The sequence below is a fragment of the Vicia villosa genome, linkage group LG7, assembly GCF_029867415.1.
Source record: "Vicia villosa cultivar HV-30 ecotype Madison, WI linkage group LG7, Vvil1.0, whole genome shotgun sequence".
NCBI lineage: Eukaryota > Viridiplantae > Streptophyta > Magnoliopsida > Fabales > Fabaceae > Vicia > Vicia villosa.
The window spans coordinates 25,595,723-25,667,811 of record NC_081186.1 but is presented as its reverse complement, the minus strand read 5'-3'; positions in this window follow the sequence as shown (position 1 = coordinate 25,667,811).

The window sequence follows — 72,089 nt, the reverse complement described above, 5'->3', positions numbered from 1 at the left end:
AGTTATGAGGTTTGGAGACCGAGTGTGTGTACCCGATGTTGCTGAGATCAGAAAGAGTGTTCTGGAAGAAGGACACCGAAGTGGATTGAGTATTCATCCTGGTGCTACCAAGATGTATCATGATTTGAAGAAGTTGTTTTGGTGGCCTGGAATGAAGAAGGAAATTGCTGAGTTTGTTTATGCTTGCTTAATTTGTCAAAAGTCGAAAATTGAGCATCAGAAACCGTCTGGATTGATGGAACCGTTGTTTGTTCCGGATTGGAAGTGGGACGGAATTTCTATGGACTTTGTATCTGGTTTACCTAGAACGGTCAAGAATTGTGATTCTATCTGGGTTATTGTAGACCGGTTGACGAAATATGCTCACTTTATTCCAATAGGAATGGATTATCCGATGGAGAAGTTGGCTCATTTGTATGTTGAGAAGATAGTGAGTTTGCATGGTGTTCCGACTAGTATTGTGTCGGATAGAGACCCGAGGTTTACTTCTAAGTTCTGTACAGGATTGCAAGAAGCCTTAGGTACTAAGTTGAGGTTGAGTTCTGCTTATCATCCGCAGACAAATGGGCAAACGGAGAGAACGATTCAATCGTTAGAGGAATTGTTGCGAGCTTGTGTATTAGAGAAAGGTGGTGCTTGGGATAGTTACTTACCTTTGATTGAATTTACCTTCAACAATAGTTATCATTCGAGTATTGGTATGGCTCCGTTTGAGGCATTGTATGGTAGGAAATGTAGGACGCCGTTGTGTTGGTACGAGTCTGGAGAAAATGTGGTGGTTGGACCGGAGATTGTGCAACAAACTACGGAAAAGATCAAGATAATTCAGGAGAAGATGAGAGCTTCTCAGAGTCGTCAGAAAAGTTACCATGACAAAAGAAGGAACGATAATGAATTTAAGGAGGGAGATCGTGTATTCATGCGAGTTACTCCGATGACTGGCATTGGGAGAGCCTTGGAGTCGAAGAAGTTAACTCCGCGTTTCATTGGTCCATTTTAGATTACTAAAAAGATTGGGAAGGTTGCTTATCAGAATGCTTTACCGCCTGCACTCGCTAATTTGCATGATGTGTTCCATGTATCCCAGTTGAGGAAATACATTGCAGATCGCCAGATCCGTCTCATGAGATTCAGGTAGATGATATACAGGTGCGAGATAATCTGACTATAGAGACATTACCTATGAGGACTGAGATCGTAAAGTGAAGCAGTTGCGAGGTAAGGAGATAGCAACGGTGAAGGTGGTTTGGGGAGGACCAGCCAGTGGAAATGTTACCTGGGAGCTAGAGAGCCAGATGAGTGACTCTTACCCGAAACTTTTCGTCTAAGGTATGTTTTCGAGGACGAAAACTCTCTTAGTGGGGGAGAGCTGTAACACCCTATAATTTCAATTTATTAATTTAATTTGGATTTAAATTAAATAATTGGAATTTTAGTATAATTATTTGGATTTAATTGGAAAATTATGGAATAAGAGGTATTGGGCTTATGGTGTGATGTTAGTAAAAGAGGGGTGTTATTTGGTTAGGCCTTTTTACTAAGTGGTGTTCATTTTATTTTATTTTTCATAAAATAAGAAAAGAACCATTTGGGGAGAAAGAGGAAGAACACGTGAAAAGGGCAAGAGAAGAGCAAGAGGCAAGAATGTGAAACCGAAAGGAGAGCATTCAAGAAATTCATCGAGGTAAGAGGGGACTCTTCCTCTTTAGTGTCTCTTATATGGTCTTAAGGGATAGGTAGATTGATGTATGGTTTGGTTCAATTAGATATTGGGATTGTTAGGTTAATGTGTTGTAATTTGGGTTGAATTGATGCAATTTGTATGATCAATTGGTTAATAATGAGTTTAAATGATGTTTTGTGGTGTATGATTTAATATATGATGTTTGTATGTCAGTATATGATGTCTGGAATCGTTTTTGGGTGAAAAGGGTGTGAAATCGCAGGTCTGTCGCATACATGATATTTGGTAAAATCGCAGATCCGCTGAGCGGAGGACCCGGCCTGGTTAGCTTCTGTCTAACGTCGCTAGAGGTCCGCTGAGCAGAGGTCTGAAGGAATTCGCTTCTTCCTTGCGTCGCTGAGCGAACCTTGCTGAACGAGAATTTTTCTAAAACTTTAAAATGGCGCATCTTTTGATCCGTGAATCTTTTCTTAGTACCGTTTTGGGTGTTGTGCAAGTAATTGAATGTCTTATATGATGAATGATGAATATGGGTAGTGGCCGACTTTATTTATTTAAAACTTGATTTGATGACTTGATGGGAATTGAACATTGTGTGCATATGAGATAGGTGTGACAATGTATTCGATGTTATGATGAATTGGTTGTGATAACTATTATGATTGTGCAGAATGCATGACTATTTGAATGATGTTGAAAACATGTACATACATATTCAGTGATGTGGTGTTGAGATGAGTTGTTCATCGTGATTCAGTGATGTTTTTAAGTATGTTATGTGTGTTTCATTCATTCATATGCATTTGATGATGGATCCCGGTGATGTTTGGATCGTTGGTGGACATATTTCCCATTGTGCGGAAATTGTGTCGGTGGGCCGTGTCTCGATGAGGCGCAGATCATTTAGGTGGATTGATTACACGGTTTATTGGTACCACATGCATAATGTCAGCTGTGTCATATGCATCTTGTCTTAACATGGTTGTATGGATTTCTGTGTTATGTGTTGTAATATATTATTGTGTGAATTGATGAATAATAGATGTGAATCTGAATATGTATAATTGGGTGAACGGTATATTATGATGCTTGTTGCTTATGAATTCATAATATTTACTAATTGAGAATGAGACTCACCCTTACATGTTGTCATTTTCAGATTGAGGAGTAACGGCATTAGTGCTCGGTGAGGATGACTCGTAGAATTTATCCGTTTATGTTGGGTCGTGTCGGTCATGCTCTGATCTTGTAACACTGTGGGACGATAATTATAGAGTTTTATGAGAATTATCTATTTTATTTGGTGTTGGATTATAATTCCATTTGGTTATATCGACGATGTTTCTTATTCCGCAGTGATAAACATGATTGTGTTTTGGTAAATCGTTTCCTTATGAAGCATGACTTGACCATGATTGGTTTATTTATTTTAAATAATTGTGTCACCCTTGTATTTATGTTTTTACTCTGATATATTTATTTAAATTGCCTCGGGGTTTAGAAGGGTGTTACACTAAGCTCTTCAAACCCTCGAGTCCATCTCCTCCTTCGTCTTCATCTTGATGACTTCACTATCCACTTCCATTGTTTGGCCCTCATACATCAAGCTTAAACCTGCATAAACAAAAAGGCAATTAAGAAAAACTCATAAACCTAACAGTAGCTTCACCATGAATTCACCACCAAAAAACCTACCAAATTAAAAGGCCGAAGTCAGCCACATCCATTACGAATCCATATCCGATTCAGTCCAAATACTTAGAAACTACATGAAAATCTTGGTTCCAGACATTGACTCCTAAAAGTCCTTCTGAGAGCTAACTTATTTCTTCATACCTACAATGATTGCTTCATAGTCAAATGAGGGATCCATGTCATTTCTGGTCCAAACACCCCATCACAAGACCTGTATAAATAAAACTCAAGTTAAACCAAAAATACAAGTACAAGAAACATCCAATTCCCATTCACTAACTAACCTTCAAAACTTCTTTTAACAGCATTTAACAGAGTCTGAAATCAATCAATGGCGGTTTTTACTAATAGTTTCAGATCAAGTAATAATATTCAATTGACACTTACTAACTGTTTTCAGCATTTACTATTAGAAATAACCCATTCATAACTGATTTTCAACAAACTTCCTAACAATCTTAATAATAACTAACCACCTAACAACACTAACAGAACTAACAGTTAACTACTTTACTAACAGAAATTAGTTACTTGCCTTGTAACTACTGTAACCAACTTCCAAAACTAACTATAACTAAATCAATCTCCACCCTCAGATCCTCTAACCGAACTTCAAATCCAATGGCTGACATCTCTTCTCCCCTAACTGATTCTCTCCCTCTCAACCTATATAAACATAACCTCACTACGCTCTTAGTTTGGACGCCATATTCACAATCATCTTCACCTCACTCTCCACACCATTCTTCAACCATATTCTTCAACTGACACCATTGATCTCTCTCCCTCGCCTTCACCAAAGCTCATCACCACCATTATTGGAGTTTCAACCTCTGAAACTCCTTCAACTAAGCTAAACCTCCATCACACCTTCAATCATCAATCTCATGTTTCCATCTCTCCACAACTCTCACTTTGTTCAATCCTTCAAACCTCACTGATTTTATTTCTCAGCTCTCAATTCTCATCACTCTAATTTAATCTCACGCAAACGAATCACAACAATGTAAACGCAAAAAGCTCAGAAGAAAAAGAAGAGCATAAAGCAAACAGAAAAGGAGAAGAGAAGATAAAGATTACCTGAGTTTCGCGGTGTCATACCCCAAAATTTGCCTTCCATATTCCATTTACAATAATTCAAAGTTCAAGATTCAATTCCAAAGCCTGGCCCAAACAATCCCAAGATCCACAGTCAACTGATTCAAACCTGAAGGTCAACTACAATCAAAGCATGATTCAAACCTATGATCATTGGTCAAACATCAAGTATAGAAGTGTATATCCATCATTTGATCAAAGATTGATCATGATTCCATTAATAGAAACTCAGAGATGAACAAATGCAAAAAGGTTCAAATTAGGGTTTCTTTAGGAGAAAGTCAACCCAACTTTGACTGGGCATAACTTTCACATGGAACATCAAAAATTCCCCACTCAAAGCATATTTTGAAGGAAATTGGATTCCCTACAACTTTTTCTCTCACAAGCCATGGCTAGAAATGCTTCGTTTGAGAGGTATGATGCAAAAGATTACAGGTCATTTCTATGCATCCTTCAAAAGCAGTTTTTTGGCAAAGAGGATATGATCAAGATAAAAGCTCCAAAGGGAAAATATGTTCCAAAGTGGCTTAAAGAGGACATTCTGAGGTTTCCAAAAAGTCCTAGAACTCCCTCATAGCTTAAAAATTGAGTGAGATATGCTTGATCAAAGTTGGGCGATTTTTGGAGGCAAAATGTGAAATAAGAAGGTTCAAATTGGATTTCTTACAAATAGGCCCATACTTTTATGACTTAAACTTGGCCCACAAGTTATCCAAAACATATGCCACGAATTATATCACTTTATTGGATTTTTACACAATTTTATTTCATTTAAAATTGATTTTTTATGATTTAAATAAGTGGGAAATCAAATAATTTTGATAGAAAATATATTTTGGCGATTTCCAATCAACATTAATGCTAAAGAATAATATATTTTCGTGGCAAATTAATTGGAAAGAGATGGATGCAATTTTGGCCAAAATAAGAAACTTATGAATCAAGAAAGAAATCAAATTTCTCAACTATGGCAAGATTTGATTTAAGGGATTCTTGGGCTCTTTTTTAAACCTAATGCACTCCCTATAAGTAGAGGAGAAGGTACACACGCACAGGAGGAGGATTCTGATCAGAGGCAAGGGTTCAAGAAAGAAAAAAGCTTCAATAATCGAAATTCGGTTTTGGCAATTAAGAGGTTTCTAACGAGGATTGAAGATTGCAAAAGCTTCCCCAAGAGTTTCTGAATTTGTGAGGATCATCACGCTGCAACAACACCCCCAGATTCTCCTCCGATTAGCCGAGGTATGTAGTTTCACAAACTTGATCGATTAGCATAATACACACATGATCATGATGTTTTGATTGTATGTTTGACTTTGTTTTGATGCTATGAACGTTTGTGCATAGTTAATTTGGTTTCTGGGCGCGTTTCATGTGAGTCACCATTAGAGGCCGTATGAAGCTTTTAGGGTTTTCAATTAGGGCTTTTCGTTAGGATTAAAATTGGATTGAATTGAATGCATGTTTGAATTCGTCTAGTCTGGACGAAGCTTTTGGAACAGGTGCGAAAAATTTATGTCCATGGGAGCTCGATTCGCTATTTTTTTTCAGGTTCTTGTCTGCTACGAACGAAGCATAGCTATTTCGTAGCTATTTCTCTGACTATTACAGATCTTCATGAAGAAGATGAATATGTGGCAACGCGCCATTGGCCTGTTTAAATTCGCGCGCGCACTTGTTCTGGGTGATTGGGCATCTCATATTTTGTTTTGGGTGTGTATGTATAACAAGCAGCGTTGGTTGGTTGAGTTGGTTAAAGAGAGCGCGCGTGAGGGGAGGGACGAGGGTTCGATCCCTCGCTCCCATATATTTTTTATGAATTACTTGCCCAGAGATCCCATGCTCTTGCCTAGCGCCAGACTACCGTGAACCCTCATAATCTAGCCCTTGGTCCTCCACTAAGCCAGATCTAATGCTCCAGGTTAAAGCCCTGTAATATGAACCCTAATAACAGCCACACCCGATCATAACCCTATTAAAACTTAATTAATTTTTATTATTCATTTAGTTTTAATTGAAATATTCTTTTAATATATATTAATTATATAATAATTATTTTTTTTAAAATAAATATATAATAGTTATATTAAAATTTTTAATTTGTTGTTCGTGCCGATTAAATCGATTAATCGCTATGGTCAACAATAATTTTAATTAAAATGCTATTTAATTAAAATACAAATTAAATTATATTCGATTAAATGGTTGCAACTATCTTATTGGTTGTGATGATTAATCTTTTCTTTTTTTCTAACTTCAAATTCGTTTTTCTTTTTAATCGAATCAATCGATTACGAGGGGTAACGATACAAATTAATCATAAAAACATCCTAATTCGTTATTAGTAATAATCAGATCAATTGATTAAAATGGGTAACGATACAATTTCAAATCTGTTAACTATGGCGATCGAATCTATTGATCGTTGCGGTTAATAGTGCAAAATTAAACCAGGGTTGTACGCCCACACCTCAAAAACATTTCTCAAACCCTTCAAAACCTCAATATCAAACCACGGATTTTCATCCTCATTCAAAACTACGACAGGCAGTCAAAAGGCCTTCAAACCGTTCAAACTCTAACTCTAAGGGCGTACAACCCTTCCCCCGAACTACGTAGACTCTGATCCTCCATAAAGAGGTACGTAAGCACTTGGCAACAAGGAGAGTCCCCCCCTCTTCCAAACTCTAATCATGTTCAAATAATTAGCCTTTAACTCTTATTACTCTCTGTCACCTTTCTTTATAAGCCTTGCCATAAACCTTTATCTTTGAGATGTTAGCCTTTAGGAAAGGGTTGAGGGTGCCTAACACCTTCCCTCGACCTGAATATAGTATCTTACCCTGATCTCTTAACTGCGTAGGTTTCCTATTCGCCTTGGTAGAATAGGTGGCGACTCCAAACCTTTAAATTTTAGGCAGGTTGCTACAGCTGGCGACTCTGCTGGGGACAACTTAATAGTGAATACTATGCTCCTATAGGTTTTGGCAGGGTTTAGGTTTGGCGCATTTTAGGGTTTGGCAAACTTGCCATTTTTAGGGCTTGGGGGAGGTTCATCTTTATAATAAATATTTTATTTATTTGTTTTGTTTTTTGTCATTGGTTTTTTTATTGAATGTTTTATTTAAAATGTTTGATTATATATTATATGCACTGCTGGATATTATGTCGTGTTAAAACCCTAAGTGTGGGAGTTAACTTTGAGATCAATAGGGGACATGAATCGCCTACGAGTCTCATTGATAACTCCACTCGGAGTGGGTTGAGTATTCGGAAATGTCCAAAACGAGGCTTGACTTTGTTGAGGGCAGGACTGGATACTTGGCTGATCTCTCCGAGAACCTACCCCAAAAATTCGAACCTCATGGATAAAATGAGTTGTTCTAAAATCCGAAGAGACAAAAAGTCTCGGAGGCTACGAACGACCCCATGAGACCTTCTAGAACCCCCCATAAAAAGGTAGGCTCCCTAGAGCCGCTACGTCGAACCTATGAACCTAGGGCATGTACTACATATATATGTTGTTTATTATTTGTTTGTTAATTTTTTTTTTTCATTCATCATGCATCATGTGCATTCTTGCATCATGTCTTATTCAAAAAAAAGAGAGAAAAAAAAGATTTATTATATTTAATCCATAAATGTGGATAAGACATAAATACGAATAAAGCATATCATTCATGGCATGCACGTCATTTCCATGGCATTGAGAGAAGATTTCTCTTTTATCTTCAGAACAAGGGATCATTGGGAAGGATAACCTAACATCCCGATCGTCTTACCAAACGAGATTTCAGCAAAAGAAATCAATGGATCAGCTAGAACAGAATCAAGACGCTCTTCGTGAGGAGGTGGATCAACTAAAGGTTAGTATGGAAGAAGTTAAAGGAGGTATGACTCAGATGCTAGGATTCATGAAGGCCCTCCTAGATAAACAAGACAAGGCAAAAAAGGTTCATTCTGGGGATACCCTGGTTCAGGATGAGATCCCTAACGACGAAAACCCGCTGCTAGGATTTGTTTCAGGATTTGGCCCCGCTAAGGATAGACCTCAGGTCCGATCTGTTAGGAGAGCTATCCAATTCCAAGAGAAAGGAGAGACCTCTAAAGAAGGATTTGTCCCTCCTCCACAAACGAAAGGGACAACCCGCACAGTTCGCATTCCTGCTAACAATGTCCCTAAGGATGATGATTACCTGGATCTACAATACGGAGTACAAGAGATGGACAACACAGAACAAGCACCTCAGACACAACAGTCTATTCCTAACTCTGGGGAAGACTCCAAGGACAATGAGCAAATCAAGGCGCTAGAAGAGAGACTAAAAGTGGTAGAAGGATACGATGTCTTCGACGTGGATACCTTCGAAATGAGCTTGGTCTTAGACCTGACTATCCCACACAAATTCAAGATCCCCGACTTCGAGAAATACAAAGGACTCACATGTCCGAGGAATCACTTGCGCATGTATGTGCGAAAAATGGCTGCTTATGCTCACGATCAAAAGCTGATGATACACTTCTTCCAAGAGAGTTTAAGCGGAGCATCTATTGACTGGTACATGCAATTGGAGAAATCCTATATCCGAAGCTGGAATGATTTGGCTAACACATTCTTGAAGCAATACAAGTACAACCTGCACATGGCACCCAACCGGATGCAATTACAAAATATGTCACAGAAGAAGGATGAATCATTCAAGGAGTATGCACAAAGGTGGAGAGAAATGGCTTCTCGAGTCCAACCTCCCCTGATGGAAAAAGAACTGGTGGACATATTTATGAGCACTTTGCAAGGACCATACTACGATAAGATGGTCGGAAGCATATCTTCAGGGTTCTCGGACTTGGTAGTCATTGGTGGGAGAATTGAAGATGGAATCAAAAATGGGAAGATACAAGGGGCACCCCCAGGTTCCTATCACACAAAGAAGTCATATGACGGAAAAAAGGAATCCAACAATGTGGGGGCAATCCTAGTTAATCAGACATCAGCACTACAACAGAAGGATCAGCAAAAGCAACAGGGTGGCCAACGCCCCTGGAGGTCCAAGCCAAAACGATCATTTACCCCATTGTACATGCCACTGTCTCAAGCTTTGCAACGTCTGCTCAGTCAAAATTTGGTAACTCTGCTACCTCCATACTCAGCTCCAGCTAACCCCGCTCCTGGGTACAAGCATCATGCTAGGTGCGCTTATCATTCAGATAGTCCTGGTCATGATACAGAGGATTGTGGGCCGTTGAAGCACAAGATCCAAGATTTGATTGAAGAAGGGCTCATTGAGTTCGAAGATCCTCGCAAGTCTAATGCCATATGTGGTTAGAAGGAGGATTTCTTAGATCATTAGTTTTGTTTTCATTTGCAATTTCTTTCCGTTTGTTTAAACATTAGTCTTACGACATATGCTGTGTACTTTACAATAATCATTAATGCATTGCTTATGTTTGTCTTGATTTATTCCTAGTGTTCTCACTATATTTAAAACTGTGTTTTACTTGGTTTTCTTCTCTGTGATATTCAACTCTCGATCAAAGTCGTACACCTTTATAGGGAGAATGACGAAAACGATACCATAATTTCATACATTACGCTTTCGAACAGACCGTGTTGACGATGTACAGGCATTGTTTCAATTCCTAAATAATGGAGATATAAGGATGTTAATCCCTTGTCAACCCCTTTGAGCCTAAAGAAGTAGGAGTTTTCCTTCATATAAAATAAAACCCTTAATGCATAACCTGGGGTAGGGTAGCTGCTCAGTTAACTTAACTGTTCCAAACTGTTCCTCTGAACACAATCACCGATGGATCCCCGTCATCATTATGTCCGGCAGTCAATAGCCGCCAAAAAAAAAAAGAAAGAGCAATGCAAAGGCCTGCTAAGTCAAAACCCATTAAGGAGACTTAGGCAAAATTGGGGCATCCCGCTGACTGTAGTTTTAAAACGAACAGTTCAGGCAAAAGTTAGGGATAACAAAGTCGAAAAGAGGTCATTATATACCCTCGACAAAAGGAAAATATTACAAGAAAGGAAGATGACTGCCTTTGCAAATAAACCTTGGGTTTTAAACCATCATGAATATCAGTACTCCCAAAGTCTTTTGGAGCTTAAACACATAGCTAACTGAGCATAGGACTGGAGAACATCACGAAGATGGGGACGGGTACAAATAAACTTTGAGCCACTATCCTTTGTTTCTTAAAACCGTGAACCAGGCCACGTTACAACCCTTAAAAGCCCTAACTGAAACATGGTTAGTTCGAAAGCATACTGTTACCAAAAGGTATCCCGACTCCTTAAGGTCTACTACAACTCTTGAGTTGATATCACTTTCTTACAAAAAAAAAACTTTGTTTTATTCAAAAAATGTTTTTAAACTTTCAAGACAGACATATGCATTCGCATCTTATGAATTTCATTATAAAGTACACCTGTTTATGTGGATTCAAATGTTTAAACATCAGGGAGAAGTTGCATGGGGCATGACTAATGGCTAAAAATCCTACTGACCGACGAAGTAGCTTTAAAAGCTTGTCAAAAGAAGAAACATCTCTTACGCATGACTGGGATGGCTAATGTGTATACATGGCATAACTCGTCATTATACCATTTACATGGGGCAAATCTAATCAAGATCCATGGAATCTCTTAAAGACGCTGAATAGCCCATAGGGCAAGCCCATTACCTGGGGGCACTTTGCAAAGGTCACTCAGTATCAGATGGTGTCAATTTTACTCTCACACCCTTTCCAGAAGCCTTTCTAGGTAGTTTTTCGTTAAATACGTCTCTTAACCTCTTCAGGTAGTCTTATTCAAGACAGGTTCAAAAATCTCTTATCCTTTCTAGAAGCCGTGTTCAGAAAGTCTTCTCTAAGACACATCTTCTCGTCCTTTCTGTTTTCGAATCTTTTCAGATAGTCTTCTCCAAGACATATTCCTTTCTAAGAACCTTTTCTAGGTAATCTTCTGTAAGACACCTCTTAACTTTTTCAGTTAGTCTTTCTTAAAACACGTTCGAATTTCTCTTATGCTTCCAAGAACCTTGTCAAACTTTGTTTAAAGTACAGAGTCTTTTCTAAGACAGTTCACCATCCTTTCTAGGGTGATCTTCTTCAAGATGTTTTTTCCTAAGTTTTGTGTAAAACCCCACATTCCTTAAAAACGGTCTTTATCCTCTATAGGAATATTTTTGACCCTCTGCACAAACACATCCCTTTGAGCTTTGTTTGAAGCGCAATCTTGTTTAAGACAATTTCCCATTCTTTCCAAGGACCTCTTCAGGTAGTCTTATAGAAGACATCATCTCATTCTGAGTACTCAGCAAATCACTGTCCGTCAGGATGCGACCGAAATACATGACTCATTTTGAAAAGCATCTGCTTCACATTCAAATCAACACTTAGCATCAAGGAGACCTCAAAATTGGTCTAATCAAGGACGATCATTCCTGATAAAGATCCTTGAATGGGGAAACCACGTTTAGAGGATTTTCCTAAAACAGGAGCATACAAGCAAGGATCCTATTAACTAGGGCACATCCTTCAAGAATTCAAACACTAGGGCAATGTATATCAGGTAAGACAGGGTGAAACTCGACTTCCCTCTAAAGGTCCCTCCTTCAGATTAAGGGGGCACGTCTCTCAAAATTTCTGATAATCGGGGAGTCACACTAGTATCATACAAGGAGCATTGTTGCATAATTGATCTTCCCACGCCTATACTATTTACATCCCGCAGTGTGGGATCGGCATACATGCATAATTCTCATTTATTTTGAGAATCTCATTACATGACACATGCATCATGACATTGCATAAAACTAACGCTGCCTTTTCAGGTCACTTCATAATCAAAAGGATGTTATCATCCAATTACAGTGCAAATACGATCGTATCAACGATTCAATCTTAACAGATACAATTCTAATACCTCATTCCAAGTCTTTCTTCAAAGACAATCCAGAAGCAATCAAAGAATTTCTTACCTCTCCAGGTAGTCTTGTCCAAGACAATTATCCTAACCTTTCCAAGCAGTCTTGTGTAAGACGTATCCTGACCTTTTCTAGGTAGTTTTGTTTAAAACGTCCCACGACCTTTATAGGAACCTTTTTAGGTAGTTTTGTTTAAAACGCTTCATGTCCTTTATAGGAACCTTTCAAGGTAGTTTTGTTTAAAACATCTTTTGTCCTTTATAGGAACCATTCTAGGTAGTTTTGTTTAAAATATTTCATAGCCTTTATAGGAACCTTTCTAGGTAGTTTTGTTTAAAACGTCTCACGACCTTTATAGGAACCTTTCGAGGTAGTTTTGTTTAAAACATATCGCGTCTTTTATAGGAACCTTTATAGGTAGTTTTGTTTAAAACATGCCATATCCTTTATAGGAACCTTTATAGGTAATTTTGTTTAAAACGTATCATGCCCTTTATAGGAATCTTTCTAGATAGTTTTGTTTAAAACATATCGTTCCCTTTATAGGAATCTTTCTAGATAGTTTTGTTTAAAACGTATCGTTCCCTTTATAGGAACCTCTCTAGGTAAGCATTGCTTAATATATCCCGTATCCTATCTAAGAGCCTTTCCAGGTGAGTCCTGTTTAAGACGTTTCATATCTTTTTAGGAGCCTTTCTAGGTGAGTCTTATTTAAGACATATCATGCCTTTATAGGTAGCCTTCTTAAAATGCTTATCCAATCTTTTCTAAGACACACTTAGTTGTTTTAAAGAACTCCTCAGTTAGTCTTCTCCAAGACATTCTTCCTAAGCATTGTTCAAAGCCTAAGCTTCTTCGCATCAACCTTCGACATACCCTATTCAGGAACCTCTTCAGGTAGTCTTATGTAAGACATTACTTTCTCTCTCCTCAGATACAATCAAATGATCCAGGTCTGAAAAGCATATGCTTTAGACAAGTATCTTGTCAAACAACTGCATGGCATCTATAAGCCCATCTCCCACAGAACTCCTTCCCTACGCAAGCAAATTTCAGGGCATTTCAGTGTCCAATCATCTTCTACCTCTTCAGGTTCAAGAAGATTGAACAGGGGCAGCTGTCATACCCCAAAATTTGCCTTCCATATTCCATTTACATTGAACAGGGGCAGCTGTCATACCCCAAAATTTGCCTTCCATATTCCATTTACAATAATTCAAAGTTCAAGATTCAATTCCAAAGCCTGCCCAAACAATCCCAAGATCCACAGTCAACTAATTCAAACCTGAAGGTCAACTACAATCAAAGCATGATTCAAACCTATGATCATTGGTCAAACATCAAGTATAGAAGTGTATATCCATCATTTGATCAAAGATTTATCATGATTCCATTAATAGAAACTCAGAGATGAAAAAATGCAAAAAGGTTCAAATTAGGGTTTCTTTAGGAGAAAGTCAACCCAACTTTGACTGGGCATAACTTTCACATGGAACATCAAAAATTCCCCACTCAAAGCCTATTTTGAAGGAAATTGGATTCCCTACAACTTTGTCTCTCACAAGCCATGGCTAGAAATGCTTCGTTTGAGAGGTATGATGCAAAAGATTACAGGTCATTTCTAAGCATCCTTCAAAAGCAGTTTTTTTGGCAAAGAGGATATGATCAAGATAAAAGCTCTAAAGGGAAAATATGTTCCAAAGTGGCTTAAAGAGGACATTCTGAGGTTTCCAAAAAGTCCTAGAACTCCCTCATAGCTTAAAAATTGAGTGAGATATGCTTGATCAAAGTTGGGCGATTTTTGGAGGCAAAATGTGAAATAAGAAGGTTCAAATTGGATTTCTTACAAATAGGCCCATACTTTTATGACTTAAACTTGGCCCACAAGTTATCCAAAACATATGCCACGAATTATATCACTTTATTGGATTTTTACACAATTTTATTTCATTTAAAATTGATTTTTTATGATTTAAATAAGTGGGAAATCAAATAATTTTGATAGAAAATATATTTTGGCGATTTCCAATCACCATTAATGCTAAAGAATAATATATTTTCGTGGCAAATTAATTGGAAAGAGATGGATGCAATTTTGGCCAAAATAAGAAACTTATGAATCAAGAAAGAAATCAAATTTCTCAACTATGGCAAGATTTGATTTAAGGGATTCTTGGGCTCTTTTTTAAACCTAATGCATTCCCTATAAGTAGAGGAGAAGGTACACACGCACAGGAGGAGGATTCTGATCAGAGGCAAGGGTTCAAGAAAGAAAAAAGCTTCAATAATCGAAATTCGGTTTTGGCAATTGAGAGGTTTCTAACGAGGATTGAAGATTGCAAAAGCTTCCCCAAGAGTTTCTGAACGTGTGAGGATCATCACGCTGCAACAACACCCCCAGATTCTCCTCCGATTAGCCGAGGTATGTAGTTTCACAAACTTGATCGATTAGCATAATACACACATGATCACGATGTTTTGATTGTATGTTTGACTTTGTTTTGATGCTATGAACGTTTGTGCATAGTTAATTTGGTTTCTGGGCGCGTTTCATGTGAGTCACCATTAGAGGCCGTATGAAGCTTTTAGGGTTTTCAATTAGGGCTTTTCGTTAGGATTAAAATAGGATTGAATTGAATGCATGTTTGAATTTGTCTAGTCTGGACGAAGCTTTTGGAACAGGTGCGAAAAATTTATGTCCATGGGAGCTCGATTCGCTATTTTTTTTTCAGGTTCTTCTCTGCTATGAACGAAGCATAGCTATTTCGTAGCTATTTCTCTGACTATTACAGATCTTCATGAAGAAGATGAATATGTGGCAACGCGCCATTGGCCTCTTTAAATTCGCGCGCGCATTTGTTCTGGGTGATTGGGCATCTCATATTTTGTTTTGGGTGTGTATGTATAACAAGCAGCGTTGGTTGGTTGAGTTGGTTAAAGGGCGCGCGCGTGAGGGGAGGGACGAGGGTTCGATCCCTCGCTCCCATATATTTTTTATGAATTACTTGCCCAGAGATCCCATGCTCTTGCCTAGCGCCAGACTACCGTGAACCCTCATAATCTAGCCCTTGGTTCTCCACTAAGCCAGATCTAATGCTCCAGATTAAAGCCCTGTAATATGAACCCTAATAACAGCCACACCCGATCATAACCCTATTAAAACTTAATTAATTTTAATTATTCATTTAGTTTTAATTGAAATATTCTTTTAATATATATTAATTATATAATAATTATTTTTTTAAAAATAAATATATAATAGTTATATTAAAATTTTTAATTTGTTGTTCGTGCCGATTAAATCGATTAATCGCTATGGTCAACAATAATTTTAATTAAAATGCTATTTAATTAAAATACAAATTAAATTATATTCGATTAAATGGTTGCAACTATCTTATTGGTTGTGATGATTAATCTTTTCTTTTTTTCTAACTTCAAATTCGTTTTTCTTTATAATCGAATCAATCGATTACGAGGGGTAACGATACAAATTAATCATAAAAATATCCTAATTCGTTATTAGTAATAATCAGATCAATTGATTAAAATGGGTAACGATACAATTTCAAATCTGTTAACTATGGCGATCGAATCTATTGATCGTTGCGGTTAATAGTGCAAAATTAAACCAGGGTTGTACGCCCACACCTCAAAAACATTTCTCAAACCCTTCAAAACCTCAATATCAAACCACGGATTTTCATCCTCATTCAAAACTACGACAGGCAGTCAAAAGGCCTTCAAACCATTCAAACTCTAACTCTAAGGGCGTACAACCCTTCCCCCGAACTACGTAGACTCTGATCCTCCATAAGGAGGTACGTAGGCACTTGGCAACAAGGCGAGTCCCCCCCTCTTCCAAACTCTAATCATGTTCAAATAATTAGCCTTTAACTCTTATTACTCTCTGTCACCTTTCTTTATAAGCCTTGCCATAAACCTTTATCTTTGAGATGTTAGCCTTTAGGAAAGGGTTGAGGGTGCCTAACACCTTCCCTCGACCTGAATATAGTATCTTACCCTGATCTCTTAACTGCGTAGGTTTCCTATTCGCCTTGGTAGAATAGGTGGCGACTCCAAACCTTTAAATTTTAGGCAGGTTGCTACACGCGGTGGTCGAGAATCTCCGCCACCGCACCGGAAGCTCAGGTCGCCATAACAGGTTCCTTTTATGTGTTCTTTGACTCTTATTTGTATGTCTATGAGCCAAGTAGGATTCTATGTGCTTTAATCTCGTATAATCATGCTTGAATCGCGAAATCCCAATACCTAGGGTTCTTGTTCGAATCCTTCGATCCCGCTGTGTGTTGAGTTTGTTGCTAAATCCAATCTCAGATTCGTGGTTAGGTTGCAAATTCAAATAGGGTTCGTGTTTTAATCACGGTGGTTAGAGTGATTGTGAGGGCGGCGATGGCGGCGACGATACGTTGGAAATCGCCATTCGTGAAGAAAAGAAAACAAACGAAGTGAGAGAGAGATTCTGAGTGTGAAGTTCAATGGTCTCAATAACATGACAAAATGCACCGTTTACTTTGGCAAACTTTTTCTTTTTATTATTTCATTAATAAAAACCAAGTATTGAAACAACTCCTAAGGATAAAGAAGCCACTGATAAGGATGTTGAGGAATTTTTGGCTTTAATTAAGAAAAAAGCGATTATAGGGTGGTAGATCAGTTACAACAGACGCCATCCAAAATATCACTCCTATCACTACTAGTAAACTCCGAGAAGCATCGAGACGCCTTGATGAAGATCTTGAACGCCGCCCATGTAACTAAGGACATCACTGCGAATCAATTTGATGGGATGGTGGCTAATCTCACCGCTAGGGCATGTCTGGGGTTTAGTGATCATGAATTACCTCTGCAGGGAAAAGCACACAACAAAGCCCTGCACATCTCTATACAATGTGGGAAAGCTCACCTATCTAGGGTTCTGATCGGCACAGGTTCATCACTAAACGTGATGCCAAAAATAACCCTCGAAAAGATAGCCCTGAAAGGTCTTGTTGTCAGACCAAGCCGTGTAGTGGTCAAAGCCTTTGATGGATCACAGAGTCCAGTGTTTTGGGAAGTAGACTTACCGATTGTAGTTGGTCCTCATACCTTCTGTATCAACTTCCAAGTGATAGAGATAGAGCCAGCTTACACATGCCTACTAGGGCGTCCTTGGATTCACGCAGCTGGGGCAGTTACATCCACTCTTCATCAGAAAATAAAATCCGTGGATGGAAACTCCATAGTAACCGTCAATGGAGAAGAAGATATATTTGTTAGCAACTTGGATTCATACAGATACATCGAGGCTGGAGAAGGGGCATTAGAAACTGCATTCCAGGCGTTAGAGATTGCAACTGCAGTCACACTACCCGTGGAGAAAATATGAAGGGCGGTAACATCTTGGAGAGAACTACAAGACATGGATATGGAAGGCTGGGGAAAGGTGCCGAAAATCCTGGAGAAGAAAGATCGCTTAGGGTTGGGATGTCAACCGTCAAAGATCATAAACGCTGCGAAGGAGGAACAATGATTCCCCCCGATTATGCAGACTTTCGTGACAGGCGGGTACGAACACCTAGCTATGATATCCAACATGGACTCTAAGGATGGAACATCCAACTTCATCCGAAGGGTCAGATCAGGAGAGCAGCTCCAGAATTGGACAAGCCTGGAGATATCGGAGATAGTTTTCGTTTCAAAGTAATTTGCTTCTGTTTTATTTTTCAATAAAGACAATAACGGTCGTGCCTCGCCCGAAGCACAGAGTTGGTTTGTAAGGGCCCCATTTATTTTCAAAATTTAAAATTTATTAATAAAATTGTCTTTTTCATTTAGTATTGAAAAAATCTTGACTTTTCTTGCATTTATTTCTTTCCAAAATGACAAATAAACTTTTTCGCAAAAGCACATCCATATCTGCATACTAAAAGTAAAACATAAAACACGTGTAGATCGCCTTCTAACACTATCGATAATAATACTGCTGAAACTCAATATAAACTCGAGGCTCTTGCTAATCAGTCCGAGGAAAGGGATGAGGAAGACGATGAACTTCCGGAAGAATCGTCAAGGTTAATAGATAAGGAATCCAAAAGCATGATCCCTCCTTAGGAGGCCATTGACGTCATAAACTTGGGTACGGACAAAGAACCCAGGGAAATCAAGATTGGGGCAACACTAAACGAGGATGTGAAAGAAACGCTAACAAAGCTCCTCCATGAGTATGCAGAAATATTTGCTTGGTCATACCGTGACATGCCCGGGTTGGATATAGATATCATCGTACATAGGTTACCGCACAAGGAAGGGTGTGCACCTGTCAGACAAAAGCGCAGAAGAGTTCGTCCTGACATGGATAACAAATTCTGAGAAGAGGTACTCAAACAGTTTGACACAGGGTTTCTTGCCGTGGTTGACTATCCACCATGGCAAAGTGCCAGTTCCTAAGAAAGACGGGAAAGTACGCATGTGTGTGGATTATAGGGATCTGAACAAAGCAAGACAAATTAAATCAAAAGCTTCCGTTTTCTCCTTCATGGATGGGTTCTCTGGGTATAATCAAATTAAAATGGCTCCTGGAGACATGGAGAAGACAACCTTTATGACATCCTGGGGCACCTTCTGCTACAACGTAATGCCTTTTGGCTTACAAAACGCAGGGGCAACATATCAACGAGCCATGGTCACACTGTTCCACTGCATGATCCACAAGGAGGTCGAAGTATACGTGGATGATATGATTGCTAAGTCTTGTACAGAGGAAGAGCATATTACACACCTGCAAAAATTGTTCGAGCGCTTGAAGAAGTTCAAGCTGAGGTTAAACCCGAACAAATGTACATTTGGTGTGAGGTCGGGAAAGATATTGGGATTCATTGTAAGCCAGCGAGGCATAGAAGTAGATCCCGACAAGGTGAAGGCTATACAAGAAATGCTTGTTCCAAGGATAGAAAAAGAGGTTCGTGGGTTCTTGGGTAGGTTGAACTACATCTCAAGGTTCATCTCACATCTAACAACCACGTGTGAGCCTATATTCAAGTTACTAAGGAAAGGTCAGCCGATCAAGTGGAATGACGATTGTCAAGTAGCCTTCGAAGCTATCAAGAGATACTTACAAAAGCCACCGATTCTCATACCTCCCGTGCCAGGGAGACCATTAGTCATGTATCTCACAGCTCTCGAAAGGTCTATGGGATGTGTACTGGGGCAACAGGATGAAACAGGAAGAAAAGAGCAAGCTATTTACTATCTCAACATGAAATTCACGGATTGTGAATCTCGATATTCACCATTGGAAAAGACATTTTGTGCCCTAGCATGGGCCTCCAAACGTCTACGGCAATATATGCTGACACATTCCACATGGTTGATATCAAGGATGGATCCTTTGAAATACGTGTTCGAAAAGCAGGCTCTCACAGGTAGAATCGCAAGGTGGCAAATGTTACTGTCAGAATACAACATACAATATGTCACTCAGAAAGAAATTAAAGGGAGTGTATTGGCATAACATCTTGCCCACCAACCCTTCGAAGAATACCAATCTATGAAATTCGACTTTCCTGACGAGGACATCATGGTGATAAGGGACTACGAAATACCAGGACCCGACGAAGGGCCTGAACCAGGGGCAATATGGACACTTACGTTCGATGGGGCCTCAAATGCACTAGGACATGGTATAGGGGCAGTCTTGACATCTCCTGACAATCGTCACTTACCTTTCACAGCGAGATTATGCTTCGATTGCACCAACAATATTGCAGAATACGAGGCGCGCATATTAGGGTTAGAAGCTGCGATTGATCTAAGGATTAAACTGCATGAGGTGTATGGTGATAACACGTAATTATATCGTATATTAGGCTCGATTATAACATAAATTGTTTTGTTATTTTATTATAATTATATATTATTACGGTATTATGCTGGTATTTTCCTTTATTTCAGGTATTATGTTTATGCAAGAAGCATTTGGCAAAAGAAGATGAAATGTAGAAAAAATCAACTTAAAAAGATAAAGAAAGAAGAAAAAGGCAAATATTATAAGTGGAGGTGCAAATAGAATGAATCAAATGTGATGGGTGAAAATAGGATGGATCAAGTGTGGAAGCCCAGCCCACGAAGGAGCTGAACCTCCCACTATGAAGAAGCTGAGACGCCCGTCTTTGGGCCCAATTGCATGGAGACGTCTGTCTCCAAAGTCCAAGGGCCACGTCATCAAAGGGGACGTCCGTCTCCCAAGTTCACCCACGTCCAAAGGCCACGTCAGCCACTTGAGACGTCCGTCTCCACCTCTCCACTATTTTCTCCACTTCTTTCTCACACAAGGCGCACGTCTCCAACTCTTTCCAAGTCAAAACAGTTCCTAAATTCTCGGGGAAGAAAGAGGAAGACGTGAAGAAGCAGTTACCACATTTGTCAGTATAAAAAGAGGCTTCTACGTAGTGAAGAGTTGTTGGACCATGCTTAGTCCCAGCCACTGTTTTTAGTTCAGTGTTATTTTCCTTTCATTCCAGCATTTTTAATTCCAGCTTTTATTTCTACTTTCGTTCATATTTTCTCACAACAATTTCTAGCTTTTGGTCGTGCGTGCGTAGTTTTGAGAATGCGATTGCTACGGGTCATGCCTCCAGGTCCCAAGATATTTGACACAGAAGTATTAGCACTGGAATTGTATTCCCAGGGTACTATTTTCATTTTGTCCAAAGGATATGGAGCTCTGTTCTTGTTGGTCGGGATTACCTTAGTATGATCTTGCACAGGTATCCATAATGGTGGTTTAGAACACGGGATGATTAATGGTTTCCTTGTCCCTTGGCTAGGTATCACCAATGGCTCATTTCTGTCCACCATAGCTATATATTCCTCCTCAGAGTGTTCCTTTAGTTGAATCAAACCTTGATTCATGAGCCTTTGCAGAGTGTCTTTGAAAGCTTCGTTATGTTCTAAGATGAACCCTGATCCGCTGTCGCACGCGGGTCAAAAACGAGTTAATTTGTAAAACTGTAGTAACGACGGTAACGGTAACTCGAGTATCGTCTCTCAAGGATTCTTGAATTATTAATTGAAATCGAAATTGGGGGGGTTGGTTTGGTGGTCGAATTACAGAAAAAGTGCTTAAAATAAGTGATTCTGAAAATAAGCTGTTTTTGTAAAAGTGATTATGAAATAAGTCAATCTACCGATCCGGTTCCTACTAATCATCGACTATTATAATTTCACTATCCTAAGCGGATTCCGTTCCCGTTCGATTATAATATGATCAACAAGCGCAACAATATTATACCAATTATATTTCCCGTTTGTCGAATTAAGCATTCGGTTAAGCGATAAGCGGGTTAACGATTAAGCATACGATAAACACGCAGATAAATTGGAAAACATAATCAATCGAACCAAACAATATATATTATGAATATCAAATTAAGCAAAAGATAAACAACATATATAATTGAAGGAAGTTTTATTGCAAAATTATAATAATCTCATAGTTTTTGGAACTTGAATACGGAAGATTAACTCGAAGGGATTAGTTCGCCATGGATCAATTCGTACAAGCTTTCAAAATTCGTGAATGGAAGGTCCATGCTACCGTCCGCGGCTGCCTAACCTAAGGGGAAAGAGAATGACCCGTTTTACAATCCAACTGGGTCAAACATACGACCCAGGCCCAAAACCAATTGACCCGAAACTTAACTAAAACTAGTGCTGCAACTTCTACGAATATTCTGGCCCTTCTACAGTCCGATTCTGACTTCGACTCAAACATAAGAATTGTAGCTCTTTCTCTTAGCTTTCCGGAGATTATTAGAACGCCTCAATCGGACTCCTGGAACTCCAGATATGATCGTTTCCGTGCAGACTGTTATTGCTGAAAAATTAATACGAAAAACAAATAAGTGCAAAAATAAAATAAAATATAAAAACATATTAAAACATAAAATAAATAAAACAAACCGAAGAAATGCTTGAGTACAAACATGGAAGAACGTGCATTAAAATGCACTGATCAAATTCCCCCACACTTGAACTTTTGCACTCCGAGCAGAATGAAAAGAAAGCAGAAAAACATCAACAGTTACTCATCCTAGGCTACAGATCTTCTTCGGGTGAGTTTGCATCGACAGGTACTAATCTTGCACACTAAGGACATCGTAAGAACACTAACCACAAATATGCGTACATAAGGCTCCTAAATACACAAACCAATTCAAATCATATTATTATACCATAGCCTAACTTACTCATCCTTTTTGCTCTTTTTCATTCAGGCGCAATCACATTAAGCCCGTTATCTCCACACACTTATAGCAGGACAATATTGTTGCGCTTGTTGATTGTTGCGCTTGTTGATCATATTATAATCGAACGGGAACGGAATTCGCTTAGGATAGTGAAATTATAATAGTCGATGATTAGTAGGAACCGGATCGGTAGATTGACTTATTTCATAATCACTTTTACAAAAATAGCTTATTTTCAGAATCACTTATTTTAAGCACTTTTTCTGTAATTCGACCACCAAACCAACCCCCCCCCCCCCCCAATTTCGATTTCAGTTAATAATTCAAGAATCCTTGAGAGACGATACTCGAGTTATCGTTACCGTCGTTACTACAGTTTTACAAATTAACTCGTTTTTGACCCGCGTGCGACAGCGGATCAAATTGGCTCCGTTGCGGGGGAAAGAGAATGACCCGTTTTACAATCCAACTTGGTCAAACATACGACCCAGGCCCAAAACCAATTGACCCGAAACTTAACTAAAACTAGTGCTGCAACTTCAACGAATATTCTGGCCCTTCTACAGTCCGATTCTGACTTCGACTCAAACATAAGAATTGTAGCTCTTTCTCTTAGCTTTCCGGCGATTATTAGAACGCCTCAATCGGACTCCTGGAACTCCAGATATGATCGTTTCCGTGCAGACTGTTATTGCTGAAAAACTAATACGAAAAACAAATAAGTGCAAAAATAAAATAAAATATAAAAACATATTAAAACATAAAAATAAATAAAACAAACCGAAGAAATGCTTGAGTACAAACATGGAAGAACGTGCATTAAAATGCACTGATCAAATTCCCCCACACTTGAACTTTTGCACTCCGAGCAGAATGAAAAGAAAGCAGAAAAACATCAACAGTTACTCATCCTAGGCTACAGATCTTCTTCGGGTGAGTTTGCATCGACAGGTACTAATCTTGCACACTAAGGACATCGTAAGAACACTAACCACAAATATGCAGACATAAGGCTCCTAAATACACAAACCAATTCAAATCATATTATTATACCATAGCCTAACTTACTCATCCTTTTTGCTCTTTTTCATTCAGGCGGAATCACATTAAGCCCGTTATCTCCACACACTTATAGCAGGACAATATTGTTACGCTTGTTGATTGTTGCGCTTGTTGGTCATATTATAATCGAACGGGAACGGAATCCGCTTAGGATAGTGAAATTATAATAGTCGATGATTAGTAGGAACCGGATCGGTAGATTGACTTATTTCATAATCACTTTTACAAAAACAGCTTATTTTCAGAATCACTTATTTTAAGCACTTTTTCTGTAATTCGACCACCAAACCAACCCCCCCAATTTCGATTTCAGTTAATAATTCAAGAATCCTTTAGAGACGATACTCGAGTTACCGTTACCGTCGTTACTACAGTTTTACAAATTAACTCGTTTTTGACCCGCGTGCGACAGCGGATCAAATTGGCTCCGTTGCGGGGGAAAGAGAATGACCCGTTTTACAATCCAACTGGGTCAAACATACGACCCAGGCCCAAAACCAATTGACCCGAAACTTAACTAAAACTAGTGCTGCAACTTCAACGAATATTCTGGACCTTCTACAGTCCGATTCTGACTTCGACTCAAACATAAGAATTGTAGCTCTTTCTCTTAGCTTTCCGGCGATTATTAGAACGCCTCAATCGGACTCCTGGAACTCCAGATATGATCATTTCCGTGCAGACTGTTATTGCTGAAAAACTAATACGAAAAACAAATAAGTGCAAAAATAAAATAAAATATAAAACATATTAAAACATAAAAATAAATAAAACAAACCGAAAAAATGCTTGAGTACAAACATGGAAGAACGTGCATTAAAATGCACTGATCAAATTCCCCCACACTTGAACTTTTGCACTCCGAGCAGAATGAAAAGAAAGCAGAAAAACATCAACAGTTACTCATCCTAGGCTACAGATCTTCTTCGGGTGAGTTTGCATCGACAGGTACTAATCTTGCACACTAAGGACATCGTAAGAACACTAACCTCAAATATGCAGACATAAGGCTCCTAAATACACAAACCAATTCAAATCATATTATTATACCATAGCCTAACTTACTCATCCTTTTTGCTCTTTTTCATTCAGGCGCAATCACATTAAGCCCGTTATCTCCACACACTTATAGTAGGACAATATTGTTACGCTTGTTGATTGTTGCGCTTGTTGGTCATATTATAATCGAACGGGAACAGAATCCGCTTAGGATAGTGAAATTATAATAGTCGATGATTAGTAGGAACCGGATCGGTAGATTGACTTATTTCATAATCACTTTTACAAAAACAGCTTATTTTCAGAATCACTAATTTTAAGCACTTTTTCTGTAATTCGACCACCAAACCAACCCCCCCAATTTCGATTTCAGTTAATAATTCAAGAATCCTTGAGAGACGATACTCGAGTTACCGTTACCGTCGTTACTACAGTTTTACAAATTAACTCGTTTTTGACCCGCGTGCGACAGCGGATCAAATTGGCTCCGTTGCGGGGGAAAGAGAATGACCCGTTTTACAATCCAACTGGGTCAAACATACGACCCAGGCCCAAAACCAATTGACCCGAAACTTAACTAAAACTAGTGCTGCAACTTCAACGAATATTCTGGACCTTCTACAGTCCGATTCTGACTTCGAATCAAACATAAGAATTGTAGCTCTTTCTCTTAGCTTTCCGGCGATTATTAGAACGCCTCAATCGGACTCCTGGAACTCCAGATATGATCGTTTCCGTGCAGACTGTTATTGCTGAAAAACTAATACGAAAAACAAATAAGTGCAAAAATAAAATAAAATATAAAAAATATTAAAATATAAAAATAAATAAAACAAACCGAAGAAATGCTTGAGTACAAACATGGAAGAACGTGCATTAAAATGCACTGATCAATGTCGCGGGCGAAAAACCGTTTTGTTCCTCTTTTTTGTGGGATGAGACACCTGATGCCTTCTTTGGGCTCGAGTGCTCATAAAAAACGATTTTTCTTTGTTTCGACCAAACTTTTTATTATTTCCAAAGGAGGAAAAGGGAAAAAGCTGCAATAACCTAAAAGTGGGGGGAGAGATCTTGGGTGAGAGGGTTGGTTATACGAAGGGAAGGTATTAGCACCCAACGTATCTATAGTACTCTATAGGTTTCTTTGCTTTGTTTTTCATTCCATGTTGTTGACAGGTTCTGTTGTGAAATAGGTGGGACCTAAGGTGTTTGTTTGATTATGCTCGCAAAGATCATCGCGATCCTCTGCATACATATCCCTTAGAGGGAATCAGAGCATCTGTAGCTCGGGGTCTACGGGTGCTAAGGTTTGAATGGTTTTTTTTTGTTTTGTTTTGCTCGCCAAGGATCGACCTTGTGCCTACGTATTCTCAAAGGGATGTTGAGAAAGTCAGAGCAATCGTAGTTCCCACTTATGCTAGTGGAAGCAAAGGAAAATAGACAAATGTCGTCTAAATGCTAGATGTATCTAATCTATATCATCACATACATCTGTTTGTTTTTGTTTGAAAATCTTTTCATTATAAGCCCGGGGCCATGCCACTTAGGGTGCTTAGAATGATAAAGATGTTTTTTGTTGTTTAACCAACCTTGTGGCAAAAGTTTCAATGAAGTCAGCCTTGTGACAAAAACTTTGATTAATCAGCCAGCCTTGTGGCAAAAGTTTCAATGAAGTCAGCCTTGTGACAAAAACTTTGATTAATCATCCAGTACGGTGGTAAAACAGTTTGATTGATTAGCCAGCCTTGTGGCAAAAAGAAGTTTGATTGATTAGCCAGCCTTGTGGCAAAAAAGTTTGATTTTGATTGATTGATTGTTTGTGATGATATATAAGAGATACTCCTAGCATAGAGACGAAAAATGTCTAATCTCCTAGGGTATTTGATTTGGATATTGGGGATGCTTATAAGAAGCCCGTGGGTCCTTGTACGAAGCCCAAGAGGAGGCTATCCGAGGGTCCTTGCATTGTAAGCCCAAGAGGAGGCTATGGGAGGGACAATCCAGGGTCCTTGCATTGTAAGCCCAAGAGGAGGCTATGGGAGGGTCACTCGTTTGTACAAAGCCCAAGGGGAGGCATGGTATAGTTGGTTTGAGCTCTTAGAGCGATTTCACCGGGAAACCATACTCTATGTCCTAACCTAAACTAGGGAGATTCTTTGCACGAAGCCCAATAGGAGGCTATGGGGAACCTAGTGTTGTACTAAGTTGAATAAGCATATATAACACAATCACAAGTATGAACAAGTACGAACAAATATGAACAAGTACATGAACAAATATGAACAGTTATACATATATGACAAAGTGTGTGTATATAATGGAGTTTATGAAGGAAATATACCTGTAAGCATGCTCCATTTGTATACACGGGGGGCTCGGGACTCACACTCGGGGAGAGGTCCCTTTGAGTTTATTCAAAGCTAATGTAAACAGGTATTTACAAAGGGCTTGGGACTTATACCTACATGGAGGCCCATGGTATATTTTTGGGAAGATTTAAAGAAACCTTCATTTTTGGTTTGTTATTCAAAGTTAAAAAAAACGCATTGATTGAAATATGTACAAAAGGCGTACAATGAAATACCTAATTTCATGTACTGGAATGGGTATGTACAAAAGGGCTCGGGACTTATACCTACATGGAGGCCCATGGTATATTTATAAAACATGGTTGATTGTTTTATTTGCAGACGCGTCGTTTGTTGTTTTGAAAACAGTTTGAAAAGTATTGTTTTGAAAGAGTTTTCTGTACAAAGAAAAACTGTATAAAAGGAAAAAGGAGTGGGTCTTATACTCTCTAATATTCGAGAGGCCCCACATCATTTTGAAAATCAATTGATCAATTAAAAAAAGATTTAATCAATAGTTTCAAAAAGAAATGGTTTATTGTTTTGAAAAGAATGATCGTTCGTCTTAAAACGATTTGAATTTTGACAAAAGTCAACTTAATTAAGTTAAAACAAGTTTTAATGCTTAATTAAGACCTAAGTAATTTAGGGTTTGATCACAAAAAATATTCACAAGTGATTAGGTTTGAAAATTAAATGAAAAATAATATTTTAAAGTATTAAAAAACACTTAAAACATGTCATTTTAAACCTATTTAAAAATGTATTAAATAAATCTTTTTTGTGATTTTTTTTTGATATTCATAAAATATATGTGTTAAATAAAGAGTGTAAAAAAATGAATGAAAAATGAATTAATTTGATGTGTTAATTAATTAATTAAAGTTGTAAAAAAAATGAAGAAAAACAAGTGTTAAAAAAAATGGTTTGGTCCCTAGAGGACTTGAACTCGTGACCCCAAGGTCACCAACCAAAACAATAACCAGCTGAGCCACGCTTGTGGCTTGTTAGTAATACGCGCTTGGTAGAATATATTACTCAACTGAATTTCAAAACTTATGAACCAAAAAACGCGCCAAGAACACAATCCCAATTTGAATTTGAATTTTCTGAAAACTGAACCAAATTGATCAAGTGAAGGGTCTAACTCACTCGTTTTTTCATAAGGATCATGATGGTGGTCTTTAATTGCATTTATTTTCACTCTAAGGCTATCAATTTTCTGATGAACACGAAGAACCCTAATTCTATGATTCAATCTGAAATCGTGTATGTGCAAGTTATGATGCAATTGATTGAGGGTTAATGATCCTCATGTGTGCAGAAATGAGATGGTATGTTCATATTTCATTTATGATGCGTGGAGAGTAGAGTTTGAAGTTCAAGTGTACTTACCTCAAAAACGGCCAAACTGAGAATTGGATTTTGATCTGGAGGTGTTACAGATGCTTTGTATCAATCTGAATAGCTTCTATGATGATTATGGAAGGTGTCTGGATGTCTGGAACAAGTTGAATTCATCTGAGCATGGCCATGGCACCCGATCTGCAGTTGCTTCAAGTATGAATCGAATTTGAAGATGGAGATGTTTCAGATCATATGTGAGTGTTTGGATAGTTCATGTGTGATATATATGAGGTGTTGGAAGTGTTAGTTTGGACAGAAATGATCTTGAATGGATTTTGGCATGATAAGGCCATGGTTATGCATATTTGAGAAGTGAGGTAGTGATTTTGAGCTTGAGGTGTTTTCGGGGTGTATGAGTGGTTCAAACAAGTTTCAAATGATGTTTATGAGTTGTGGGAAGCATCATTTTGCTCAGAACTTCAAAGGTTTAGAGGTTGAGCATTTTACCTCTTTGAAACTTAAGAAACTTGCAATTCAAGAAAGAAAGAGAAAGCCTATAATTTGTGAGACTTTGGTGTGTTTTTTGAATGAGGAAATGATCTCTATTTATAGGCCAAGGTTTCTGAATGAAGAGCTTTGCAAGTTGATCAAGAATTGGTGATTTGGCATTTGGAGATAAAATGGAATCTTACCATTAAATGCATTAGGTTAAAAGTAACTAAACCATGGTTAAATCTCAAGCTTCTTATCCTCTTCCATTCTGATCTCAAATCAGAAAAATATCTTCAATTATTGCCTCTATGCATCATTATTTGGATCATTTGGCAAATTGGTTCATAACCTAGTGAAAATGGCATGAAATTCTAAGTGAAAAGTTCACTAATGTCAAAATTCAAAGCCATGGTTATACTCCATATTTTTTCATGCTCTTGGACATTTTGGAAAGCTCATGTTGCATACTTCAAAACCCTAGTTGAAAGTTTCTTCAAGCTCTTTAAGGAAATGGGTGAAAAAGATCCATGAACTTTGAGAAAAATGAAGTTTTAAGTGAAGTTTTCAAAAAGTACCAACTTTGAAGCTCCATATCTCTTAAATGGTTGATCTTATGGAAAAAAATTATATGTGTCAAAGTTGTTTATTGGATCAAAATCTACAACTTTCATGTTGGAAGTTTTTTTCAGTTTGTAGGTGAAATTTTGAGTTATTCCCCTCCAAAGTTTGGAAAAAACCATGAAAAACACTTAGAAAAAATTTTCTAAGTATGAAAGTCAAACTTTGACTTTTTGATTCTTGATTGATTTTCTTGATTTTTCTTGATCAAATGACTCCATATATCATATATTGATGATTCAAAACTTCAAAAGTCATGGTTGACCAAAATTCCTCAAAAGTCAATGGTGATCTTGTACAGTTGACTTTTTCAGATGAATCGCGTTTCTGGAGATTTCAAATGAAACAGGCTATCCTCACCAAATGAATGATATGAATGGATCACATTGAAGCATTAGAGGATATTGAGCCATGATTTGAGTTGTGGTACCATGTCCTGATTAAAAAGGCAGTTGTTCAGTGAATTAGGTCAAAAACCCTAATTGTCGACCTGATGAAATTGATGACTGTGGATCTTGAATTGAGATGTAATTTCCATTGGATGTTGTCATAGGTATTATTTGAAGATGATTGAAACCTTTGATTGACTCTCTGGGGATTTTTAGGGTTTCCCAAATGTGATCCCTGATTTCAGTCCCTGATAGTTCAAAACCCTGATCTGAGGATTTGTCTGATCAATCTTTGTGTAGGAGATGTTATAAGCCAATGGATTAAATCAAAATGATGTACTTGGGATCTTGAGGTCATGTCCCAAGCCATTAGGTCAAATTCTGAGCAAAAGTCAGGAGTGTGCTGTCTTCAGTCAAAACCCTAATTCAGTCGATTCAAAGCTGTTGAGCTTGTTGAAATGAATCTCTGAGGACCAAATGTTGATTATTGATGAAGATAATTCTTTTGAGATGAAGGGAGAACAAAGCCCTAATTGATTGTTACTTGTACTGATGAGTGATTTCCTGATTAAATCCTGCTGAGTCACAAGTAGCAAACACAAGCTATGCAATTTGTTAGAGATGCAAATGATGCATATGCAATGATATGAGGTGGTATCTTAGGTCAAAAATTGGGGTGTGACAGATGCCCCTATTTAAGTTTCTTCAACCTGAGACATGAAGATTGAAAATCTTCGTTTTGATAGGGTGGAAGAGACTTAAATATCAGAAGACGCGAATTTTGGACCTAAGATACCAAAATTGCGAATGATGCAAGGATATCTTTACCGAGGGATATCAAACTGACTCCACTGGGGAAAAGAGATCGGGAAGGATATCTCAATCCGTTTTAGGAAGAGAATCCGTTTTTTTCTTTTTGGGAAAGCAAGTATATGTTCCACCGGGGAATGATAGCTTTGTAAGAAAAGCTTACCTATCGACATCATCGACTATCAGCATGGGGATAGACTTGTTTAATAATGCGAAGGTGAAAGGTATGAAACTGTGTTACCGACTATCAGCATGGTGATAGACTTGACAAGGTAAAAGAGTTTCAAAGGTTCGGTTAATATTATCGACTATCAGCATTGTGATGGACATGTTTAATAATATAACCAGAACAAAAGGTTACCGACTACCAGCCTCGTGATAGTGGTTCTGAAGACATGATCAATTATCAGCCGAGTGATAAAATGATTCTGGAGACTTTGCTAGGGGAATTACTGGTTATTCAGCCTTGTGAACAGTAATAAGGCCCTGATTGTCAAATGGTCTTCATGATTGATTTCCTTGAGAGGAAATTTTTGAAAGAAACATAAACTGCTCAGATGATGAGGCTATTGCTTATTGTCTGTTTTTTCACGACTCTATTTGAGGAATCGGAATTTGAATCTCTGGTAAAGACAAGGTTCTAACCAAGAATGAATTGGAAAGAGACAGTCAAACAAGACTTTGTACCCATGAGGAATGAACTCAACTGGGGATTTTCTCCTTTGTTTTGAGAGGAGAAAACTAAAGCAACCTTCTTCCACGAGGAATGATCTCAGTGGGGAACTGGTAGAAAGAAAGGATGTTATTTCTGCTTTATGGGTGACAACCTACTTGGAGAGATGACACGCCCATTTGCTTCTTTTTCCTTTTCTTTTTCTCTCTTTTTTTTTTTTTGGGATAGGTATATCCTGAACAAGCGATTATTGAAAAATGCAAGAATGCATAAATGATGCAAATATGTATGAATGATGAATGTCATGAATGTAGCATGCATGCTGACAATACTGACAGACAGAGGAGTATATACTGGAGAAGGACCAACGTCGCAATACAACCAGATACTTGGCAAATGTTCTTCAACACGGTGTAGATAACACGGATGATGAATGGTGTTGCGTGCTTTAAACTTCTCTGGGGAAGATAAGCATTTTTCCTTATTGAGATGGAAGAATCTTCGTTATCGGGGATAAAAGACCTTCTTCAATGGGGATAGAAGAGCTTCTTCACTGGGGATAGAAGAGCTTCTTCACTGGGGATAGAAAATCTTCGTTACCTCGAGGGATAATTGCTTCAAGAATTCTTTTCTGGGACAAGAATACCGTTGTCTCAACAATTTTTCAGGGAGAATCCTTTTGTTCATCCTATGGAGACGACTGCTGATGTTCCTTCCGTTGTTCACAACTCAAAGGAAAATTTCGCTTTTATTTTGAAAAAGAAAAGTGAAGTAAATTCATTTAAAACTTTTTTTCTCTTTTTTTTTCAAAAGTGAATAACACAATTAAAGCGTCATTTTGAAAGCTAAAAGAAATCAAGAATTGCAAACAAATGGGCACAAGGCTCAAATTTATTTAATAGGATGGTAACCAGCTAAAGGCATGATTCCATGGAGTATTTACAAAAGTTGGAAATGGTAATTATGCGGAAAAGGCTACATTGAAAGCAATAACCACTATTCCCCCTAACAACTTTGAGTTCCAACTGTGCTTGTCGCTTCAGATTGGCGATGATTTGATTGAAGATCCTTTGATGAAAAAGACTCCTCAGGTGACGAAGTATGGACTGATGCAGTTACTTTGTCATGAATCCCTAATTTTTGCCTAGATTGCCCTTTCAGGTTTTCAATCTACCAGGATGAATTTTTTTCTGTTTATTGTCTCTAATTTTTGCCTAGACCGCCCTTTCGGGTTTTCAGTCCACCGAGACGCTCATTTTTGCCTAAGTCGCCCTTTGCGGGTTTTCGACTTACCGAGCTGTTCTTTTGTATTTTTTAGACAAAGTATTTCTTGACTGCATCAGCATTCACAGGATGTGGGAGTTCATCACCATCCATGGTTGCAAGAGTCATGGCGCCGCCAGAAAATGTTCTTTTGACAACATACGGGCCTTCGTAATTAGGAGACCATTTGCCCCTAGAGTCTGGTTGAAAAGACAAGATCTTCTTAAGCACGAGGTCGCCTTCTTGAAATTCACGAGGTCGAACCTTTTTGTTGAAGGCGTGTTTCATCCTTGCTTGGTATAACTGTCCATGGCATAGAGCAGTCATACGTTTTTCTTCGATTAAGTTCAACTGATCGTATCTGCTTTGACACCATTCAGCCTCTGATAACTTAGTTTCCATGAGGACTCTCATTGATGGGATTTCAACTTCTACGGGGAGCACAGCTTCCATGCCGTATACTAGAGAAAAGGGAGTTGCCCCTGTTGAAGTACGCACTGAAGTACGGTACCCATGTAAAGCAAATGGCAGCATTTCATGCCAGTCTTTGTAAGTGACGACCATTTTCTGGATGATCTTCTTAATGTTCTTGTTGGCAGCTTCAACGGCGCCGTTCATTTTTGGTCTGTAAGGAGAAGAGTTATGATGCTCAATCTTGAATTCCTCACATAATTCTTTCATCATTTTGTTGTTCAAGTTTGAACCATTGTCAGTAATGATCTTGCTGGGAATACCATATCGGCAAATGATGTTATTCTTGATAAACCTCACAACCACTTGTCTTGTAACATTGGCGTAAGATGCTGCTTCGACCCATTTGGTGAAGTAATCAATAGCTACCAAGATGAAACGATGACCGTTTGAAGCTTTCGGTTCGATCATTCCAATCATGTCGATACCCCACATGGAAAAAGGCCATGGAGATGAGAGAATGTTGAGTAGAGTCGGCGGCACATGGATCTTATCTGCGTAGATCTGGCACTTGTGACATCTCTTCACGTGTTTGTAACAATCAGATTCCATTGTCAACCAATAGTAACCTGCTCTTAAGATCTTCTTGGACATTGCATGCCCATTTGAATGAGTTCCAAAGGACCCTTCATGCATTTCATGCATTAACATGTCTGCTTCGTGTCTGTCCACACATCTGAGCAAAACCATGTCGAAGTTTCTTTTGTATAGCACATCTCCGTTCAGGAAGAAACTGCCAGAAAGTCTCCTTAGAGTTTTCTTATCTTTGTTTGATGCCCCAAGCGGGTACTCTTGAGTTTGAAGGAAGCGTTTGATGTCGTGGAACCACGGTTTATCATCGATGACTGCTTCGGTTGCAAACACATAGGCGGGCCTTTCAAGGCGCGTGATTCTGACTGTAGGCATATCATTCCAGTGATTAACTTTGAACATGGAAGATAGAGTAGCCAAGGCGTCTGCCGTTCGATTCTGATCTCGAGGTATATGATGCAATTCAACCTTGTTGAAGAAAGTCAACAGACGTCTTGCATAATCTCTGTAAGGAATCAAGCCAGGGTGGTAAGTTTCCCACTTGTCCTTGATTTGGTTGATCACGAGGGCTGAATCTCCATATATGTCTAGGATCTTGATCCTTAAGTCAATGGCTTCTTCGAGACCCATGATACAAGCTTCATATTCTGCGATGTTGTTGGTGCAATCAAATAGCAGTCTGGCGGAGAATGGGATATGAGTACCCTTGGGAGTGATGATGATTGTCCCAATTCCATTGCCAAAAGCGTTTACTGCTCCATCAAAAATTAGGCCCCATCTTGATCCAGGCTCAGGACCTTCTTCAGGTAACGGTTCGTCACAATCTTTCATCTTCAAGTACAAGACATCTTCATCAGGAAAGTCAAACTTGAGAGATTGATATTCATTAATTGGTTGATGCGCCAAGTGATCGGCGAGAATGCTTCCTTTGACCGCTTTTTGAGCACGGTATTCAATGTCATATTCAGATAGCAACATTTGCCATCGGGCAATCCTTCCTGTTAAGGCAGGCTTTTCAAATACGTACTTGATCGGATCCATTTTGGAGATTAACCAAGTAGTATTGTTGATCATGTATTGGCGGAGACGTTTTGAAGCCCAAGCCAAAGCACAACATGTTTTTTCGAGCATGGAGTAACGAGACTCACAGTCTGTGAATTTCTTACTCAAGTAATAGATGGCATGCTCCTTCTTACCGGTTTCATCTTGCTGTCCAAGCATACAACCCATGGATTCTTCTAACACAGTAAGGTACATGATTAGTGGTCTTCCTTCAACTGGAGGAATCAATATTGGTGGTTCTAACAGGTACTCTTTGATACTGTCGAACGCTTTCTGGCAATCTTCAGTCCATACAACCCCTTGATCTTTGCGGAGAAGCTTGAAAATTGGCCCACAAGTAGCAGTCATCTGAGAGATAAACCTGGAGATATAGTTCAATCGTCCGAGAAATCCTCTAACTTGCTTTTCAGTTTTTGGTGCAGGCATCTCTTGAATAGCTCTGACTTTGTCGGGATCTACTTCAATACCTCTTTGGCTGACAATGAAACCCAAGAGTTTTCCAGATCTAACCCCAAAAGTACATTTGTTAGGATTCAAGCGAAGCTGATATTTCCTTAACCGTTGAAACAACTTCAAAAGGTATTCAATATGTTCTTCTTCTGTGCTGGACTTGGCTATCATGTCGTCCACATAAACTTCTATTTCTTTATGCATCATGTCATGAAAGAGAGTAGTCATTGCCCTTTGGTAAGTTGCGCCTGCATTCTTTAATCCAAATGGCATCACTTTGTAGCAAAATGTACCCCATGGGGTGATGAAAGATGTCTTCTCCATGTCTTCAGGAGCCATCTTGATCTGATTATAACCGGAGAACCCGTCCATGAAGGAAAAGACGTTGAACTTAGCGGTGTTATCAACCAGCATGTCAATATGTGGTAATGGAAAGTCATCTTTTGGACTGGCCTTGTTCAAGTCACGGTAGTCAACACACATTCTGACTTTGCCATCTTTCTTTGGAACTGGCACTATGTTAGCCAACCATTGAGGATACTCAGAGGTGACAAGAAAACCTGCGTCGAGCTGTTTTTGAACTTCCACTTTGATCTTGTTAGCCATATCAGGGTGAGTCCTTCGCAATTTCTGCTTAACCGGCGGACATTCTGGCTTCAATGGCAAGTAATGCTGAACAATATTGGTATCCAACCCAGGCATGTCTTGGTAGGACCAGGCAAACACGTCCACATATTCTTTGAGAAGGTCTGTCAACTTACTCTTGACATCAGTATCAAGCAGCGATCCAATGGTCACTTCTTTTTTGTCTTCTTCAGAACCCAAGTTGATCTTTTCTAAAGGCTCTTTGTGAGGCAGAATGGCTCTTTCCTCGTGCTTAAGTAATCGAGAGATCTCGTCCGGGATCTCCTCTTCTTTCTCTTCTTCGGCTTCGAACACAGGAAACTCAAAGTTGGGAGAGGGCATAGGGTTATTGCATTCAATGGGTTTATCAATAGTAAATCTGCACATGTGATTTATATTTATTTCAGAAAATTTATGAATGCAGGAGTGTATGCAGATTTTTTTTTGGAAAAGTTTTTTTTTTTTTTAAATTTTATTTTGGTTTTTTAGGATTACCATTTCCAGAAAAAGCAAAAAATAAAACATATAATGTAGGGAATTCAAAATGACACTTTATTTATGATTCATTTTTGAAACAAAGCCCTAAACACAAACTCATTTGCCTTGGGCAGGACAAAGAGGGAAACTTTTAAAACAAAGCCCTATACACAAAGTTATTTGGGCAGAACATTTAAAAGCAAAGCCCTATAAAACATCTCTCTGCTTTGGGCAAGGCAGGAGGTCAAAATAACAGCGAGGTGATTACTTTGAGCGGCGAACAACATTTGGAACGTCGACAGCTTTCCAGTAGCAACGAACTCCTCTGTGTATTATGTATTCAGGAAAATTCCCCTCAGAATTATCTTCAGTATTGACATTGACCGCTGGTCGAGCAGGATTTGAAGGTCCTGGTTTGTCAACCTTGTTCTTTGTAGAGTTGAAACGGTCTTCTTCTACTTCTTGAAGAGCATAAGACGAGTCACAATCTTCAGAATTTTCAGGATGTATTTCCCAGTCTTCAGGATGAAGAGACTCATTGTCAGCGACACTTTCCGAGTCAGTTGCGGGACCATCTTCCCCTTCATCTTCAAAAATGGCATTTATGTGATAATAACCATTTTCAGGATTGTTAACCTTGGTAGATGCATTAAAGTTGAAATTTTCAGTAATTTCAGGCTGCTGAGGAAATTGACAAGGCTGATAAGCCTCTTCTGGTTGACTATTATATTCAAAGGAATCTCCCCATCCAGTTGGTTGGATATCTTCCATGGAAATCTTTGAACTTTCAGGCGCAGTATATTTCACCATATAATCAAATTTTCCACTTGGTTGTCCCAAGGTGTCCCAGATTTCTGCAGGAACAGGCTAAGTTTCTTTGCCATTGGATTCTTCTGAAGGAGGATATGGTTCTTCCTGAGATATATATCCTGTGTCATTGAGATAACATTTCCATTCTTCTTCAGGATCAGGTAGACCTTCTTCGACGCATTCTTCGATAAGGACATTAACCTCTTGAGGAATTGGATTGAGGAACCCTCCACTAATGAATGTTTCTTTGATCGGACGAAGGGTTTCATCCTTCTTGGTGCAGTTTGAGAATGTTGGTGAACATCCGAGACCTACTCTGGTTTCATTCTTGGTAGGGATCACAACTTGCCCCCAGCCAGTGGTAGTTCCATCTTTCACTACTTTTACTGCCTCTTTGTAAGAAGAGATTGATGCTTTCTTTTTGGAAGATTTGTCTTCTAAAGAGAGACCTTGGAACTGCGTTCCTTCCACATCATCAGCACTTATGAAAGAGAAATTGGATAAATGGCTCACCATCAAGGCTTGTTCTCCACTTATTGTTACCAATTTTCCATTTGTTACAAATTTTAACTTCTGATGGAGCGTAGAAGTTACTGCCCCTGCCTCATGGATCCATGGTCGTCCTAACAGACAGCTATAAGCAGCTTGAATGTCCATGACCTGGAAGGTGATTTGAAATGTATGTGGACCAATTGTCATGGGAAGGTTGACTTCGCCAATAACAGATTTTCGCGATCCATCAAATGCTTTGACAACTACACCACTGAACTTCATAGGCATTCCTTGGTAAGACAAGCGAGCAAGAGTCGTCTTTGGCATCACATTCAAGGAAGATCCGGTGTCTACCAACACATTGGACAAAGAGTCTGACTGACAGTTCATAGAAATGTGCAAGGCAAGATTGTGATTTTTACCCTCCTCGGGGAGTTCTTCATCACAGAAGCTTAAATTGTTACAAGCTGTTATGTTGGCTATTATCCCATCAAAGTGATCAACAGTCACATCATGATCTACAAAAGCTTGATCCAAGACTTTCATCAGAGCTTCCCTGTGGGCTTCTGAGTTCAACAGCAATGAAAGTATTGAGATTTTTGAAGGAGTCTGCATAAGCTGATCCACAATCTTGTATTCACTTCTTTTGATAAGCTTCAAAATTTCATCAAAGTCAGGATTCACATTGGTTCCACTGGATTGACCAACATCAGTGTTTGTATTACTGACAGGAATTTCCACAGGATTCCCTACTGGTGTATTGACAAGATTTTGTCCGGCTGCAGGAGCAACAGGCTGCTTCGGAGGTAGTGGAGTATACACACGTCCACTTCTTGTTACGCGACTCACATCGGCGATATTCACGACAGATGAGAGAGTAGGTAAAGGAACTTCTTGTCCATTCTTTATCATTGTAGCATTGTAGTTGTATGGAACTGCCTTGTCAGAGTCATAAGGAACAGATCCAGGTAGACAAATGATCAAAGGAGCAACAGGAACCTTCGGCTTGTTGTAAGTAACTTCCATGCGCTCAGGCATGTTGAAATGAGGAACGATGACGTTAACTGTAGGCATTTCCGAGTTGATATCTGAGACTAAAAGCTCATGCGGATAACATCCTATCATGTTAACTTCATTTTCATCCCTATTTCTGTAGATCTCAATAGTACCATTATCTAGCAAAACTTGGAGATCTCTTCTCACAATCGAACATCCGTGAGGATCTACACAACATATTCTACAGGAACCGTATTGATGCTGGCGAAAACTCGGCCCTCGACAGAGAGTGGCGTGCATTTGTACCAAATCAGCTCTTGAGAAATTGATATTATAGACTCGGTACGGACCAGGACATCCATACACCATGTTTACAACATGCCCTCCATGATTGGGCAGCGGATTTGCTTGCACATTAGGATTCAAATTTCTGAAAGAGAGGAGATTAGACCTAACCAACCTCTGAACTTCATATTTCAAAGCTATGCAATGCTCAAGATCATGGCCAGGTGCTCCTTGATGATAAGGGCATGAGACCTCAGCTTTGTACCACCATGGGAGTTTCTCAGGTACTGGTGGTGGTGCTCTAGTTTGAACGAGACCTCTTTCAATCAAAGCAGGGTACAATTCTGTGTACGTCATTGGAATCGGATCAAACTGTGGAGCTCTTTGTACACGATTCTGATTATTGTTAAACTGCTGAACCTGTGGTCGAGGCTGTTGTTGAAACTGAGGAGTGAATCCCGGATTCGGTGCGGTGTTAACGACTGGCGCAATAGCAGCAATCTGTCGTTGACGATTGACATTTCCTCTTGGCCTCCCTTGGGATACCATGTCAACACTTTGTTCTTTCTTCTTTTGGAAACCACTTCCGAACTTTTTGGTTCCACTTGAAGATCCACCTTCTTTAGTCAGACGTCCGGTTCGGACTCCTTCTTCTAGACGCATCCCCATGTTTACCATTTCGGTGAAATCACTTGGAGCACTAGCAATCATGCGTTCATAATAAAACGGACTGAGAGTATTCAAAAAGATCTTTGTCATCTCTTTCTCTTTTAATGGTGGATTAATCTGAGCAGCAGTTTCTCTCCATCGTTGGGCATACTCTTTGAAAGCTTCATGGTCTTTCTGAGCCATGGATCGAAGCTGATCTCTGTCTGGAGCCATATCCGAGTTATACTTGTATTGTCGGACAAAGGCCTCACCTAGGTCATTGAAAGTTCGAATATTGGTGCTATCCAAACCTGTGTACCACTTCAGTGCGGCACCAGTCAAACTGTCTTGAAAGTAATGGATAAGCAACTGATGATTATCTGCATAAGTAGACATCTTCCTGGCATACATCACGAGATGACTTTGTGGACAAGAACTACCTTTGTACTTCTCAAAGTCTGGGACCTTGAACTTAGCAGGTATCTGTACACTGGGAACCAAACATAGCTCCTGGGCATTCTTTCCAAACAAATCTTTTCCACGGATAGCTTTAACTTCTAACTGCATCTTGTTAAACTGCTCTTGGAGATCTTCCACAAGGTTACGCTGATTTATGCTATCATCCTGATCATGATAAATCTCATTGCCACCATAAGGAACTGTGTGAACCGTAGGGGTCGGAACTGTCATAGTGGGTTGAGAAAGTGCCATAGTGATTTGGGAAAAAGTTACCCCTGAATGTGGAATAAACGCCGAACCCTGTGCAGCAGGCGCTTCAGTTGTAGCTGTTTGAACCCCAGAGAAATTATGGCGGAATCCTGTACCAAAGCTGAAAGGCGGGCCCCAACCTTCGGGCATGGAGAAAGATGGAATACCGAACGCAACTGTAGAAACTGGAGTAGTGACTTCAGATGTTACCGTCGCTTGGCTGTTGGGTGGCGGCGGCTGATTCTGTGCGGCCATTAAGGAGTCAACCAAAGTAGTGAGACTTTCCAACTTTTCCTGAAGAGTGGTCACTGTCCCACGAAGCTCAATATTCTCTTGTTCAGAGTGTTCCATTACTCTTCTTCTACTCGAACGAGTATTGTATCTGTGATCTGATTGCGAGCGCGGTCGAGAAACTTTGAGACGCGACAGCTTGACGATCTAATGGAGAAAGATCCAAAAGATGAGACTCTATACAACAGACTCGATATGCAGAATGATGTATGCAAAAAGAAATTTATGATTTTTCCAAATATTTTAAAGATTATTTCCTTGCAAACATTTGAACACAAACAAATCTTTTATTCATTTTTTTTATTGCAATAATGGGAAATGTTACAACATTGGAGCGTAGCTCCTTACAAAAGCAAATGATAAAAAATCTAAACAAATCCTAAGCATCTTCATCAGACGAAGAACCAAATGCATTGTGCAGCTTGAGCTTCATGATTTCTTTCCCATAGTAAGCTTTCAACTCGGCCTTTTCAGTCCTCAGCTTGTCAACAACATTCTTCCAATCATCAGGAGTCGGAGCGTTGCTTGTCGAGTCTTCTAGATTTTTCTTGCTTTCTCTGATATACTTCTTGATTGCAGCGTCTTTCTGGCGAATCTTCTCATCTTTACTCATGAGCCATCCATCTTGATAATAGAGAGTTTCTTCGTGATCTTTCACTCTTTTCTTCAACTTTCTATTTTCCACCTCAGTGCTACGAAACTTTTCTTCCCAAGCATCTTTTTCTGTCCTCATCTTGGCTAAAGTGTCTTGGTATTCCTCCATAGTGGGAATGTTGGGTCGTTGAGACACTGCAGGAAACATGGGTTTTTCATAAGTATAAGGCATTTGAAACTCCTTTGCTCTTTTCTTTACCCAGCAGGTGTAGGCGTCCATGGCAATGCAATTTCTTTCCTCACCTTTTTTTCTTTCCATCGGACGTCGTACCAAGCTCTCATCATTCTTGCTTTCAACTTTTTAGGATTATCCCCTTCTCGGTAAAAGTATCCTTCCACTGAGGGACCAGCAGGTTTAACTGAATTTGCATACCCGAGTTGTCGTCGGGCTAGGACCGGATTGTAGTTAATTCCTCCTTGTGTACCAATGAGGGGTACGTTGGCGAACTCTCCACAACTTTCAATGGTTTCTGTACCACAGCGAGCCAAGGTATACCAACGAATATCATTATTAGTAAGAGACATAAGTCTTCGAGGCCAACGCAAACCTTCTCGGTTTTCCGTGAAAATAGGAGACTCAGGTAAGTGTGAAACAATCCATTTGAACAATAAAGGTGCACAACATACAATGATTCCACCGCCTTGGCGATTCCTATGATGGACAGAGAAATACATGTCACCAAGTAAAGTCGGAACAGGATTTCCAATCAGAAAGATCTTTATGGCATTGATATCAACAAAGTTGTCGACATTGGGAAACAGAACCAACCCATAGATGAGCAAGGCTAGTATAGCTTCAAAAGCTATCATGCTACCAGTTTCGATGAAATCAAAGGCTTTCTTTATCAGGAAGTGTGAGGTTAAACCCGGGAGGTTTCCTTTGGTAGTCCAATTACCCTCTACTTCAGACTTTTTCAAATGGGTACTTGCTGCAATGATGTGTGACTTAGGAATGGCTTCCAAACCATTGAAGGGTATTTTGTCAGACACAGGAATACCCAAAAGATTGGCATATTCTTCCAAGGTCGGTACCAACTGGTAGTCTGGAAAGGTAAAACAACGGTAGACGGGATCATAGAACTGAACCAGAGTTTTGAGAAGTCCTTCATCAACATGAGTGTTCAAGATAGGCAAAAGCTTTCCATAACTTTTCCTAAAATTGGAAGGATCTTGTACAGAAGATGCTAACTCTATCAGTCTTTCTACATCAGGCGTTTTGAAACCGTACTTTTTGGTATACCTTTTTTCCATAACTTAATCCTATAATGTTTGCAAAGAAAATTCTCTAAATTTTTTTGGAAAAATCATGTTTTTTATGGAAAAAGATGGGTTTTTTAATGAATGTATGAATGCATGGATGCGTGGATGCCACATATTCAAACATGGTGAAACAAACATGGTAACGAAAACAGGGTAACGCGAACATGGTAACGCATACATGGTAACACAAACATGGTAACACAAACATGGTAACACAAACATGGTAACGCATAGGTTCAAAGGTCCAAAGTCACGAGCATGAGGTCAGAGAACCAAAAATGGGATAGATCTAGTTAATCACCTGCATGACATGTTCTACTGATACGTCAGAGTCTACATTTTTCTTTCGGATATTACCGGCCTTCCACAATTAAACTCATGAGCCAGTAATATTCTCAAGAAAAACTCGTCTGAGTGTGGTTCTCCGCATGACAACTAATCCAAGTCTTCACCTGAATAGTTTCTGCACCACAACCTAATAAGGCCAGGATGGGTTGGGGTTCTACGGTCTCTCAGCTTCTACAGTTCAATGAAAGTAATAATGTCTTCGCTACGAAACATGCTAAACATATATTACCAACAAGGAACCTCCACTGAGCGGAAGGATTCTCACGTGCGCCTGCACATGACTATACCCTCCACCTAATTTCTTATGTGTACTTAATCCGGGTTAGGATTTGTCCATAATGTATCACTTGTAACAGAACCACGCAAGTAACAGAACCAGAACCACACATATAACAAAAAAAAAAAAGAAATGAAAAATAAAGAAAATAGAATTAACCCTTCCTTTGGAAACAATAAAAAGATGGTCCCCAGTGGAGTCGCCATTTTTCTGTCGCGGGCGAAAAACCGTTTTGTTCCTCTTTTTTGTGGGATGAGACACCTGATGCCTTCTTTGGGCTCGAGTGCTCATAAAAAATGATTTTTCTTTGTTTCGACCAAACTTTTTATTATTTCCAAAGGAGGAAAAGGGAAAAAGCTGCAATAACCTAAAAGTGGGGGGAGAGATCTTGGGTGAGAGGGTTGGTTATACGAAGGGAAGGTATTAGCACCCAACGTATCTATAGTACTCTATAGGTTTCTTTGCTTTGTTTTTCATTCCATGTTGTTGAGAGGTTCTGTTGTGAAATAGGTGGGACCTAAGGTGTTTGTTTGATTATGCTCGCAAAGATCATCGCGATCCTCTGCATACATATCCCTTAGAGGGAATCAGAGCATCTGTAGCTCGGGGTCTACGGGTGCTAAGGTTTGAATGGTTTTTTTTTGTTTTGTTTTGCTCGCCAAGGATCGACCTTGTGCCTACGTATTCTCAAAGGGATGTTGAGAAAGTCAGAGCAATCGTAGTTCCCACTTATGCTAGTGGAAGCAAAGGAAAATAGACAAATGTCGTCTAAATGCTAGATGTATCTAATCTATATCATCACATACATCTGTTTGTTTTTGTTTGAAAATCTTTTCATTATAAGCCCGGGGCCATGCCACTTAGGGTGCTTAGAATGATAAAGATGTTTTTTGTTGTTTAACCAGCCTTGTGGCAAAAGTTTCAATGAAGTCAGCCTTGTGACAAAAACTTTGATTAATCAGCCAGCCTTGTGGCAAAAGTTTCAATGAAGTCAGCCTTGTGACAAAAACTTTGATTAATCATCCAGTACGGTGGTAAAACAGTTTGATTGATTAGCCAGCCTTGTGGCAAAAAGAAGTTTGATTGATTAGCCAGCCTTGTGGCAAAAAAGTTTGATTTTGATTGATTGATTGTTTGTGATGATATATAAGAGATACTCCTAGCATAGAGACGAAAAATGTCTAATCTCCTAGGGTATTTGATTTGGATATTGGGGATGCTTATAAGAAGCCCGTGGGTCCTTGTACGAAGCCCAAGAGGAGGCTATCCGAGGGTCCTTGCATTGTAAGCCCAAGAGGAGGCTATGGGAGGGACAATCCAGGGTCCTTGCATTGTAAGCCCAAGAGGAGGCTATGGGAGGGTCACTCGTTTGTACAAAGCCCAAGGGGAGGCATGGTATAGTTGGTTTGAGCTCTTAGAGCGATTTCACCGGGAAACCATACTCTATGTCCTAACCTAAACTAGGGAGATTCTTTGCACGAAGCCCAATAGGAGGCTATGGGGAACCTAGTGTTGTACTAAGTTGAATAAGCATATATAACACAATCACAAGTATGAACAAGTACGAACAAATATGAACAAGTACATGAACAAATATGAACAGTTATACATATATGACAAAGTGTGTGTATATAATGGAGTTTATGAAGGAAATATACCTGTAAGCATGCTCCATTTGTATACACGGGGGGCTCGGGACTCACACTCGGGGAGAGGTCCCTTTGAGTTTATTCAAAGCTAATGTAAACAGGTATTTACAAAGGGCTTGGGACTTATACCTACATGGAGGCCCATGGTATATTTTTGGGAAGATTTAAAGAAACCTTCATTTTTGGTTTGTTATTCAAAGTTAAAAAAAACGCATTGATTGAAATATGTACAAAAGGCGTACAATGAAATACCTAATTTCATGTACTGGAATGGGTATGTACAAAAGGGCTCGGGACTTATACCTACATGGAGGCCCATGGTATATTTATAAAACATGGTTGATTGTTTTATTTGCAGACGCGTCGTTTGTTGTTTTGAAAACAGTTTGAAAAGTATTGTTTTGAAAGAGTTTTCTGTACAAAGAAAAACTGTATAAAAGGAAAAAGGAGTGGGTCTTATACTCTCTAATATTCGAGAGGCCCCACATCGTTTTGAAAATCAATTGATCAATTAAAAAAAGATTTAATCAATAGTTTCAAAAAGAAATGGTTTATTGTTTTGAAAAGAATGATCGTTCGTCTTAAAACGATTTGAATTTTGACAAAAGTCAACTTAATTAAGTTAAAACAAGTTTTAATGCTTAATTAAGACCTAAGTAATTTAGGGTTTGATCACAAAAAATATTCACAAGTGATTAGGTTTGAAAATTAAATGAAAAATAATATTTTAAAGTATTAAAAAACACTTAAAACATGTCATTTTAAACCTATTTAAAAATGTATTAAATAAATATTTTTTGTGATTTTTTTTTGATATTCATAAAATATATGTGTTAAATAAAGAGTGTACAAAAAATGAATGAAAAATGAATTAATTTGATGTGTTAATTAATTAATTAAAGTTGTAAAAAAAATGAAGAAAAACAAGTGTTAAAAAAAATGGTTTGGTCCCTAGAGGACTTGAACTCGTGACCCCAAGGTCACCAACCAAAACAATAACCAGCTGAGCCACGCTTGTGGCTTGTTAGTAATACGCGCTTGGTAGAATATATTACTCAACTGAATTTCAAAACTTATGAACCAAAAAACGCGCCAAGAACACAATCCCAATTTGAATTTGAATTTTCTGAAAACTGAACCAAATTGATCAAGTGAAGGGTCTAACTCACTCGTTTTTTCATAAGGATCATGATGGTGGTCTTTAATTGCATTTATTTTCACTCTAAGGCTATCAATTTTCTGATGAACACGAAGAACCCTAATTCTATGATTCAATCTGAAATCGTGTATGTGCAAGTTATGATGCAATTGATTGAGGGTTAATGATCCTCATGTGTGCAGAAATGAGATGGTATGTTCATATTTCATTTATGATGCGTGGAGAGTAGAGTTTGAAGTTCAAGTGTACTTACCTCAAAAACGGCCAAACTGAGAATTGGATTTTGATCTGGAGGTGTTACAGATGCTTTGTATCAATCTGAATAGCTTCTATGATGATTATGGAAGGTGTCTGGATGTCTGGAACAAGTTGAATTCATCTGAGCATGGCCATGGCACCCGATCTGCAGTTGCTTCAAGTATGAATCGAATTTGAAGATGGAGATGTTTCAGATCATATGTGAGTGTTTGGATAGTTCATGTGTGATATATATGAGGTGTTGGAAGTGTTAGTTTGGACAGAAATGATCTTGAATGGATTTTGGCATGATAAGGCCATGGTTATGCATATTTGAGAAGTGAGGTAGTGATTTTGAGCTTGAGGTGTTTTTGGGGTGTATGAGTGGTTCAAACAAGTTTCAAATGATGTTTATGAGTTGTGGGAAGCATCATTTTGCTCAGAACTTCAAAGGTTTAGAGGTTGAGCATTTTACCTCTTTGAAACTTAAGAAACTTGCAATTCAAGAAAGAAAGAGAAAGCCTATAATTTGTGAGACTTTGGTGTGTTTTTTGAATGAGGAAATGATCTCTATTTATAGGCCAAGGTTTCTGAATGAAGAGCTTTGCAAGTTGATCAAGAATTGGTGATTTGGCATTTGGAGATAAAATGGAATCTTACCATTAAATGCATTAGGTTAAAAGTAACTAAACCATGGTTAAATCTCAAGCTTCTTATCCTCTTCCATTCTGATCTCAAATCAGAAAAATATCTTCAATTATTGCCTCTATGCATCATTATTTGGATCATTTGGCAAATTGGTTCATAACCTAGTGAAAATGGCATGAAATTCTAAGTGAAAAGTTCACTAATGTCAAAATTCAAAGCCATGGTTATACTCCATATTTTTTCATGCTCTTGGACATTTTGGAAAGCTCATGTTGCATACTTCAAAACCCTAGTTGAAAGTTTCTTCAAGCTCTTTAAGGAAATGGGTGAAAAAGATCCATGAACTTTGAGAAAAATGAAGTTTTAAGTGAAGTTTTCAAAAAGTACCAACTTTGAAGCTCCATATCTCTTAAATGGTTGATCTTATGGAAAAAAATTATATGTGTCAAAGTTGTTTATTGGATCAAAATCTACAACTTTCATGTTGGAAGTTTTTTTCAGTTTGTAGGTGAAATTTTGAGTTATTCCCCTCCAAAGTTTGGAAAAAACCATGAAAAACACTTAGAAAAAATTTTCTAAGTATGAAAGTCAAACTTTGACTTTTTGATTCTTGATTGATTTTCTTGATTTTTCTTGATCAAATGACTCCATATATCATATATTGATGATTCAAAACTTCAAAAGTCATGGTTGACCAAAATTCCTCAAAAGTCAATGGTGATCTTGTACAGTTGACTTTTTCAGATGAATCGCGTTTCTGGAGATTTCAAATGAAACAGGCTATCCTCACCAAATGAATGATATGAATGGATCACATTGAAGCATTAGAGGATATTGAGCCATGATTTGAGTTGTGGTACCATGTCCTGATTAAAAAGGCAGTTGTTCAGTGAATTAGGTCAAAAACCCTAATTGTCGACCTGATGAAATTGATGACTGTGGATCTTGAATTGAGATGTAATTTCCATTGGATGTTGTCATAGGTATTATTTGAAGATGATTGAAACCTTTGATTGACTCTCTGGGGATTTTTAGGGTTTCCCAAATGTGATCCCTGATTTCAGTCCCTGATAGTTCAAAACCCTGATCTGAGGATTTGTCTGATCAATCTTTGTGTAGGAGATGTTATAAGCCAATGGATTAAATCAAAATGATGTACTTGGGATCTTGAGGTCATGTCCCAAGCCATTAGGTCAAATTCTGAGCAAAAGTCAGGAGTGTGTTGTCTTCAGTCAAAACCCTAATTCAGTCAATTCAAAGCTGTTGAGCTTGTTGAAATGAATCTCTGAGGACCAAATGTTGATTATTGATGAAGATAATTCTTTTGAGATGAAGGGAGAACAAAGCCCTAATTGATTGTTACTTGTACTGATGAGTGATTTCCTGATTAAATCCTGCTGAGTCACAAGTAGCAAACACAAGCTATGCAATTTGTTAGAGATGCAAATGATGCATATGCAATGATATGAGGTGGTATCTTAGGTCAAAAATTGGGGTATGACAATCAAATTCCCCCACACTTGAACTTTTGCACTCCGAGCAAAATGAAAAGAAAGCAGAAAAACATCAACTGTTACTCATCCTAGGCTACAGATCTTCTTCGGGTGAATTTGCATCGACAGGTACGAATCTTGCACACTAAGGACATCGTAAGAACACTAACCACAAATATGCAGACATAAGGCTCCTAAATACACAAACCAATTCAAATCATATTATTATACCATAGCCTAACTTACTCATCCTTTTTGCTCTTTTTCATTCAGGCGCAATCACATTAAGCTCGTTATCTCCACACACTTATAGCAGGACAATATTGTTGCGCTTGTTGATTGTTGCGCTTGTTGGTCATATTATAATCGAACGGGAACGGAATCCGCTTAGGATAGTGAAATTATAATAGTCGATGATTAGTAGGAACCGGATCGGTAGATTGACTTATTTCATAATCACTTTTACAAAAACAGCTTATTTTCAGAATCACTTATTTTAAGCACTTTTTCTGTAATTCGACCACCAAACCAACCCCCCCAATTTCGATTTCAGTTAATAATTCAAGAATCCTTGAGAGACGATACTCGAGTTACCGTTACCGTCGTTACTACAGTTTTACAAATTAACTCGTTTTTGACCCGCGTGCGACAACGGATCAAATTGGCTCCGTTGCCGGGGAAAGAGAATGACCCGTTTTAAAATCCAACTGGGTCAAACATACGACCCAGGCCCAAAACCAATTGACCCAAAACTTAACTAAAACTAGTGCTGCAACTTCAACGAATATTCTGGCCCTTCTACAGTCCGATTCTGACTTCGACTCAAACATAAGAATTTTAGCTCTTTCTCTTAGCTTTCCGGCGATTATTAGAACGCCTCAATCGGACTCCTGGAACTCCAGATATGATCGTTTCCGTGCAGACTGTTATTGCTGAAAAATTAATACGAAAAACAAATAAGTGCAAAAATTTAATAAAATATAAAAACATATTAAAACATAAAAATAAATAAAACAAACCAAAGAAATGCTTGAGTAGAAACATGGAAGAACGTGCATTAAAATGCACTGATCAAACCCCTTCACAAGTAGATACCTCTTAAGTGTATCTATGGGGGAACTTCTTTGTTGAACCAACTCTTGCTTAGTAACGACCTCTATTGCATTTACGTTGGGTTTATCAAAAGCAATTGCACCTGACTCTATCAAATCCTGAACCTTATGCCTGAAGGCCCAACATTTTTCCAATATGTGTCCGGGAGAATTATCATGGTATTCGCACCTTTCATTGGCGTTGTATCTGGGTAGAACCTTCCCTGGAGGAGGAGGTGCCAATGGTTTGATTTCTACCAATGACTCGCTTATCAAGTATATTAGTATTTCACTCATGGATGTAGGCAAAGGATCAAATTTCCTTTGAGGGCCTTGAAACCTGTTTTGCTGTTGTGGAAATGACATAGGAGGTCTAGGTTCTTGATGCACTACTGCATTGGTCTCCCCTTCCTTATTCTTTGGGAAGAATGGGGTGGGCCTCTTTGAGTGATAAGAACCCGAGGGTGCCCCTTGTATCTTTACGTTCTTAATCCCATTTTCAATCCTTTCACCAATAACCACCAAATCCGAGAATCATGAAGATACGCTTCCGACCATCTTATCGTAGTATGGTCCTTGCAAAGTGCCCATAAACATGTCTACCCGTTCTTTCTCCAGCAAGGGAGGTTGGACTCGAAAAGCCATTTCTCGCCATCTTTGTGCATATTCCTTGAAGGCTTCATCCTTCTTCTGTGATAGGTTTTGTAGTTGCAGCCGGTTGGGTGCCATATCCAAGTTGTACTTATATTGCTTTAAGAATGTATTAGCAAGGTCATTCCAGCTTCGGATATGGGACTTTTCCAACTGCATGTACCAATCAACAGATGCTTAACTTAAGCTATCTTGGAAGAAGTGTATCATCAGCTTTTGATCATGGGCATATGCATCCATTTTTCGTACATACATGCGCAAGTGATTTCTCGGGCATGTGAGTCCTTTGTATTTATTAAAGTTAGGAACCTTAAACTTATGTGGGATAGTCAAGTCTGGGACCAAGCTCATCTCGAAGGCATCTACATCAAAGACATCGTATCCTTCTACTGCCTTCAGTCTTTCCTCCAGTGCCTTAATTTTTCCGCTGTCCTTGGAGTCTTCTCCAAAGTTAGGGGAAGTTTGCTTGTGTAGAGGAACCTAGTTTGTATTATCCACATCACCATACTGTAGATCCAAATAATCATCCTCTTTAGGAGGGTTGTTGACAGGAATGCGAATTGTGCGGGATACCCCTTCCTTCTGTGCAGTAGGGATGAATCCTTCCTGAGAAGTCTCTCCTTCTCCATGGGATCAGATGACTCACTTGGAAGAGCGGGAATCACTCTATGAGGATTGGAACATGGAATATATCCTAACAGCGGGTTACCATCATCTGGTATATCCTTGGTCTGATCCTGAGTTTCCTTAGCCTTTTCTTGTTTGTCCATGAAATCCTTCATGAAACTCAGCATTTGGGTCATCCCTCCTTTGATTTCGTCCACAGTACCCTTTAGTTGGGTCACTTCTTCGCGAAGGGCGGCTTGATTCTGTTCTAGTTGTTCCATTGCTTTCTTTCGTTGAGACCTTGTTTGGTATGGTGGTATGGTTGCTTGGTTATTTTCTCCAATGACGTGACTGGAGATAAAGACAATTTCCTCCTTTTAACGTTTTGAAAAAAAACTAGAAATGATATGCATGTTATGAATGCTATGTTTATGTTCATGTCTTATCCACATTTATTATATATTTTTTACTTAGAAAAAAAACCCTTTTTATTTCAATAGTCCTTTTGGTGAATATCGTAAGAAAAGTGAGTAATGCGAAGGTAAACACACTTTATTAATTAAAAATACTTGAAAGGAAATTACAAATTCATTGTCACGTTATAAACGAAAATAGAAACTGAAAATTAAACACCCAAAAATAAATGCAATAAGGAAATAGTAAATGCCTAAGAACGCCTTTGGATATCCTCTTTGAACTTGTCCACCATATCCCTACAAAGCTCCGTGAAATCTCTCACTACCTCGGGAAGAATGACGGGAGAAGATTCCGCTCTTTCCAAACTCTTCGGAATGTCATGGATTAAGTCGTTACAAAAGAAGACTAGCTTATCATAATTCTCACGACATTTCTCATAGTCCTTGAGAAGTTTAGGAACCATGCTCACATGCTCACTTGTCGTAGATACAATTGTATATTGCCTTTTCGAATACTCCTTTTCATCCCTTGCTTCTTCAAATAGCTCTCTTTGTTTTACAAATACTTCCCTAAGTGCGGCCAAATCTAGAAGTGCCCTTTTATGCTCATCGGTGCATTGTACAAGTGCTTCTTCCGTGGTTACTCTCCTTGAGCGCTCTTCTTGTTCAAAATTGCGGGCTTCTTGAAGGTCATACTTGAGATCCCTTATTTGGACCTCTTGATCTTTGGTTCTATCAGTCAATTCAAAGACCACAGCTTCTAAATTTTCCTCGGACTCCTTTTTTTTCACGGGAAGCTTTTTCGTAATACCTTCTCCACTTTGCGATTTCCACACTTGCTTGCTCTAGCCTTTCGTTATGTGAAATTAAGTTGAAGTTAGCACTTAGGACTCCTTCTGTTGCACACTTCCTCTTACCCTTTTCTCTTTCATTCTCCTCTTTAATGGTTTGAAGCTCCTGGCTCTTCTCTTTAAGGTCGAGGTGTAGTTGACTCTTTTCGTTGGTCAGTTGATGTATGTGAAGCTCTAATGTTTTCCTTTCCTTTCGAGAAGCCTCTTAGGAAGCCCTTACCCCTTCTATATCTTCGATGGATAGAGGAACAGGATTAGGAGAATCAGGCTTGTATGCTGGATCCACAATGAATGGAAGTAAAATCTTTCCGGCCCTTTCTTGAACCGATTTAGTGTAAGGGTCTTTAGCTACGACATTCTTCGGCCCAAATTTCTTTGTTTGAACGTCTTTCCAAGCTTGGATTACTTGCTTTAGTGTCCTAGGATCACCCTTTCCTTTGTCAGGCAAAATTAATTCTTCCACTTGTTATTTGGAAGGCTCACCATCTATAGAATGGCCCAGTTGGCGCAATGCTAGCACGGGGTTATAATTAATACAACCTAAAGTCCCAATCAGAGGCACAATATTAAATTCTCCATACTTGTAAATGATCCTTTCGGAGTTCAACTTCCTTGCGTACAAGAAGATGGAATCTGCTTTAAGAGTCCTTAGCTTTTGAGACCACTCATGTCTAGTCAAATCTTTGATCAAGTAATTAGCTTTGTAAATGTGAGAAGTCAACCAAGCATACAATAAATGAATGTAACAATATAACATTCCCTTTTTCTTTTCACACCGAGCATGGATGGCATAGTAAATGTTAGCGAGAATGGTGGGAGTTGGATCCTTGTCAAAAACCCTAAAGGATGTAAAAACATGAATTGCAACAGGATCAACATAATCAACGTTTTTAAGCAATAAAACAACACTAAAAATTAAAAGAGCCAGAAAATATCCACAAATGTCCCATTGTTTCTTTTGAGCATAACACATAGCTTGAGATTGTAAGTAAGATCTCTTAATCCCATGTACATCACCATCAGTCTTGTAACTAGATTCTAAATCCGTAGCGGGCACTCCTAAGGCTTTGGCCAAATCAGAAATCTCAACTTCTTTCCCAATACCTGTATAAAATTCCTTTTTAGTCCTTGAAAATCCTAGCATAACATTCATTTCTTCCAAGGTAGGAGCCAACTGAAAATCCTGAAATGTAAAACACCTGAGCGGCAGATCGTAGAACTGAACCAAAGCGGTGATAGCTTCTTCTTGAACCTTAACCTTTAGCAGGTCCATAATATCCCCATAACGACCCACAAACCTGTACAAAGCATTTGACGGCATCTTCTCCTTGATTATTTTTAGCTTTCGGATATTAGAGATTGAGATGGTGAAGCGGATTATGGGCTTCTTAGTACTCATTTTCCTGGATATTCACCAAAAGAATATATATATTTTTTATTATTTTTTGTTCCTTTGGATAAGACATGATGAATAAATGCATATGATGAATGATGAACGCAACCAATTATATGATATAAAAATAATAAAAAAAACATATAATTAAACACATAAGCACATAAGTCCTAAGTTCATAGGTTCGACGTAACGGCTTAGGGAGTCTACCTTTCCCATTGGTATGTTCTTAAAGGTCTCATGGGGCCATTCGTAGCCTCCGAGACTTTTTGTCTCTTTGGATTTTAGAGCAACTCATTTGCCCATGAGGTTCGAGTTTTAGGGGTAGGTTCCCAGAGAGATCAGCTAAATACCAAGTCCTGCCCTCAACAAAGTCAAGCCTCGTTTTGGACATTTCCAGATATTTAACCCACTCTGAGTGGAATTATCATTAAGACTCGTAGGCGATGCAAGTCTCCTCTGGTCTTAAAGATAATTCCCACACTTATGTTTTAATAGCAATTTATATTTCCCAAAAATGCAATAAAAAACAAATATACAATTGAGCAGATATTCATTTAAATTACTGTAAATAAATAAAACTGTATATAAATAAAAAATATTAAATATTTAATGTGAAAAAAACCTAAACCTAACCCCAAAATCGTAACCCTAAAAATTAGCAAAACCCTAATAATTAACCATATACCCTAAACCTTAAACCAAGCCTAGGAGCATAATAATTCACCTTTTGTTAATCCCCATCAGAGTCGCCAGCTGTAGCAACCTGCCCTAAAAATTTAGATTTTAGAGTCGCCACCTATTCTGCGAGGGCGAATAGGAAACCTTACGAAGTTTATAGATCTGAGTAAGTTATTATAATCAGGTCAAGGGAAGGTGTTAGGCACCCTTAACCCTTTCCTAAGGTTTTATTTAAGGTAAAGGTTAATTGCTTAAGAGTATTAAGGTAAGGTTTATGGCTACGTAAAGAAAGGTGACAGAAAGTTAAATAGAACAAACCTTAACCCTATTGAAATTTTGGGGAAGGGGACTCGCCTTGGTTATCAAGTGCCTACGTACCTCCTTAGGGAGGATCACAGTCTACGTAGTTCGGGATATGTTGATGTTTTTTAGAGTTTGTATGCATTTGAAATTTGTATGTTGAAGTGTGTTTTAAATCAATTGCGGTACGCAGTTTTCAATCAACCGTAGTTTGTGAAAATAGTAATGATTTGTTATATGGCATACAACCCTGTTTAGTGTTTTGAAATTTTGTTAATCGCGTTGATCAATTGATTTGATCAACATAATTAACAAATTAATAAAGAATTACTAATTATCGTAACCAATTGATTCGGTTAAGACCCTTAGCAAATTATACATGTTTGAATATATTATTTAAATTAAAGTAAATTGAATAATTAAAATTATTAATCATCGCAATTGATTAATTTGATCAAAACGATTAATAAATTGACCATAAACCTAAATTAGCTTGACAAAAAATCAATTTTTATCGCTAACTATCGTAATCAATTGATTTGATTAAAACAATTAGTGAAGTGACCTTGATATAAACGTTTTAAAAAAAATTAATCTTAATATATTTTCATTAAATTAAAATATGATTTTTAAGGTGTTTTGCAGGTTGGCTGCATTATTGGTAAAACATACCTGGTTGATTGTGTTTATGCAGGTTGCATATATGTGTGGAGCTAATACAGGTTTTGTAAGGAATGTCATGATCGATGTCATGATATCCATGTGTGACAGCAGGAGCTGTTATTATTTGTTAATTGTGTTTCCTTATTTATCCTTTTTATCAGTTTAGGAAACTTTTTATTGAGTGCTGCACATTTCGTCCAAAAGATCCTATTGACAGCACATTGTGTAACAGACAGTTGACGTGTGAATTAGGTTAACTTTGTTAACCCTAATGTATTTCTAAAAAAGCCCAAGGCCCAAGACTGCTTATAAAAAGACCTGCAATCCTAATTTGGAACGCAGACAGAAGATTATATTTGTGAAGAACGGCTGTTTTGTAATTTTCTCGTGTGATCCAAACAATTATCATGTTGATAATCGTTGTGGAGTAATTTGTTCTGTTTCTGTTACTTGTAATCCACGCTATTATCTTTGATGATTTCGTTGGAGTTAGTTTATGTTTTAGTTGTGTCACTCTAAGCTTTTAAGCAGGAGAGTGTGTCTCTTGATTGAAGCTTTTAAGCAGATCAAGGTGTGTCTTTGAAGAGTGTCTTCTATTTGTAATTGTTTATTGTGTATGTGTATCACTGCTGTGATTGAGGGGGAGTGGGATGGAGATATTCCATATCTAGGTAGAACTTAGGTAGAAGGGTCATTGGGTAGTGATTAAGTGAGGAGTTGTAAACTGGGAGTTTAGCTCTGAATTGATACTACTAATAGTGGACTTCATCCCTGGCTTGGTAGCCCCCAGAGTAGGTTGTTTGAACCGAACTGGGTAAAAAAATTTGTGTGTTCTTTATTGTTTTATGCTGTTGATAAATAGTATATTTAAGGCAAATATTTTTGTATCGTATCCACAAAGATTGGGTGATATTACCGCCATTCTATAGTTAGTATCGCTTTAAGTTCAAATTGTAACAAAGTTGGTTTGAGTTGAGTTTCTATTTTTCTAATCAAAATATAAAATGAGCAATATAAAAGGAATTGATTTAATAATAAAAGAGTGACAAGATTGGTTTGGTTTCACTACCCCTATCTTCCATGTGACTTTAACACCAAATGCATAACTTCAATAGTGGTGAAATGCACTAGTATCCTCCCAACAATGTTTATGTCTAAACAAAGTTGTGAAAGTTAATATATTAATCTTTAGATGATCTCTCACTCTAACTATCAATATACTAATCTTGATTGTTTGATACAAATAGAAAAGTGGCAAATAAATCTATCTCTAGCATTTATTCACTACTTGATAAAATGTTGTAGACCAAGACTTGAAATATATTTCTCAATCATAAATCAAATCTAAATATAAAAGATAAAACAACAACATTCATCCATTTCAATACCAATGAAGTTCATATGAATGTGCTATAGAAAATACATAGTTAACAAGGATAGCTAATACCTCTAATCTTGTCAAAGTGGGATTTAGCTACTCATCACCATGGTTGACAGTAAAAGATATGGAGAAGAAACTATGAGCATCAATCTCTCACAAAGTTGCAAACTTTTCTCTCCCAAAACCCTAGCCTCAATGTTTGGTTCACAATGAATAGAATAGTTAGCTTCCTTTTCTCTCTCCCTAAATAACCCCCAATTCGTACTGACTTTTCATATTCAAAAGATAAGCCCACTTTTCTTCACAAGTGGCAACAAAGTAACAGAACAAATTCTGCATCGCAGTGTTTGCGGGGCAAACATTGTTTGCGGGACAATCACTGAGTCTTTTGCCACATCATTTGCAATTCAAAACTGAACTTGGTTAGCACTCATCAGTTGGCGAAGCAAAGGTTGTTTGCAGGGCAAACTGGCTTCATCAGCACTTCTTTTTCTATTCCAAGTCTTCATGTAATTCCTCTTCATTTCCTATGATCTTCAAACCTTTTCCAAAAATACTACAAAACTAACAAACATGTGAAATAACTATTCAATTAAATATAAAACTAACACAATTGCAAAATTATTAAATTGTATGAATAAAAGTGTGATTATTGAATGAAAAGCGGTTAAAAGGACGAAAAAACATTATATGAAATTTAGTACTATTTAGTCCCTAACAATTCTCCCCAACTTACCATTTTTTTTTTATCCCTAAAAAAAATTCACAAGAGTAGCAAAAGCAACACAACAAGAGAATGATGACAAGGTAACCGAAAATTCAAATGGCTCAAAAGTATAAGTCCTTTCAAAGTACACCCACCACAATGCTAAAACAAAACATGAGAAAGAATGATGGCAAAGTGCAAATTATTATCAAGAAATTCCAACAAGACATGTCAAAATCGAATCAAACCTACACACACATCATAGTAATGATGAATACAAGAGGGTTTATTTTTACTCATCCGGGCAATTAAATCAACAACAGCTTATATCATGCGTTCACCACAACAAGTTCAAAAATTATGTGCAAAGTGAGAATCAAGAGGGCTTTCATAGGTTGTAATGTGACTTGGGTTACAAAGAAAGGGTTTTATAAGAGGGAAATTAAACAAAAACGCCTATCCTAAGGGAGCATTCCTATCAATTCACTTAACAACAACACTTGCTTGAATCCCCTTTTCTTTCTTTTTCTTTTTCTCTTTTTTTTTTCATTATTTTTCAACAACACATAACGGGAATGATTTTATTTCTTTTTCTTGCTCCATAATTCCAAAATGTGGTGTTTTTCTTTTCTTATTACCACAAAACTCATAAGTACCACTTTTTCATTTGTTTCAATCAACTCTCCCCAACTTTAGGATTCAAACCATATTAGATACAACAATGCTCCCTACATAGACATAGGCACAAGGCAAAATTGCAACTATTGTGGTTGAAGGTTTCAATGAACAAAAAAGATTAGGATTCACATATAAAACATATTCAATAATCACATGAATCCTAATATAAGCTCAATGGGGTTAACTAAGAATCACTCCTCACAAGGTTAATTGATTTAACTTTTTGGTCAAGTGGTTTTTCTCAAATTCAAACAACGCCTCTATCACTTTCACACTTTTCACAAACAAGAATAATGCATGGTTTAGCATGATAAAAATGAGTTGAAATAAATTCCGGTATCCCGCATTTAGTGTACAATGGAAAGTTTCCTTACAATTGGTTAAGTTCTAAATTTTGATTCAAAAATGACATGTGACTCAAGGAATTTATGCTAAGCAATTTGCACACACCATCAAATAACCATGTTAAGTCTAGAGAGCGATAAAGTGTACCTTAATTTTCCTCGATACCGATTCTCATCATTTCCACTCGAAGTGTTCACAACATCATCTCTTGTCCGTGCTCATTGATTCCTCAAGCTTCTCTTGTAACAAGAACAATTAAACAAAAACAATTTGAAAAGTTGAGCTAATCACTTTCCATCCAAACACACAATTAAACTACAATAATAAAAATGCAATTGTAAAGATGTTCAAATGGTGAAACGAGAGACACCTTAAAGTACACAATTAAGAACTGAAAAGTGCAACATAAATAAATAAAACAAAACAAAATTAAGACTAAAATAAAATAAAAATAAACTACAAAAGTGCTACAACACCACTTCAATCTTCTTCTTCAGCACCGCCACCAACTATCCCGATCACATCTTCCATTGTGTCGTCCTCATTTCCGGTACCGCTGCCTCCTGCACCCCCCATGAAAGGTGGCCTGCCCACAAGTCAATTTGCGTAGGCATCATACTCTGCTTCCAAAGAGGTGCGCTGAAATTGTTGAGATAATGTTTGCACCAAGAACCAGTTTGATCTTTGAGTCGCCTCAAAGTTCTCTGCACAATATGTGGCAAAGGCCATGTGATCAAAAGCAGGTGCTCGACCACCTCTGGACCTTGAAGTAGATGATCCTCCTCTTTCAGTTTTGTTTTTTGAGCCTTCACAAAACCTGCTCACAAAAGCTTCATTAATAATCCTAGTGATTTTGAAATTTACCTCACTCTGAATGGCCACCCTTGCATTGTAACAAAGCCCCATGATTAGACCGGGGTAGATAAGGACACCGGCTTTGCCTCCATGTCTTGTGCCCATAACCGTTACCCTCCTCATTTCTTCAGAGATAATGCTGGCCAAATCAATTGCTACTCTATACAAAATGCAAAACAACATGTATCCTACTTCAAGTGAGATGTGTGTCGTGTGAGTTCTTGGCCTGATGTTGTGCAATACCACAACTAGAAAAGCCTTAACCTCCACTTTAAAATCCTCTCTTTTCCATCCTTTTGGAAATCCCGCCTCATTCAACTCATAGGTCTTTCCTTCAAGGCATAGGGATCACTAACAACTTGAATGTTCCAATCATTAGTGAGATACCTTCTGTGGTACTCACTTCTTACTCCTTCGGCTAGCTCCAATGGGGACCCCAAATATTCATTGATAGCGCTCCTCTTAAAAGAGATGGTCCTTCCCCTCACCACTGTTTTGTACATAAATTTTGCCCCGTCTTCTACTGGAATGGCATTCGCATAGAATTCGCGAACGATATCATAATTGATCTCAGCTACCGGTTCGCATATCTTTCCCCATTTGAGTGTTTCCAATGTTCGAATAAAATCCCGCATTGGGCCATTCGGTTTAAACCGGATAAACCTTTCAGTCTGGACTGTTCGGTTGCACAAGTAAGTATATCGCTCTACTTGTTCCTCTCTAATGAACCGTGGTATGGAATAACTAGGATTGGTGCTTCTGGTTTTTATGCGCTTTGACATCTGCAACAAAATTTAACAACCCAGCCATAACAACTAGACTGTTAGCATTTAAAAACAGGAGCTTGTAAAACAAAACCCAGTTTGCGGCGCCATCAGTGTTTGCGGCGCAAACCTGAGGTTGCAAACCCAGTTCGCGGCGCAAAGAAGGGGTTGCGGCGCAAACTGTGCGAAATCTCAACAAATACAGCACAAAATGGAGAGTTTGCTTGCAACATATAAGAACCCACTCAAGAACTTGCAAACTCAGTACATATTGCAATAAAATTAACACATGCAAGTTCAATTTTGACATTTAGTTTGCATCTACTATGTTACTCAACAAACCCTAACTTAGAATGATTTAAACAATAGAGATTGGAGAACAAAAATTAAAATCATACCTTGAACTTGAATTAGGGTGACTGTAGAAATTGAAGAAAGGTTGTGTGTGAGAGTGTTGGTGAGACTAGGGTTTGAAAGTAGGAGATGAGAATTTAGTGAGAGAGGGAGTGGTAGAGTGGGAGGAGAGAAGTAAGTTGTAGGAATAAAAGATAAAAATAAAAAGAAACTAAGTTAAAATAAAAAAAATAAAAATAAAACTAAGTTAAAGTGAAAATCCTGTCCCGTAGTGTTTGCGGTGCAAACCCCTGTTTGCGGGGCAAACAAGTGAAATTTTCTTTGCAAAATTGGCTTACTCCCTGTTTGTGGTCCATTTGCGGGGCAAACAGTGATTGCGGCGTAATCACTGATGAAAATTTCTTTTTCAAAATTGGCTTACCTATTTGCGGCGCAAACACCTGTTTGCGGGGTAAACAGGTGAAATTTTCTTTGCAAATTTGGCTTACTCCCTGTTTGTGGTCCATTCGCGGGGCACACAATGATTGCGGCGCAAACAGGCCAAATTTTCTTGAGAAATGCCAATTTTTTACACTTAACTTCCACTTCCTTACTAAAACAAGTATATATCACCTACAAAACAGAAAATCCATGAAAATAACATAATCTACTTACGACGTTGGGTTGCCTCCTAACAAGCGCTTTGTTTAACGTCGTTCGAGCTCGACGGTTCGATGATCTCTTACGGATCATTAAGTAAAATGGCACAAGCTTCGCGTACCACTTCTCCACCATGATAAGGCTTGATTCGTTGACCATTGACTGTCCAACTTTCCTTAGATTTGGGATCCTCGATCACAATGGCTCCATAGTCCCTCACTTCCTTCACCATAAATTGTCCCGACCATTTTGACTTAAGCTTACCGGGAAACAACTGAAGTCGCGAGTTGAATAGAAACACCATTTGTCCCTCATGAAAACTTTTGCAGCGGACTTTCTTATCATGGTAAGCCTTAGCTTTGTCCTTGTAGAGCTTGTTGGAGTGATACGCATGGTATCTTAATTCTTCCAATTCATGGAGTTGATCTTTTCTTTTGTGGCCGGCTAGAGTGGTATCAAAATTCAGAAATTTAAGAGCCCAAAGTGCTCTATGTTCCAACTCTACCGGGAGATGACAAGTTTTTCCGTAGACCATCTGAAAAGGAGTTAGTCCAATAGGAGCTTTGTAGGCAGTATGGTATGCCCACAAAGCTTCATCTAATTTCAATGACCACTCTTTTCTAGAGCTAGAGACTGTTTTCTCAAGAATTCTCTTTACTTCTCTGTTTGACACTTCCGTTTGACCATTTGCTTGTGGGTGATAGGGAGTGGTCACCTTATGTTTTACACCATAATGTTCTAAAACTTTTTCTAGAGGTGTATTACAAAAGTGTGATCCTCCATCACTTACCAACACCCTTGGCACACCAAAACGTGAGAAGATATTTTTCTTTAAGAATTTAATCACAGTTTTGGAGTCGGCCTTAGGTGTAGCAAGTGCTTCCACCCACTTGGATACATAGTCAATGGTAACAAGAATATATTCATTAGCAAAAGAGGGATGAAATGGACCAACAAATCAATGCCCCAACAATCAAAAACAACTTTTTGCGTGCTCATGAGCATCTTTGAATAGAGTAGGCCAAAAGAACCCCGATTGGAGTACTTTGGTAGCTGTTCTCTATCCACTATAGTGGCCTCCATATGGAGAGTTGTGACAATGCCAAAGAATATCTTTTGCTTCTTCATTGGTGACACGTCTTCTCAAGATGCTGTCAACACCTTCTTTGAATAGGTATGGGTCATCCCATACATAGTGTTTGGCATCCGCTAGAAATTTCTTTCTTTGATTACTAGTGAGGTCTTCCAGTATCAAACCGGTTGCCTTATAATTTGCAAAATCGGAAAACCAAGGTCTCACTTGAATTGCATAAAGTCTTTCATCCGGAAACTCCTCTCTTACTTTGATCTTATTCTTTGTAATCTCCACATTTACCAATCGGGATAAATGATCCCCCACCAAGTTTTCGGACCCCTTTTTGTCTCGGATTTCCAAATCAAATTCTTGTAAAAGTAAAATCCAACGGATTAACCTTTGTTTGGAATCCGGCTTGGTTAGCAAATACTTTATCGCTGAATGGTCGGTGTAGACTACAACTTAAGAACCGATCAAATAAGCTCTAAATTTTTCCAATGCATACACTATGGCTAGTAGCTCTTTTTCAGTTGTTGCATAGTTAACTTGAGCTTCATTCAAAACATTACTAGCATAGTGAATTGCCTGGAAAACTTTTGATCTTCTTTGGCCTATTACCGCATGTAACACCCCATAAATTTCTTTATTTAATTTAATTGATTTTGTTAATTAAATATTAGAATTAATTGAGTTATTTAAGAAATATGGAATAATAAGGCTAATGGGCCAGTGTTGCGAGTAGCGATTGGGGGGTGTGTCAGTTGCAAAGCCTTTTACTAAACTAAGGTTATATTTTTCATAAACAAGGAAAAGAGAGAAAGTTGTGAAAATTGGAAGCCAAGAGAGAACAGAAGAGCTGAACGTGAAATTGGGAGAAGAGCAAAGTGCGAAGAGCGAGAGCGTCCAAGAATTCGACATCGAGGTAAGGGGGGATTCTTCCCATTAACCTCTATTATGGGTATTATGAATGATTCGATTGAGTTTGTATGTTAGGATTCTGAATTGGATTATAGGTCGGAGTTTGGGGTTTTGGAGAACTTTAGGTTCAATCTATGATGTGTGATGCAATTGATTTGTTGTGAATGATAATTGATGTTGGATATTGATGTTAAAACATGTTAGAAGTATGTGTAAATATGCATTTTCGTGTTGTTATGAGATTATGGACGTTTTGGTACGATTGGGTTCGCATTTGGGATAAATGAAGTGCTGCAGAAAAGTGATTTTTCTGCTATATCAGTAATGTAACCGGTTACATGAGGAGGGTAACTGATTACATGGTCTCAGGATAACAAAGAACTGCATTTCGCGATGATGTAACCGGTTACATCATCCAGGTAACCGGTTACCACTGGGCGAAATTGAAAAATACAAGTTACTGTCAGTGATGTAACCGGTTACATCATTCAGGTAACCGGTTACCACTGAAGCTTATTGAAAAAAAATGTTTATTTTAAATATCCGTAACTTTTAAACCGTTAATCCTTTTTGTACGTCGTTTTGAGAAACCGTTAGATGAATTAATTCTCTATTTTATGAAATATATTAGAGAGTTATAACTTACAAATCATTTTGTTTGGTTTTGAGAATTGGTATTTGGTGGTAAATTGAGTAACGGTATGAATATGTTATGCGGTGTTTTAGCTAGTATGATTGTTGAGGTGATAATATAATGCTGTGTTAAATGTATTATGTTGTGGTGAATATCAAATGGTTATGGTATTAGTATGCTTTGTGTGTTGTGGATGAATGATTATGAATCGTTGGTGGATGTTGATGATGAGCATGTCGTGGTTGATACATGCATTTCATAATCATTATGTGGCTAATCCTTGGCGATGGTGGATCAGTGGTAGCTATTTCCCATTGTGTGGAATTAGTGAGTGGATGTCGACGTATCCTTGACGACGGTGGATCGGTGTGATGGGTTCGTCCCGTATTTGGTACCACATGCATTTAGTTGCATTGCATTAAGTTGTTGTGCATAATAATAACATGAATGGAAGTTGTCCAATGTTATAATTCGTATGTGTTTGGTATGGATGGTTGTATTTTGATGAATGTTGTTATACTATCTTAATATAATAGATTTGGGTGAATAATGTATGAATGAGGTTGTATTTTTTATATTCCTATAACATTTGTTAATGCGAATGAAACTCACCCTTACAGTTGTTATTTTTCAGATTGAGGAGTAGCTTTTGTACTTGGTGAGGATTAGCTCGTCAAGTAGTTCGTTAGAGTCAGTTGGGTCTGTGTCATGCTCTGGTCGTGTAACACTAGGAACATGATTTTAGAGTTGACTGATAGACTCTTGTTTTGTTTATGGTTTTATGGTTGAATCAGGAGTCTCCGACTCCGGATGTTTAATTATTCAGATGTTAAGAATATTCCGCTGTGTTAACATGTTATCTGGAAAATTTTGGTTTATCGTTCCTTTTATGGCATGACATGAATATTTGTTTATTTTATTGGAGTTGTAATACCCTTTTCCATGTTTACTCTGATTATTGTTAATTTTCCGTTAGGTTTTAGAAGGGTGTTACAATAGTGGTATCAGAGCATAGTCGGTCATTTGAGTCAGAGTCTTAGCGTCAGTTAATCCCTCGTATACTATTAGTGTAAGGTTGACACTATCGATACTTCTTGTTCTAGTGAATATTGTTTTATATTTAGCAGAACAATGGCTGGAAGAGGAGGAAGAAATGACGACGCGATTGCTGAGGCTCTGGGCATGATTGCTGGTGTGCTGGGAGGGAATGCCAATGGAGCTAGTATTGATGCTGACAGGCAGCTGAATAGTTTTCAGAGGAACAATCCTCCGTTGTTCAAAGGCACGCACGATCCCGAAGGCGCTTAGAGGTGGCTGAAGGAAATTGAAAGGATTTTCCGAGTGATCGATTGTGCTGAAAATCTGAAGGTGAGGTATGGTACTCACATACTGTTTGAAGAAGCTGATGATTGGTGGATCGCTAGTAGGGATAAACTTGAAGCTGCCGGTGTAGCAATTACTTGGGTTGTGTTCAAGAGAGAATACCTGAGGAGGTACTTTCCTGAAGATGTTCGGGGCAGGAAAGAGGTTGAGTTTTTGGAGCTGACACAAGGTAACATGACGGTACCGGAATATGCTTCAAAGTTTGTTGAGCTGGCTAAATACTATGTCCACTATAACAATGATGAAGCGAGCGAATTTTCGAAGTGTGTTAAGTTCGAGAATGGTCTCCGTGATGAATTTAAGCAGGGTATCAGGTATCAAAGGATTCGTCGGTTTACTGATTTGGTGGATTGTAGTAGAATCTATGAAGAGGATAACCTCAAGATGAAGTCATCTCACTCTCGCGAGTTAGTTGACAAGAAAGGGAAGAAGCCTATGGACCGTGGTAAGCCATATGGTAGAGGTAATCAAAAAGCTAGAGGTTGGAGGAAGCCTAGTGGGGGAGACTCCGGTGCTCCTGTTAAGTGCTTTAAGTGTGGGGAACCTGGACATCGCATTCACGAATACAAAAGTGAAGAGAAAAAGTGCTACAGGTGTGGTAAGGCAGGCCACATTGCTGTTGAGTGCAAAGGAAAGATTGTGACTTATTTCAACTACGGTGAAGAAGGTCATATTAGTCCACAGTGTTCTAAGCCAAAGAAGAATCAAGCTGGGGGTAAAGTTTTCGCTTTATCAGGTTCAGAGACTACTCCAGAGGATCTATTGATTAAAGGTACCTGTTTTATCCATGGCACTCCTTTAATTGCAATTATAGATACTGGAGCAACTCACTCATTTATTTCGTTGGATTGTGCTAAACGACTGAACTTGGAAATATCTGATATTAATGGAAGTATGATCATTGACACTCCTGCATCGGGTTCAGTGACTACTTCGTTGGCTTGTTTGAACTGTCCAATTGATATTTTTGGTAGAGAATTTGGAATGGACTTAGTGTGCCTTCCATTGGAACAACTTGATGTTATCCTGGGTATGAATTGGTTGTAATTTAACCGGGTTCATATCAACTGTTTCACGAAGACTGTTATTTTTCCTGAAGATGTCGGTGTTGAGGAATTAGCGATGACGGCTAGACAAGTGGATGAAGCAATGAAGGACGGGGCTGACGTGTTTATGGTTATTGCATCTATGGAAGTGAAAAAGAAAGCGGTGAGTAGTGACTTACCGGTAGTATGTGAATTTCCAGAAGTTTTTCCAGAAGATGTAAGAGAGTTACCGCCAGAGAGGGAGGTAGAATTTGCTATTGAGTTAGTTCCTGGAACTAGTCCTATGTCAATGGCGCCGTATCGAATGTTGGCATCTGAGTTAGCGGAGTTGAAGAGTCAGCTAGAAGAATTACTGGAAAAAGAATTCATTCGTCCTAGTGTGTCGCCGTGGGGTGCGCCGGTGTTGTTGGTAAAGAAGAAAGAAGGCTCTATGAGATTGTGTGTGGATTATAGGCAACTGAATAAAGTTACTATCAAGAATCGATATCCATTACCGAGGATGGATGATTTGATGGATCAACTGGTTGATGCGAGCGTGTTCAGCAAAATTGACTTGAGGTCGGGATATCATCAGATTCGGGTGAAGACGGACGATATTCAGAAAACGGCATTTAGAACAAGGTATGGTCATTACGAATATACAGTGATGCCATTTGGGGTAACTAATGCGCCAGGTGTTTTCATGGAGTATATGAATAGGATCTTCCATCCTTACCTGGATCACTTCGTGGTGGTATTTATCGATGATATTCTAATATATTCTAAGAGTGAAGAAGAAGATGCAGAGCATCTAAGAGTGGTATTGGAACTATTGAAGGAAAAGAAACTTTATGCGAAACTGTCAAAGTGTGAGTTTTGGCTAAGTGAAGTAAGATTTCTTGGGCATGTAGTTTCTAAAAATGGTATTGTCGTTGACCCAACGAAAGTAGAAGCATTGTCTCCATGGGAAGCTCCGAAGTCAGTTTCCAAAATCCGTAGTTTCCTTGGTCTTGCGGGTTACTATAGGAAGTTCATTGAAGGTTTTTCAAAGTTAGCGTTGCCGTTAACTAAGTTGACTAGGAAGGGTTAAGCGTTCATCTGGGATTCAAAATGTGAAGAAGGATTCCAAGAGTTGAAGAGGAGGCTGACTAGTGCGCCGATTTTGATTTTGCCAAATTCGGTGGAATCTTTTGTTGTTTATTGTGATGCTTCATTAATGGATTATGAGGTGTACTGATGCAGAATCAACAGGTAGTCGCTTATGTGTCAAGACAACTCAAAGTGCATGAGAGGAATTACCCGAATCACGACTTAGAGTTGGCAGCAGTGGTATTTGTGTTGAAATTGTGGAGGCATTATCTGTATGGTTCGAGGTTTGAAGTATTTAGTGATCACAAGAGCCTAAAGTATTACTTTGATCAAAAAGAGCTGAATATGAGGCAAAGAAGATGGTTAGAGTTCCTCGAGGATTATGATTTTGGATTTAATTACCATCCGGGTAAAGCAAACGTGGTTGCCGATGCTTTGAGTAGGAAGTCCTTGCATATGTCTATGCTAATGGTGGGAGAATTGGATTTAATTGAACAATTCAGAGATTTGAGTTTGGTATGCGAAGATACTCCTTCAGTGTTAAGTTGGGTATGCTGAAGTTGACTAGTGGTATTCTGGAAAAGATTCGAGAGGGTCAGAAGACTGATGTCGAGTTGGTTGATAAGCTGACTCTGATTAACCAAGGCAAGGGAGGTGAATTCAGAATCGACGAGAACATTATTATGAGGTTTGGTAATCGTGTTTGTGTTCCTGATGTTGCTGAATTGAGGAAGAGTATTCTCGAGGAAGGACATCGTAGTGGATTGATTATTCATCCTGGTGCTACCAAGATGTATCATGACTTAAAGAAGCTGTTTTGGTGGCCTGGAATGAAAAAGGAGATAGCTGAATTTGTCTATGCTTGTTTGATTTGCCAGAAGTCGAAGATTGAGCATCAGAAGCCGTATGGAGCTATGCAACCGTTATTTATTCCATAATGGAAGTGGGATAATATATCTATGGATTTTGTTTCTGGTTTTCCTTGGACGGTGAAGAACTATGAAGCCATTTGGTTTATTGTAGACAGGTTGACAAAGTCTGCTCACTTTATACCAATGAGAATGGATTATCCGTTGGAGAAACTGGCTCAATTGTATATTGAGAAGATAGCGAGTTTACATGGTATTCCTTCGAGTATCGTGTCAGATAGAGATCCAAGGTTTACATCCAAATTTTGGGAAGGTTTGCAGAAGGCTTTGGGTACTAAGCTGAGATTGAGTTCTGCCTATCATTCGCAGACTGATGGACAGACGGAAAGAACTATTCAATCACTAGAAGATATGTTGCGTGCTTGTGTACTGGAAAAAGGCGGTGCTTGGGATAGTTATCTACCCTTGATTGAATTTACCTACAATAATAGTTTTCACTCGAGTATTGGTATGGCTTCGTGTGAAGCTTTGTATGGTCGGAGGTGTAGGACGCCTTTATGTTGGTATGAATATGGCGAAAGTGCTGTGATTGGACCGGAAATTGTTTAGGAAACGACGGAAAGGATTAAGATGATTCAGGAGAAGATGAAGGCTTCTCAGAGTCGTCAGAAGAGTTATCATGACAAGAGGCGGAGAACACTTGAATTTCAAGAAGGAGATCACGTGTTCATGAGAGTTACTCCTATGACTGGTATCGGACGAGCTCTAAAGTCAAAGAAATTGACTTCGCATTTTATTGGTCCGTTTCAGATTTCGGAAAGAGTAGGGGAAGTGGTATCGGAAAGCCTTTTACTAAACTAAGGTTATATTTTTCATAAACAAGGAAAAGAAAGAAAGTTGTGAAAATTGGAAGCCATGAGAGAACAGAAGAGCTGAACATGAAATTGGGAGAAGAGCAAAGTGCGAAGAGCGAGAGCATCCAAGAATTCGACATCGAGGTAAGGGGGGATTCTTCCCATTAACCTCTATTATGGGTATTATGAATGACTCGATTGATTTTGTATGTTAGGATTCAGAATTGGATTATAGGTCGGAGTTAGGGGTTTTGGGGTTTTGGAGAACTTTAGGTTCAATCTATGATGTGTGATGCAATTAATTTGTTGTGAATGATAATTGATGTTGGATATTGATGTTAAAACATGTTAGAAGTATGTGTAAATATGCATTTTCGTGCTGTTATGAGATTATGGACGTTTTGGTATGATTGGGTTCGCATTTGGGATGAATGAAGTGCTGCAGAAAAGTGATTTTTCTGCTATATTAGTAATGTAACCGGTTACATGAGGAGGGTAACCGATTACATGGTCTCCTGATAGCAAAGAAATGCATTTCGCGATGATGTAACCGGTTACATCATCCAGGTAATCGGTTACCACTGGGCGAAATTGAAAAATACAAGTTACTGTCAGTGATGTAACCGGTTACATCATTCAGGTAACCGGTTACCACTGAAGCTTTTCGAAAAAAAATGTTTATTTTAAATATCTGTAACTTTTAAACCGTTAATCCTTTTTGTACTTTGTTTTGAGAAACCGTTAGATGAATTAATTCTCTATTTTGTGAAATATATTAGAGAGTTATAACTTAAAAATCATTTTGTTTTGTTTTGAGAATTGGTATTTGGTGGTAAATTGAGTAACAGTATGAATATGTTATGTGGTGTTTTAGCTAGTATGATTGCTGAGGTGATAATATATTGCTGTGTTAAATGTATTATGTTGTGGTGAATATCAAACAGTTGTGGTATTAGTATGCTTTGTGTGTTGTGGATGAATGATTATGAATCGTTGGTGGATGTTGATGATGAGCATGTCGTGGTTGATACATGCATTTCATAATCATTATGTTGTTGATCCTTGACGATGGTGGATCAGTGGTAGCTAATTCCCATTGTGTGGAATTAGTGAGTGGAAGTCGCCGTATCCTTGACGATGGTGGATCGGTGAGATGGGTTCGTCCCGTATTTGGTACCACATGTATTTAGTTGTATTGCATTAGGTTGTTGTGCATAATTATAACATGATTGGAAGTTGTCCAATGTTATAATTTGTATGTGTTTGGTATGGATGGTTGTATTTTGATGATTGTTGTTATACTATCTAAATATAATTGATTTGGGTGAATAATGTATGAATGAGGTTGTATTGTTTATATTCCTATAACATTTGTTAATGCGAATGAAACTCACCCTTACTGTTGTTGTTTTTCAGATTGAGGAGTAGCTTTTGTACTTGGTTAGGATTAGCTCGTCAAGTAGTTCATTAGAGCCAGATGGGTCTGTGTCATGCTCTGGTCGTGTAACACTAGGAACTTTATTTTAGAGTTGACTGATAGACTCTTGTTTTGTTTATGGTTTTATGGTTGAATCATGAGTCTCCTACTCCGGATGTTTAATTATTCAGATGTTAAGAATATTCCGCTGTGTTAACATGTTATTTGGAAAATTTTGGTTTATCGTTCCTTTTATGGCATGACATGAATATTTGTTTATTTTATTGGAGTTGTAATACCCTTTTTCATGTTTACTCTGATTATTGTTAATTTTCCGCGGGGTTTTAGAAGGGTGTTACACCGCACCAACCGCATAATCGCTTGCATCACACATGAGTTCAAAATCCATTTTCCAATTTGGAGCAACGATTATGGGTGCGGTAACTAATTTGTCTTTCAGCTCAAGGAATGCTTTTAGACAAGACTCATCAAAATTAAAATGCGTACCTCTGTTGAGTAAATTACTCAATGGCTTTGCTATCTTTGAAAAATCCTTGATGAATCTCCTATAGAAATCGGCATGTCTAAGAAAGCTTCTTATTCTTTTGAAGTTGGTTGGTGGTGGAAGCTTCTCTATGACCTCCACTTTGGCCTTGTCAACTTCAAGTCCCTTGGAAGAGATTTTGTGTCCAAGAACCACTCCTTCGGTGACCATGAAATTGCATTTTTCCCAATTTAGCACAAGGTTGGTCTTCACACATCTCTCTAAAACCACATCAAGTTTCTTTAAACATAGATCAAAAGATGATCCATACACCGAAAAATCATCCATGAACACCTCAATACACTCTTCAATCAAATCCGCAAAGATGGCTTGCATGCATCTTTGGAGTGTAGCCGGAGCATTACATATACCAAAAGGCATTCTTCGATAAGCAAAAACACCAAAGGGACATGTAAAAGCGGTCTTCTCATGGTCCGCCGGGTTCACCGAGTTTTGGTTGTAACCCGAATAACCATCTAAAAAGTAATAGAAATTCTTACCGGCTAACCTCTCCAACATTTGATCCATGAAAGGCAATGGGAAGTGATCTTTCCTTGTTGGTTGATTTAATCTTCTATAGTCAATACACATTCTCCACCCGGTTACCGTTCTTGTCGGAATCAACTCATTCTTTTCATTTTGGATAACTGTCATGCCACCTTTCTTAGGAACAACTTGCACCGGACTTACCCATTCGCGATCGGAAATAGGATAAATCATCCCGGCCTCCAATAGTTTAACTACTTCTTTCCTCACAACTTCTTTCATTGATGGGTTGAGCCGCCTTTAAGGTTGTGCCACCGGTTTGTAATCATCCTCCATTATGATTTTGTGCATGCAATAAGCTGGGCTAATACCTTTCAATTCAGACAAAACCCACCCTAGTGCACCTTCATGCTTCTTTAACACTTCAATTAAGCGCTTTTCCTCTTGAGTAGACAAATAATTACTAATGATCACCGGCTTAGTGAAGTCTTCACCAAGAAAAACATACTTCAAATGAGATAGTAACATTTTCAACTCTATCTTTGATTCTTCCACTTTCTTCTCCGCATTTAACTCTTCTACTTTCTCTTCATTATGATCAATCTCCCCACAAGATTCTAATTCATTCAAGAATGCTTCCATTTCTTTTTCTTCAATCTCTGATAAGACATCATATGCTCATATAAGAGATATTTCCAAAGGATTAGAGATGTGAACTTGATTAGCAACCTCCTCAATCTCCTCGTCGGTAGCATCGACTCGGAATGTATCATGTTTATCCTTGGGATGCTTCATGGCTTCAAAGAGATTGAAAGTAACTTCTTAATCGTGCACTCTCACCTTCATAAGACCATCATCTATATCAATCATCATTCGGGCTGTTTTCATGAAAGGTCTTCCAAGTATCAATGGTACATCACGATCCTCTTCCATGTCTACTACGATAAAATCAACCGGGAATAAAAATTAGTCCACCTTAACTAGCATATCTTGAGCAACTCCATGAGGTGAAGTAAGAGATTTATCGTCTAGTTGTAACGTCATTCAGGTGGGCTTCATCTCAATATTTCCCAATCTTTTAATGATAGACAACGGAATTAGATTTATGCTAGAGCCCAAGTCAATTAAACCGTTACCTATGTAGTTTCCCCCAATAGTGACTGGCAAAGTGACTCGTCCCAGATCG